The sequence below is a fragment of the Sciurus carolinensis genome, chromosome 11, assembly GCF_902686445.1.
Source record: "Sciurus carolinensis chromosome 11, mSciCar1.2, whole genome shotgun sequence".
In the NCBI taxonomy this organism is placed as follows: Eukaryota; Metazoa; Chordata; class Mammalia; order Rodentia; family Sciuridae; genus Sciurus; species Sciurus carolinensis.
The window spans coordinates 130,370,914-130,443,002 of NC_062223.1; the positions used below are offsets into that span (position 1 = coordinate 130,370,914).

General features: G+C 39.8%; 1 protein-coding gene across 2 annotated transcripts; it reads right to left on the reverse strand.

Annotated features, from left to right (window-relative positions):
- Window positions 1-12,017: 12,017 nt before the first annotated feature.
- On the reverse strand, window positions 12,018-59,416 carry Snx19 (sorting nexin 19). Of its 2 annotated transcripts, XM_047516680.1 has the most exons (11): window positions 57,210-59,416; window positions 54,563-54,701; window positions 53,424-53,524; window positions 53,181-53,300; window positions 51,333-51,463; window positions 50,159-50,255; window positions 49,492-49,672; window positions 45,757-45,886; window positions 17,916-18,100; window positions 16,931-17,018; window positions 12,018-15,768 (listed from the first exon to the last, which is right to left on the reverse strand). In XM_047516680.1, exons 1-11 carry the CDS (start codon window positions 58,899-58,901, stop codon window positions 15,636-15,638), a joined length of 2,997 nt encoding a protein of 998 aa, XP_047372636.1. In that variant the 5' UTR covers window positions 58,902-59,416; the 3' UTR covers window positions 12,018-15,635. The 2 variants fall into 2 exon arrangements, with proteins under 2 accessions (XP_047372636.1, XP_047372637.1); XM_047516681.1 differs by lacking the exons at window positions 53,181-53,300; window positions 53,424-53,524; window positions 54,563-54,701.
- Between the last annotated feature and the right edge of the window lie 12,673 nt (window positions 59,417-72,089).

The following is a 72,089-nucleotide window of genomic DNA, read 5'->3' on the forward strand; positions in this document are numbered from 1 at the left end:
ATTCACTCTGGTGAACATTTGGTGCTCATGCTGGAATGGCAGGGGTTTTAGTTCTGCCTGGGTGGAGGGGAGAGTGTGCAATCAGGTGAGAGGGCCCAGGTAGCTGAGCCATCACCACCTCTCACTAACTAGGTGATCTAAACTTTCTGGGTTTCATGTTTCTCCTCCATAGAACATGGGCATGTGCCTTGGTTTTGGTGAGTAAATGACAAAATAAACTAGTGACTACTTATCTTGCATAAGGAATGGTATAATGACCTGATCAGGTAAACATACAGTTGCTCTTCAATTTTAGATCTTGCCAGATCAACATCTTAGTGAGTTTGTTGTATTTCTTGGTCAGGAAGAGAGAGAAAATGAATGCCTAGCGATGATGCCACGTCAAGGTCAAACCTGGATGAGTTTGGACCCGGTTCCAATGTCTTTTCTGATTTTCCTTCACCTTTGGGGGTTACTTGTGTATCTCCATGTAAGTGTAGATATATGCGCCCACAAATTAAGATATATATTAGGGACACTGTTGCCCTTTGAAATTCTACAAAGCATGTTGACCACAAAACCTGTTGGGGAACTTCTGCAGAAGGCCACAGCCCCTCTGGTCCCTATGTCCTGGTCTGATTCCATTTCCTCCTTTTAGTAACTCACAGAGAAACCTCCCTGTCCCCTGTGCCAGTCTGCCTCCTTGTTCACCTCCTTGAATACTCTTTGCAAATCTTTCCTAAGGTGACTGTTTCTTGGCTTTGTAGACCTCATGTAGGATCACCAGGAAGTTTTTACTGGTCAACCTCTGTCCCCTGCAACCCACCCAGATGGATAGCATCCTTCTCATGGCCACCTCGATGTGTACCTGTGTCCTTTCTCACACTGTGACCTTCTGATCACATGCCTCACCATTCCATCAATGATGAATTCATCCAGGGCAGGGGGTTTGCCTCTTTATTGCTGAATCCTGAGCTCACCTGGCACTACAGAATATGTTTTAATTTTTATTGAACACATGGAAGGTGGAGGAAGCTGTTGGGGAGAAAGAAGGAGTTATTTCCTTCATAACCTTCTGGCAAACTAGCAGGGCAGTCAGAACTAGAGTCCAAGAAATTGGCTTCATCATTTAGAACTTTTCCATCTGGTCTAAATGGCTCTTATCTCTCCTACACCCAGCATTCGGAGCTCAACCTTGCTTCTCAGGGTGGGTGTCAAAGATTGTCTGGGACATATCCAGCATCTCTGGGCATCACCCACCATTTAGGGATGCAACCTGCTCCCAGCCTGGGCGTTCACAGCCACTGCCTTCGTGATGGCTAAGGCAACAGCGTCACCTGCTGGTCATGATGCTATTGCTTGTGACCTGGCTTGGGCGATCTTGGGCGCCATCTTGTGGTCTTTCAGAAAAGGGACTGCAAAAGTCATTCGGTTATCCCCAAGCTGCAAAAGCCTGTGAGAACGTCCACCTCTGGTGTCTTGAGTGATTCTGTGGGCCTGTGTAGGAGAACAAACCTAGAAATCAAGACCTTGTAACAACTTAGGTACAGAGGATCAGAGGCATAGAGCAATAAGTTGCCTGGCACAGGTGACATGTCATACTCCTTGGTGACAATGTCCAGAAAGCTGCAGTGGGCAGCAAAAACAGCATTGAAAATGGTGGTCAATAGAAAGAAAAGAATTGTGGAGAATGATGGAGCTGGGGAGGGAAAATAGGTGAGGGAAAGAAAACAGGGTGCTCTTCTGACCCACACTCCCCACTTTCAGGGCTGAAGCCACTAAGGAGGCCATTTAAGAAGACTGGGGTGTACGGAGGCTTTTCCCCACAAGGAGTTCTGCAGCATTTCTGGATCCCCCTGTTTGAAACAGTCAGCCCCTGAATCTCCACTCAGCTCTGTTGCATTACTGGCAATCATTTATGTTCCTGGCTGGGTCCCGCCTCGGCTCCTGTGTCAGCCATGTAAGAATCTCAGTGTCTTGGGAACGTGAGCTCAACTTGAAATACACTTCCCTGAAAGGCTTATTTTGTTTTGGGACAAGTCTCATACCAATCTGTCCTGCCAAGAAATGACTGCTGTTAAACTGTTGGTTTTCATTGCTGTCAAACACAATCTTACTAGGAGAACATGAGGCAGTTGCCCTTGAAAGCCAACTGGGAGAGAAGGTTTTTGACTGGGTAGGACTTTTCTGGAATGCTTTGGAGAATTAAAAACGACAACAACAACAGGAACATCTTTTGATAGCTACTGACAAAGCAACTGAGCCCTTCTCAATGGTGCACTGAGCGGGGTCTTATGTATCCTACAGTGATCCCAGGTGCCTAGAGAGACCAAATGAAGACCTAGAGCTCCAGAAGCAGCTTAATTTTGTACATATGCTTGGATTTCCCCTTTCTTGCAAGTTCAGATAGTCCCTGAGTCATACCTGGTGGGAAGAATGAAGAAAAAATATCCAAACAGTATTTGTTCAGAATTAAGTTGCTAGATGGACACTGGACCAAATCAGTACAGGCACCTCCTTTTTAGTAACGCCTTGGAAGTTTAGTAACACTTGGAAGTATGAAGTGGTGAAATTTTATGCTATTGGCCTTGTTCTCTTGTTTATTTTGCTTTTGATTATAATGAAAACTATTCTAATGTAAAACTCATAGAAAATCAATAACTCAGAATTTAGCCAGATGAACTGTCACATCAGACCATACTCTAAGGAGAGTTTACTGTTAGAAGTTAAAGATAGTGACTTCTCCAGTTCATTTCCATCTTTTCCCCTCCTCTCTGGGACTCAGTTTCCTACATTGGACAATTGGGGAGTTGACCTACTTTCAAGGACCTTTATAGTTCAAATACTGTTTTCAGTTCTTTGAAAGGTCACCTTTTATCATGTGGTGTTGACTACACGTAACACTGGTACACAGAATGGTCCTCACTTTACAGAGAAATGTCCATCTGTTTATTCATTCACTCATCCACTCATTCAACAAAGAATGAGTTTCTACAGTGTTCCTGACACTGTAGGCAGGTGTAGGACAAACTGAAAAAAGGAAGGTCATGGACTTTGAGGATTTGTAGTCATTTTTATAGGGGTTGCACAATAAAAGATTTAAAAATATATACTGTAACTCGAGGACATTAGGTTAAGTGAAATAAGTGAGGAACAGAAAGATAAATACTGCATGATCTCACTTATATCTAAAATAGTCGAACTCATAGAAACAGAGAAGAGATGGTGGTTACCGGTGACTGAGGGGCTGGAGAATTGGGAAGATGTTGGTCAAAGGACATAGAATTTCAGTTACCTGGGAAGAGTAAGTTCAAGAGATCTATCAGACAACATGGCGACTACAGGTGATAACATACTATGCATTTGAAAACCACACAGAGTAAATTTTAAGTGTTCTTTCTACAAAAAAATTGGTAGGTATGTGAGATAATGCTACGTTAAGTAGCTTAATTTAGCCAGTTCACAATGTATACATATATCAAAACATCATGTTATACACCACAAAAATATATATTTTACTTTTCAATTTAAAAAACTTTCAAAACTTAGTATAATGTAATATATTTTAATACTATCATGTAAAGCATTTAATAGTAAGTGCTATGGAAGAAAATCAAGCAGGATAGGGATTATGGGATAAGGAATATTATTTTTTAGACAAAGTGATCAGGAAAGTGGTTTCTGAGAAGGTGGCATTGAAGTCACTGTCTCAGAATGGAGTGGGGAGTGAGCCATGGGGATATTCAGGGAAGATCATACCAGGTGTAGGAAAGAGTAAGTGTGAGGATGTGCTTTCCATGTTTAAGGAACCAGGTAAGGAGACTGGGGAGAGTTGAAAAATGAAGTCATATTCTGGATTCAGCCTTGGGTTTGATTCTAAGAGGCCCCTAGAGTTGGTACAGTGCAGGGGCATTCCTAAAAATCAGTATTGTGAGCAAGACTCACTGCTAGGCTCTAGGAGTTCCCAAGTCCCCAGTGTATACTGGAGGATACTCTCAAGGACATGCACTCATCTATATAAGAGGAGGTAGCCCATGGTGAGAGGAAGGGTGCCAAGTATCAGATGCATGTTCAGGGCCCAGTAGTAGAACTCTTGCCTAGCTAATGCAGGATCCTGAGTTCCATCTCCAGAACAGAAAAAAAAAAAAAAAAAATGTGCATGAGCAGACACTCGTTGTGAAAGAACTGTGGAGATGGAGGGTGGGGCAATCAGAGCTGCTGGCCAAGGAGGGGTTTTAGTCTGGACCTTGAGGAAAAGGCACAGCAAACTCAGAAGAAGTGGACTCTTCTGTTAAGGAAGGGTGAGCAGTGGGAGAAGGCAGAGTGGGCATGGCCTCATTGGCAAATGGCTTGGATGAAACCAAAGCATCTCAGAGCATAGCAATGGGAAGCAAGTGGTAAGGACAAAATGAACAAGGAGGAAGGGAGCTGTCAGACTCCCTTTCCAAGACTGGATAAAAGAGTGCTTCCCTTAATCCTAGTGACCTTTTCTGATTAAAATAATCAGGACTTGAATGTTGCTGTTACTCCAGGACAGGTTAATGGGTTCCCCTGGAGGCCTCATCCCTTCCAAATGCTGAAAGGGATGGTTACCTCATAGGCCAGCAGGCCCCACCTGCCCTTGGGTGAAGCAATGCTGTCCCCGCCCCCCGCCCCCGCCAGGTACCCTGCCAAGGAAGTTGGGAGGCCGACACTCCCGGGGTGCACGTCTTCTGTCATGTGAATGGCTGCTTCTGCAGTCATTCCTAGCCCTCAGGTGCTCCAAGAGCCACGAGGGATTTTTCTGACAATGTGACTTGTCCAGAAATGAGGCTTTCTCCATCCCAGGCTGTGTCTTCCTGTCCCCTGGGGATGAAGATGTGCAAGACCTCAATTTACTAGAGCACAGATTGGAGTCTAGGGCATCAGATTGTTTGTCCACTGAGAGCTGTGGGTGTGTAGTACTCTCAGGACCGAATTCTGGGCCTTGCCAACCAGTGGCACACTGGTGCCTGCCTGCAGCCACCATCTATGAGATAATGTCTCTCCATTTTGGGAATGTGACATAGCTCCATCAGACTTCAATGGCCAGTGCTCACATTCCAGGCCTGAGACCAGTGTGACAGAAGAGAAGCCTGAGCCATGAGGGACATTCTCAGGCTCAAAAATCACAAACCCGACAGGGAAAGGAATTTGATCAGAAAATGACACCATTCAGGTTATTTTAATGCCTGAATTTGAGCTGCCCTTTAAGCAGAGCCCCTTCTGTCACAGAGCTTTGGTGCCAAGTGACCCTGGAAGATGACTTTCACTTGTTTTTAACTGTAGAACGGGTCGTGTTTGGTTCCAGTACACTACATGGGGCTTAGGCCAGGTTCTGAGGCTTAGTACCAGATGACCTGGTGTAAGAATGGAGAGATCATACCCGCTCCTGCATGTTCAACTTCTCCCTTGGTCAGGAACTATGGTGCTGAGTGCATCTAGATAAGTTCTTTACTCCCCCTACATTTGGAACCAGAAGCTGGGACCATTGTTAACCACTCTGAGAGGACATCAGCAGTTCATCACACAGTCAATTCACAAATCCAGAAATATTGTGTACTTGCTATTTTTCTGAGCATCTCATTAAGTGCACTAGAGAGCAGAAACCAACATACAAAATAGTCTGTCTTCTCAGGAAGTATATAATGAAGGTGTGAAAACAAGATTTGTACTTGGGAATGATAAATGGTCAATTCAAGTGTTCTGGCATTGAGGATAATTCCAGTGGACACACAACATGAAAAAAAAGATCTGAAGGTCATAACAAGTGTGTGCCCATAGCAAGGAATCCTCCTAAGTTTTTCAATCTCCTGAGACCCATGGTTAGAAGACCCTTTCCCCAGAGGATTGAGAAAGTCTGCTTTAGGCTGACAGTAATATTGGAAAAGAGTGCTGGGCTTACACATTTTAAAAACTTATGAGGACTGACACCTATCCAGGACTGGACTATGGGACACAGTGTGGTTTAACTGAATGGAGCACCAGAAGAGCCTAGTGCAAGACCCATTGAACAGAAAGACCTTGGATGGGCTTTTCATCACAACACTGAAGACTCAGGTTCCCATCTATGTATTAGATATAGTATTGGTGTAGGGTAGCAGAAATGTCACTAAGTTAGAAGCTGGAAGATTCTGGTTCTACTCCTGGTTTTGCCAATGATAATAATGTATTACGCTATAAATTGTCCCTAAATACATCAACTCATGTAGCTCCCTTAGTTGCCCAGTCTCTGAGAGGTTAGCCCTATTCTTGTTTCTGTTTAATGAATGAGGAAACTAAGGCACAGAGGTTTTACACCATTTTCCCAAGGACACAAAGGTAGCAGAGTTGAGTTTCTGCCTGGTTGTACATAGGCAGAGTCCATTCATGTTCTCAATCCCTGTGCTGTGACCTTCCAATACAGGGAGAAAACGAGGTTGGCCAAAGACAAATACTGTGCAGTTCTTTTTCAGTAAAATCAGGATGTGGTTAACTCTCCAAATGACCTTTTAAAGTGACAGTCAAGATCTCAATTCATACGTAAAGTATATTCTTCAGAATGATGAAATGATAAAACAAGATGGACAATGGAAAATACCCCAGAAAATGAAAAGTTAAAAGTGTGTACTTTAATGATCAATACCACCAATACTACTGGGAAAGGCTAATTAGAAATGAACAGGTCCCTGGATTCCACAAAAATTTGAGGATGTGGGTTACTCTTTAAATATGTATGACATCCTGAATTGACTTGATTTTGCTAGATTCAAAGAAGGAAAATAGGGTAAGACAGGAACTGTTTATCTAAGGGGTCCAGAGAAAGCCAAGGATATTCCTCTCAGGAAGAATATCCCCTCATTTCTTTACATCTTTTCCCTTCATTATCCTTATTTCCTCCCCTAAATTGAGACAGAACCAAATGAGGATGAAGAAAATCTCTACTTAGATAAAAGTAAAGATGGAATGTAATCATTTGTTTACATGATGAACATACAGAGAACATTATTATTGTTCCGGAAACTGGCCCAGACCTGAGAGTTTCCGCTCTTCAATGATGTTGTCAAGCTGGATGGGGGCATGTCTATGGTCCCATCCAACCTCATTGTATTGAAGACACTGAAGTCCAGGTAGGTGAGGAGATTGGTCCAAGGTCTCTAGGACCCTTGACTAGAAACCAGCTCCTCTGATGCCAGGCAAATGTGTGTGCCTCTCCATTTCACTGCTTCCCTTTGGAGTGAGTGGTAGTCACAGGACCTATCATGTGACAATTCCAAAGCATAACATGAGATTTGAGGGTTTTATTTTTTAGTAAGTCTCTTGATATGGCTCCATCTCGGCCTTTATATTACTTGAAGAGTTAAATAGACATGATCTAGGTCTCATGGATACTAATAATCACCTGTTTTCCTATAGTAAGAGGTGCTTCCCTTTAAGATCGAAATCAGCCTCCTCTTATAGTGGTGGGTGCACCTGTGAGCTGAAACAATCAAATCATAGCCATCAAATATCAACAAATCCCTCAGGGGCAGACCTACTACTCCCCTTCATTTCTTACATTGGTTGCAGAGATGCTGCCCTGAGGACAGGAAGAGAATTCACACCCTTTGTCGTTACTGCCCCCTTCTGCTTTAACTCAGCATTACAAACCACACAAAATGAATGCTCTCACTGGGGGAAGGAGCTGAGGGTCTGTTGGTAGTGAAAAAAAAGAGCAATACCCTTTTCGAGTCCAGAGTTCATCAGATTCCTCCTGTGGCGATCAAGAGACTGTTTCACCCCAGCAACCAAGAGGCTTCAGCCGGATATGTGCTTATGAGGTGGGTCACAGTTAAGAGCTGCCAGCCTGGGGTCTGCTTCTGGGGACATTACCACCTCAGATTAGACAAGCTGTGTCAAAGGCATTAGAAGCAGGCGCTCTCTGGTTACTGTGGCAACGGTCCTGGAGCTTTTCAAGTTTTCGATAGAGGCAGCTGCAGTTACAAAACTCACCAGGGACCCCCTTCTTTGCAGGTTCAGGTTAAGCAACCTGCCCTCTGTTGGTATATTTTCTTAGCAAGGAGGAGTTCTAGGGGAGACAAGAGTTCAAGACCTCGTCTTTGCTTGCTGGGAACTGGGTGTTCTTGTTCTCTCTGGTTTAGTCAAGGGGATTCTGTAGGGTGTGGGTTCTACTGTGTACAGGAAGATGGAAAGAAAATTGTCAGATTGTGATGAAGTTTCCAAGCTTACCAGAAGGAAAGAAAAATGTTGCTCACTGACACAAGAAGGTTGCCAACTTCATTTATGGACCGAGCAACTGCACAGGCAGAGTCTATCATTAGCATCACTACCTTATGCACAGGATGGAGGAACTGGCCAAAGCTCTGGGAAATTTGTGATATGAGAGAATATATAAGGAGAAAACTAAGCCATGGTTGGGTATTAAATGGTGGAGAAACTATAGTAAACAAGACAATCTGCCTGCAAAGGAACTTGTAGGACAGCAGAAAGAAAGAGAGGCACACAGGCATCATCTAAGAGCAGGTTAGATGGAAGCTGGACTGCCTACACGTCATTCACTGAAGACAGCAGTGTATGTGCCAAGCAATTTGTGCTGACTTTAAGATAAACTTGTTTAAGTTTTATTTTTTAAAAGGAACTTATTACATATTTCCTATATCACTAAACGTAGGAAGCAGGCACATAGAACTATAAGGAGATGCAATTAATGATAGTTTTTCTTTTTTTGCTTTTGTACACAACACCCCCCCCCCAACCATCACCAGTCTTCAGAAAGTTTCTCTAGGAAATTAAATATAGAAGTTATCTGGGGAAAGTGGCTTTACCAGTGTTTCTAGAAGCTACTATATTTTCCAGTATCTGAGCTGTTTTTATAACATATTTTCCATAGAAAGTTCAAGTCACTAGACTTTCTGAAACTCAGAATCTGAACTTAGAATCAAGGGAAGATATCTGTATGGCCAAACTTCCTAGTGTGAATAGTGAGCAATATGTAAATAATTTATCAAAATATTTAATCTCAGTCTTGATGGCTATTGTGATTGCACAGATAGAGTATTGGGCCAACTTTCCCCACAGAATAACAACTATGGAGTCAAGTTCAGGAAAAATTTACAATTAAGGCTTACCCATAACATTAGGTTGATGCCAATATTAATTTACTATCAAAAGACAATTAGACCTGTAGGCCAAGTTACCCACATAGATTGATAAGTTGAAAAATTAGGGATAAAGAGAAAACAATTTTGGGGTTGTACAAGAAAAGGAGAAATGGCAGCGATATTAGCAGAGATTTTAAAGGTCTTTTTCTGTTCTTATTTGTCTTTAAGAAAAAGGTTTCAGAAATGAACAGAGAAGCAATTAGGTGAGGCAAACTATAGGTTTAAGAATGGTTGTATGAAAAAGAATAAATGAGGAAAATTTCCATCACTTGGAAAAGATCCATAGAAATCCTAATCCTATAAAGAACTCTGGTCATTCCCCACCAACAGTAGGCATGTTTCCATATCCAAAACCTCTGGATGCAGAGTATGCTGAAACACAAGCTCTTGCCTCTATCCTTTCCAGATTGCTAAAAGGACATAATCTTGCTCTTGCAAGCAGAAAGGTTACAGATACTATTGCTGTATTCACATGTGCATGTTTACTTCCCCCTTAATTATCCAGATGAGCTCTTGCCCTCTACATGCCATATGCTACTCCCAAGGTCATATCTATGCAAGGTACACACCTGTATATGGGGATAGCTTTGGATTTAAACATTGTTTTGTTTTGTTTTTTTGCGGTGCTGGGGATTGAGCCCAGGGCCTTGTGCTTGCGAGGCGAGCACTTTACCAACTGAGCTATCTCCCCAGCCCCTGGATTTAAACATTGTAACAACGGATTTCTCTACCTCATCCAAACAGATCCACTGAAAAGGAAACTTTTTGGGTCCTCACCCATATGAAGACATACAAAGCTGTCTGGGACAGATCTGGTATTAATTATCCAGTGCTCTCCACTGGAATAAGTGGTTAATTCCAAGGAGGTTTACACTGGAGACTAACCAACCTGCCCCAGGGTGGATACAGAACCAATCTTGGCTCCAGAGATTATCCCACATCATATGTTGTGCAAATGTGTACTGGCATGAGGCACGGACTTCATTCCACAGCAGATGCAATCCTTCTTATGCAGGCATACTTTAAGCTAATATATGACCCAAGCACTAAGTTGTCTAGAGATTCTCCTTCTTATGAAATGAGTAATAATTTGATTCTCAGACTGAACTTGGTGCTCTACCTGCTCCTTCTTCTTTTCCATCGTGGGCTGAGGCTTGTTATTTAGACTCAGATAAAACAGATGATTTTATTTGCATAAGGCAGCATGGTAACCAGAGGTCTTGGTTTCCTCAGTTGTCATTCTAATGACAGCTGACTCATTTTGATCTGTCAGGTTTATGCAAATAGTTGCAAATGTGGTGGGGAAGATAGCAAATGCTCTATGTTATCCTTCCTTTTCTTCAAACATACTACTTCAACTTTGAAGAGTTTTCCTTGTGGTATCTTACACATGGCTTAGGCAAACTGAGAAATACAGAATTTTAAAGGAACTTGAGGATAACTTTAAAGAATTCAGATAGCAGGTGGAAGGGAAAGTTGTGTTTATTTTCTCTTCATAGTAATTGCAATCCTTGCAGATTTGTGTCTGAGGCAGGAAGAAGTTGAGATTATTTTCTTTAGGCAGATATTTTTCCTGCCTAAAGGAGTGGTTTATTCCTGATCTTTAGAAAGATGCAAAGTAGGTACAGTTGGGGAAAAGGGCTGTGGAATCAGCAGGGATGTTGGTTATTTTTATGACTGGATGATTTTGAAAACCATTTTCAAATCAAGACACTTTTAAAAAATCTTATGGCCTGCATACTTAGATGAGAAACAGTACTGTAATAAAACCGTGTGGGCTCTGGCATGGAAAGTAAAAGAATAAACTTGTTTCATTTGATACTTGCTGTTGAATAAAGATACAATAAGTTCCTAAAGATGAAAATTTCTCACCCTTGTTGTCCCTGCCTCCATCTTATATCCATAGCAATTTTTTTTTACCATTGGATTTATTCACATATTTTACCTCTTAAATAAGCAAAGCCTAGTTTTACTTTATATAAATGTGTATGTGTGTGTGTGTGTATGTGTTCTTTACATATACACACAAGTGTGGAGTGGGGAGAGAGAGAAGAGAAGAAAGATTGGGGAGGCACAGGGATATAATAGGAGTAAAAGAGGTACAAAATGTTTATTCCCTTCAAAAAATTATAATCTCTATAATGGATTCTTCCCCAAGAAAAGGTCCTACTGCCAACCAAGCTCAGGTGACTCAGCAACGCATAAAGCCTTAATGAAAGATGCCTTCACTATTCTTGAATCATTTGCATTCCTCAATAGAAGGCACTTTGAGCACAACCATATGCAGCTGGAAAGGAACTGACTTGCTATCACTTTATGAACTTGGACTCCATATGAGTAAAGGCCATGAACTTCAAAAGGGGTTTCCTCCCTTATTAAGGTCTCTTCTCCCTCATGACAGGATTCATGATTGATCGCTTAAAAAACAACTGGAGCAGAATGATTCCTCAGTGAGGGGCACAGGCAAGAAGGCTGATACCTGGCTTATGGGCCACCAAATCCAATTTGACCTGAGATACAAAAGTCATAGCTTCTGTGGACACGTTAGTCTCTTTATCTGTAGAGACTTTGGTGTTTATCTAGCTTGGTCTTCACCCTCAGGAGTCAATCTGAGTTTCTAGAAGTAATCACAGCTAACCCTCCTTTGCTTATAACTGGGTGCAGTGGTGACATAAGAAGAAAAAACAAAAGCTAAAATGTGAACTGTTTATATATATGAACCACACACTTACCTTCTTAATCATTATAACACTTTAATGCTACAATTAGTTTGCATTTCCTAACCAATAATGGCTAGTAACAAAGGGATTTACTTTAGGTTAAAGAGTAGACTATGTCACTTCAAGACATGTTATGTAAGTTTGAATACAGATACTGTGCTTTCCCTTTTTTTTTTTTTTTTCCTTCATTCTTTCCTCCCAATCCAGTAACTGCTAGTGACTCCTACAAAAATGCTTGCTGGTGAAGTCTGGAGTGAAGACATGGAGAAGTACGATTGTGTCAGATATCAAAGCCAGTTCTCTGCATCCTGTCACATGCTTGTTTTCACTTCCAAGAAAACATTAGACCAGAGACTGGTGAGAAGTGAGAGGGAGGCAGTAAGAAGGCTCAGTAAGTCTGAGAATAGCTCAGTGTATCTGCCAAGGTGACTGTTGGTGCCCATGTTTCCTCTGCCACTGTGTCTGCTTCCCTCATTGCTGCCATTGAGCCACAGCAGGAAAAGGCTTCACTTGATGAGATTCACTTGTTTCTTGATTGACACTTAAACATTCTTTTGGGTTTAGATATGTACGTATATACTTTTTTTTTTTTAAAGTGGCTAGCATTGTCTTTGTGTAATGAGAACAATCAGATAAGGTTCAGGGTGTGGATATAATGTTTGGGGCAATGTCTCCCTCACCACTTTTCTCCTGAGAAATCCTGTTAGTGTGTATCCATCTCTCTTGAGTGAACATTTGCCAGCTCAAATTCACCCCTCACTGGTTTCATTCTCTTATCCACAAAGCCAATAACTGCCCTATGATTTCTGGCATTTCCAGTGGAAAGGAAACAGAGGGGCCAAGTTATGGCAGAGATTGCCCAGTTGGGCCTTCAACTACAAAAGCATCATGGTTTCCCTTCCTCTCCAATTACCACTCCTTCCCTGGTTCCTGTCTCCTTTCCTATTCAGAAGAATGACTAACCGTCCTCTCTTCATCATGGGAAAACACATCTTGCTCCACTGCAAGGGACAAGCAGCAGGTGCTGAGGGTCCTTGGACACTGAGCCCTGCCAGGGCAGTTTGGCTGAATGGGTTCCTGAGGGCAGGCATCTCCAACTGCTTCCTCGCCCAGTGAAGGGGTGAGATAAGCATGTCACGGACATTTTCATAGCATGGCACTAGTACTTTCATTCCAAAGAATGAATTGAAACTTATATTTTTCCAAGATCCCAGGTGAACTGCAGGCATGTGCAAGTTTGATAAGCACTATTTTAACTTACCAGACTATAGTTCTACAAACTACAACTTGTGGGTCAAATCCGATCAGTTGCCTGATTTTGTGAATCATGTTTTACTGGAACAGTGCTACACTTACTTGTGAGTTGTTGATGCCTGTTTTCATGCTACAATGGAAGAGCTGCATAGTTACAATAGAGACCAGATAGCCATTAAGGCTGAAATATTTACTCTCTAACCCTATACAGAAAAAGTTTCGTAGCTCCTGGTTTCCTCCATCACAACCTTCTGCCATGATGTGCTGCTTCACCTTGGGCCTAGAGCTATGGAGTCAGCCATCTATGGAAGGAGACCTCTGAAATTGTGAGCCAAAATGAACTTTTCCTCCTCTAAAACAAACACATAAATTTGCTAGCTCTTGTGTTATAGACTCCTTAAAAGTGAAAATCTGGTTTTATTTTTCTCTGTAGATAAAAGGTAGCTTAGTATAGTGTAGTACAGTGGTTATGTATTTAGGATCAGAGGTGGACTGACAAGCTTTCTGTCTAGACTCTCCCAATTCCTTCCAATGGACTGGGAAGATAGCTGATCTTTTGAGGGCAGATGGAGTAGAGGTGGGATCTCTTAGATAACATGAAACACAAGCAAATTTTTCTGGGCTGGAAGTGTCAAAAGATTCCTCAAAATTCACTGCTGTAGGAATCTTATGGTGTGTCAGGTTATCATCTACTGACTTTGTGCCACATCTGAGCCAGAACTGAGAGCAAATTTAAAGCAACCTAGGTGTACAGGTACATGAGGGGAAAGTATGTGAAAAGAAGGGTAGCAGAAACCAGGGCTGCCTATCTCCACCTATCCAGAATAGAATGGTCCTCACTGAAAGAGCCATAGGATCGGCTTTAAGGTACCTTGCCAGACCCCTGCAATTCCACAAGCTACCCTCATTGCAAAAGTCTAGGGTGGAAAATGCTTCCAGAACTTTAGAGCCAAGTCACTGTGATAATCAACTTTAAGGCCAGAAGGGGTCATGAGTGATTATCTTATTCATTTCCTAGGCCTTAGGTGAGAATAGCATACCTAAGCCTCTTGATTACATCATAACATAACTTATGATTAGGAGCCACCAGAGGAGGTAAAAAGTAACATGGTTTCACAACTTTTTTCTATGAACAACAACTTTAATTGTGTGCTCGTTACCTACTTCAAAGCCTACAAAAACCCCGATGCTAGTTCTTGATGCTCCAACCCATTCTCATCAGTCTAACTCTTCTCTAAGTGAGATCTCCTCATGGTTCAGTAAAAACAGGGTACAAAGAGGCAGGTGTGCTGTCAGAGGGCTGACGGGTCAGCCATGGTCTCCTGGTGGCACCCTAGAAACCTCTTTCACCAGATATTCATGTACATTGAATAGGCAGCACATCTCTTGTGACTTCACATGGTCCCTTTTCTACCAGCAATTCCTTTGAACTGTTCCATCTTTTAGTGGACACTACAGTCTGCTGGAGCACCCTGCCTTCATTGTTTGGTTCTTAAAGACTAACTAGATCATTAAGGAGCAGGAAGTAAAAACTAATTCCTGCAAGTCTGCTAATAGTATCTGTTCAGAGTAAAAAATTTCTGCTGAAGACTTATGAAGAGAGAAATCTTCATTCTCTGAGTTTCTGAGTATCCCCAGCCATGGAGCAAGCACTTTCCCTTTTCTTTGGAAACAGTGAGGCTGAATATATAACTTCCCATGTGATTTTGTTGAAGACAGAAGGAAGGTCACAAATCCAATAACTCAATGGTTTTTGGGCAGGGGGTTGGGAGGAAAGCTAATAAATAAAATCCGTGGGGCAAATCCTTTTCAGGAAAGGGTGTGAAGGGTGGAGTGGATTTACCAGAAGTTCTGGCAGTTTGCTTTGAAACCTTCTGGACAGGAAAAGTGTAGCCACCCAGGGAAGCAGCCTTCACGGCACCCTCTATAAGGCTGCTGTGCTGGACAACAGCCAATGTGCGAGAAATCCCTTAAGAAATATTTTCCTTCCCTCTTCTTCTGGAATTGTTAGGAAACTAGGTAAGACCAGGGATCTGGCTTTCAAGAGTGGCCCTGAATGAATTTTTAGTTTCCAGGTGGGAACAGAGAGCTCAAAAGATTGTTTTCTCCTCCAGAGGCTATCTGGTTATAGTTTTTTTTTTTCTTATTCTTTCCAGGGCTGTGTGTTGGTAGATTAGGCACATGTAGACACAGGGTCAGGTTTCTGGCAGTCTAAGGGAGGAGGGCAAAAGGAGAAGAAAAAGGGGCTCATTTTTCTATTTCACAGCTTCGTTTTCCAAAGTACACAGAATCTACCCACTAGCAACAGTCCAAACACCACAAAAAAAGTCATGGAAGTGAATATGCATGCGATTGTACATATATACCCCATCACCTGCTACAATTGGAGTGAGACTGGGGGGAGAAATGAGCCACCGAGACCTAAGCCTTCTAAGCTGGTTCCAGAGGTATAGGCATCCTGACTGGTCTCTGGGTGGGTAACTCTTCTTTCTCGACCTGCGAAGAACACGTGAATAACCCCTAGCTAAGGGGAGACTCCCATCCTTCTAGGGATGCCTGGGGTATCTGAGGCAGAAGTGATTGAGGCAGACTCCTCAACAGATGCACTGAGATCCAAGAATTCTAGGATGATGTCTCCAAGGCAGTAAATCAAATGTCTGAAACAAACAGATAAAACAAATTAGAGAAGGACCTGGCTCAGTCAAGAAACACAAGATCCTGTTTATGACATTTATTTTAGCTTCCCCCTTCACCCAGTACTGATAACTTTAAACTGCAGCAATTTGACAGTGTCTCCCATGATGTTTATTGCACTACTAATAAATGTTTGTTAAACTACTAAAAGCTACAGCCCCAATAACACCAACAACAATACTTGAGAGATTGTGTAAATGCCACTTCTTTTTACAATAGCACATCAGTACTACATTAGTGCATCAGAACTATTCTGAAGAACTCTGAGGGAAAATCCCTGTGATGTCAGATTACTAACTACTGCTACTTCTTAAGATCAATGACCATAGATTTACAGGCTACCTTACAGGCAGTGAAATGAAGGACTCTGGAGGAGTAGTGGTTAAGAGACACAATCTCATCTGTTTCATATTAAGCAAAGACAACCCCTGATCTCAACACTAGTCACAGCTTTGCAGTGAGGCTAAGATGCTGTGTAGAAAATCATTATATGAACCTTAAGAGCCTGTCTGGAGGTTCTAAGGGGAGCACAGCTACTCATACACCCCTAACTGAAGAAGGGGTCTCCTCTAAGGGGAAGGTTGTCCTCTTTACCAAGTGCCCAGCAGTGATGAAGGAAGGAAACACCTGCATCACCAGACAGATCAGCCTCATCAACCCTGAAAATCAATGGGGTAATAGATCGCCCTCATATTCAACTATTATGTATAATTATAAAGCACCAATAAAAAATTAATAAAAAATCATTATATGGCCTGTAATGCACAGACCAGGGTATGTTCTTGCAATGTTAAAAAGGTTGACAGATGGTGGAAAGAACTGTTAAGCACACTGAATGAGCCTGGAACAGGTTTTTAGCAACTCATATGGAGGTCTGCACTGAGTTCTTCCAAATATAAATGATGGCTGGTCCCATGGTCACTAACTACCATGAACTGACCTGCTCAGAAGTCTGGTAGTGTGGATTTTACTTAGTGTGTATGGAACCTGGACACAGACTTTGCAGTCAGGTCCAGAGCAAGTCTAGAATTCAGATCTGAATGTGGGCTTTAGAAACCTCGCATACCTCTGAGACCACAGACGACCTTACCTATGCTGACACTGGGTACACATGTTGTAGCTTACCTGTTGATGAGGGGTTGCTGTAGTGACTCCAAGACTAGACTCCAGCTCAGCTGGCATTTATTCACCCCCAGGATTTCTACTAAACAATCTGGTGTGGAAAAAAAAGAATTTTTTGTTACTTTTGTTACTACAGAAGTCTTAGGGTCTAAGGAGATTGTTTCCCTGGGATCTCTGCCATCTTACACAGATTGGGTACTTTTGGCATACTTCTAAACCATGTAGACAAACCAAAATTTCATAAAACAGAGAAAATTCAAGAAAAATAAGTTTCTTTGGTTAGGTGCCTAAATAAAAATAGGCCTCAAGAAGTAATTTTGTAACCTGCCACAAAAGTACAGGTTATTACTTCTAAGGTAATGGTTTAGGTTGGAGAAGAGAAGGTAAGAGTAAAGATGGGTAAATAAAACAGATTGTACAGAGCTGAGTTCACTACTGTCTCCTGGTTATCATAGCCACAGGTGACAAATTGCCTTACCTATCCTTTAAAAACAATACAAAGGAAGAAGAAAAAATAAATTTCTTGGGTTTTGTTTCTACTTACTGTTAAGGGCTCAATTTCTCAAGTCTAAGTTTTTGCAGGCTGTATCATGTTCTTCCCTGGTCCCAAAATGCCATCAGTTGGCAGAGAACCCAAAGTCTTCATCTGGTGGGAAGGGCTGTGAGACCTGCCCCTGCAGGCATAGCTTTCTTAGAGCTGCCCAAGGATTATGAACCCAAATACCTATAGGATTCTCCCTTAGTTTTTAGGGTTGGCCACAGCACAATCCATTCCATTCTCTTGTCATCACGTGAGTGAGTGCTGAAAGAATTGAAGCTGTGACCATTTTCCTACCAGTTGGAGAAATGGGGAGCGGGGGTCAATAAGTTTTTGAATCTAGCTATATTCAGGGCCATTCTGAAATGGGGAAGGATGTGGGGCAATGGTGGTAAAGCAGGATGGAAGGAAAAAAGCTCTCAGTATAATCAATCTCACTGATCCAATTACCTGGCAGGACTCCCATTAGGCTCTGCAAAGCCTGTTTCTCAGTAGCCACTTTCTGCTCCTGAGTCCTTACAGGCCGTGGAAACTTGGGAAGAACTCCGCCAGGCCAGATAGATTCCCGAAGAAGTCGGAGGTACTGCACCCAGTGCTGTGGACATGTGAGATTGGTTACCTGCACTTCTAGCCACCTATGATAGAAAAGATATCTCAGACAAACCTGGAAAAAAATTGGTGCAGCAAGACAAAGGACTGGATGTTTACATCGCCCTTCTACATTCAAATGTTGATATCCTAACCCTCAAGGAGATGGTATTAGGAGGTGAGGACTCTGTGAAGTGATTAGGTCTTGGAGGAAGAGCCCTCATGATGTGATTAATACCCTTATAAAAGAGGCTCAAGAAAGATCACGTGAGGACACAGGGGAAGACGACAGTCTATGCACCAGGAAATGAGTCTTTGCCAGATCCGAAATTTGTTGGTGCCTTGATCTTGAACTTTACAGTCTTCAGAACTGTATGAAATACACTTACGTTGTTTATAAGTCACTCAGTTTATAGCATTTTCTTATAGTAGCCCTAATGTATTAAAATAGAATGAGTCATGTGAACAATCAGAATAGGGCAAAGCAAAGTCACAACCAATACTCAAAATCAAAATCATGCCAATTCAACAACTGGGATTACAGAATTTGAAGTTGAACAATAATTATAATGTTATTATTTACTGTTTCACTCTGAGCCACATATTGTACTAGGGTTTTGCAGAACAGAACATTAAAAGGGACTCAGTCTTGAGTCAAGGTTGCATCTACTTTTCCATCTCTCTTCCAGTGAGAAACATTAGACTCTTCTCAGTAACCTGCACACTCAGCCTTCAGAGTTAAGGGTTTGGTGATTTGCACACAACGAATGAACCCTTAACTTTCTTCCTTGTCACCCTGGCATATCCAGTTTGTCTTTAAGTCCCTATGACCTGTCTTGAGGAGTCTGTATACCTGCCCCTGTGTAGTCCCCTTGTCCACAAAGCCCTCTCCTCTCCAGTAACAGAAGTCTACCCTGTTAGCATGCCTTGCTTAAACCCCACCTCCTCCATGAGATCCTTCTTGACTAGCTCATTCAGAAGTGCTCTCTTCCTGCTGAGAACTACTCTGGCACTTAGTGCTGGAGCACAGGTTTGGAGCTAATATTTTACTTTAGAGTATGAATTATTTCTCATGTGTTTACAGCTTTGCTTCTTCAACTAAATTATAAGTGCCACAAGAGTTCTGTGTCATGTACTTCTTAAAAATTTCCCAAAATACCTTGTGCTCAAAAAAAAAGTATGTTGACTGACAACTGCTTTCATTATAATAAATACATCCCCCTTTTTCTTCCACATACCAAATCCAGACAGAGTTCAGTTGAAAACCTGGAAGGTGTCTCAACATTATTCTTTATTTGTCCCTGAATTTTTTCAGAGTAACATAATCATTAGCTGAGGTTCAAGACTGTTAAGATCTCCTTAGTATTCACCTGGATTGAGGCTGGCATGGCTAAGTTGGTCATTGATGGACCTTCTACCACTTTTATTCATGCCCAGAAGTCTGTTTGGGACCACACCACATGGCAGCTCACGCCATTGCTCCTATACCCAAATTACTTGTCACCCATCCAAGAGCAAAGGGGGCTGCCAAGGCAAACTTTATTTAACCTCCACTCTGCCAGACAGTCTGCATTCCGCTCAAGCTGGGCATTCCAGTCTTGGGGGCTACAATCCCCCAAGCCCAGGGCTCACAAATGATTCTAAGAATAGGAAGTCTGAAAGGTAATAGCAGGGCAGGAATGGCAGACATCGATGGAGATCAAGAGCGGCATAAAGCTGCTCTTTCCCAAAATAGCCATCACGATTGTGTCTGTTATTATTAGGGCTACATCTCTTTTCACAGGGCTTTTCATTCAGCGAGCATAAGCTGCCTGATGAGAGGGATCCAGTGGCAAGAATTCCTGTTCCTGTTTATAGAAGAGGGTCACCAGAGGGAGGTGGTTGTGATGACCTGATTAGGTTCTCTGCAGGAGATCAAGTGACCTAAAGGCTCCCTTCTTCACCTCAAGCCATGTACACTTCTGTGCCTTTCACTGAGGTGAACAATGTGAATTAGGCTGTCATCTAAGAGATCTGTGAGACAGGGACAAAGTCTTGCTAATCAAAATCTTCGAGAAGCCTGGGGAAATCAAAGAACAAGACACATTCAGACAGAATTAGTTCTAACTCTGCTTCACATTCACATATGCACATAATAAGTCACTCTGCCCTTATTTCTGTTGTCTGGAGCCAAGAATGCCTGTGACTCAAACTCTTCAAAGCTATCTCAGCATCTACCCACTCCTTTCTAGACTAAGCATATTATACAACAGCCAATATGGGCATCAGTCATGTTTTGGGCATGTCTTACAAGATAGGAGTTGGATTCTTTTGAATTAGTATTAATTCATCTGATGGGGTCAGGACCTTGTACTGTATTGTGGCAAAGATGTCCTTTTTGTTCTCCTTTTATAGTTATTTGGCATCCTGTTCACATATGTTGAATGCAAGATGAATTTTAGTATGTGACAAAATGTGAATTAATACAAATCTGTAAGACAACTTATCAAACTCTAAGTGGGAATATTGGAAAGAAGAATGGAAGTCTAAAAAGGTAAAATCAAGCATCCAGTGATAATGATGAATCAGCAAGATAAATGAATTTGTGGGAGTTAATTGAGAAAACTGACTGACAAAGAGGACTGAAGCCTCCAAGTAAAATATTAGATGCTAACAGAACAAAGATACTGTTAAGCACTGCAAACTCAAGGCCCAGAGTTGGTCAACAGAAGGTCTTGGAAGTTGGTCCTAAGAATGTACAAAACAAGACTCACACAAATTGGTAGAAATGAAACAAACTTCAAGTCTACAAAGAGGGACAGAGGTTAGAAAGTGGCTTCTGTTGACAAGGGGCTGCTGGGTGCCAGCTTTTCTTATTCTTTTCCATTCCTTATAGACTACATGCTTGCACCACATGTGATTTAAACATTCATTCTCTTTCCACGATTTTCTTGCCCAGGCCTTTTCTCCTTCTCCTCCTCCTCCTCTCAGAAAGCAAAAACTTTCCCTCAGACATTGGTTGAGTCTCACTTCCCAGTCCCAGGCAGCCAGTGTAGAAGGCTAAGTGCAACAAATCTTTCTTGTGTACAGAATGCACATCACTTCTTGAGGGCTGGTGTCTCATCCTGAACACCAGACACTCCAGTCTGGAAATGAAAATGACAAAACCCAAACCAAGAAAATCACAACTACCCCTGCCCAAACTGCCCTGCTTCTCATCTAACACAACTGTTAAAATTTGTGAGCTGTAATCCAATTTCTAAGACATGTTTTTTAATTATACATGATATTTTTCTAAAGTTATAAGTGGCTAGATACAGGGATCTGATATAATTAGCTTTGCCTGACACCTAGATGAGACTGAAAGCCAATAGGTTCTTGCTAACAATGAAGAGGGTGGGATCTCTTCTCTCCTGTCTATCCCTATATTTCCTTCTTTTTATTCTATCGTTCTGCTCTAGAGTAAAGCTACATACATACCATCATTTTTTTTTTTTCTTTTTTGGGGTACAGAGGATTGAACTCAGGGGCACTTGGCCACTGAACCACATCCCCAGCCCTATTTTTGTATTTTATTTAGAGACAGGGTCTCACTGAGTTGCTTAGTACCTCACCATTGCTAAGGCTGGCTTTGAACTCATGATCCTCCTGTCTCAGCCTCCCGAGCAGCTGGGATTATAGGCATACACCACTGCGCCTGGCTCAATACCATCATTTCTTTGTCTAACTCTATCAACTCCCTTAGTCTTGTTGAGTTTACTCAGAAACTGAGCTAAACAGACAGAACAAACTGATTAGGTACAGTGTTGGAAGACAGACCGATCCTTTGACCCTTCCTTGCTAGCTCCCTTCATCTATTTCACACATTGTCTTTTTATTCACAACATAGGAGTGGGAAGGTTGAAAACATGTGCCCCTATAGCACTCTTAAAGCAAAAGGGATGAAACTGATACACCACGGGAGCTTTTCCAACATCAATTTCTGGAATCTGTTGGTAGAGAAATCTAAAGTTTCAAGGTGAATACACACACACATGTCCTACCCACTGTGTATTATAAATTACTTATAATATGTCATTTACTAAATACAAATGTTATTGTTTATGTAATTCAAGATGCATGAGGTAAATATGCTAAAATAAATATGGTAGATAATAACCTCAAATAGCATTGGTTTATTTTCCAAGACTATTCCAGTTTTGATATTTGATTTAGAGAGATCTCTTTCCTCCATTTTACCTTTGTCCAAAGAAGAGAGGGAGAAAAACCTAAACCAGGTCTTTTCTGTCAAGTCATCTCCAAAAGATCCAGAGCACATGGCAGTTTTATTAGGGGGCCCAGAAATAGCCAATAACATGTCAAAAGCAACAGGATGACACAGACATTTAAGAGTCTCTTACACCAGGCACAGAAGATTAAGGCTTGCCATTACACCGGGAGTGCATGTCTACTCTATGTTCAAGAAAACTTGGTCTGAAATAGCTATAGATAGAGGAATGAAGCAGTAGTTAAAAAGGAGACAGTGTAATACTAGGGCTTATGATGGCACTTCAAGGTTAGCAGAAGGTCATTTCCCATCAAAATAGCAGAATCAAATCTCATGAGTAAGGGGAGAAGGCTTTAGAGATGACACCTAATCCAGTTAGCCAAATTTGCTTCTCTTCTTTTCAAGAGTGCTGCCATGGCTAGTGAGGAGGGGCCCTGAATAAATGGTTTAAAAGGGAAGAGACTGGGAAAATAGATTATAAAATAGGAAACGTATCAATATTCAAAGAAAAAATATCCTGGTGCATTCTCAATGAAAGAAAATGACAAGTTCATTCCTTTTGGCATATTTATTTACTGGATTGTACCTCAGAGAAAACCCAAAGGGGATTATGCTCAAACTTTATCCTAAGGTAACAAATATAGTTCAAAGAAAAAGAGACAGAAAAGGATAAGGAGGCTAAAACTGATCTTTAATGGCTCCTTCTTGTGTTTATGGACAGCTTCTATTATTCCAAACAGACTTACAGTAGATTACAAGTGTTGACTCATTTTAAAATCCTTGAAGCAGGGGTTCTGACTTTAGCAGTATGGACACTTTGCACTGCTAATTCTTTGTCTTGGGGTAGGGGGCTGCCTATGCATTGTAAAATGTTTAGTGCCTTCCTTCTCTAGACTCCTAAGTAGATGCTAGTTGTAAAAATCAAAGATATCTCTAGACATTGCTATGTGTCCCCTGAGGATGAAATGGCACCAGCTGAGAATCACCGTCTTCAGCGTAGGGTGTTTTAGATCCATGTATCAGGCTACTTTCACAGTCATTTTAAACTTTGTGGTTATGGCACAATATTACCCAGATTGTGAGCTGGACATGATTAGAGGTCATGCAATCTGTTTTGTTGCTTATGGCAACATTTTAAGAAATCTAAATACAAACAGATTAGAATAGACAATATACGAGCATTACATGTATGTATATATATATCAGAGAAGTGCTCCTGTGTACCCATGTACATGGCTGTTACCTGTGCATGTGTTCATGATAGAATTCAATGTAAGATTTTCTTTCTCTGGATTGAAGTTTCCAAAAAAGTCTGGAAAACACTAATATAGTACAAAGGATTAGGAGTTCTGAGAGAGGGAGAACAAGCCCAAGCCACATTTTTAGCTTCCTGGAAGCACTGGCCACCTCTACCCGCCCAAGTACCCTATAAAAGGTTTACAATGGTATACACCATAAACATTGTGTTCTGTACCCCTGGTCTTGCATACTCTGAGTACTGGCTCATCCACTTAGTAGCCCCAATCTATAGGGTAGGAGAAAAAGCAGGTCTTGAAGGGGAGATAGTATGGATTCAGGGCATTTCCCATTAAACATATTGTTTTTGCCAATTTCACACCTGATAAAAGTAACACTTCTCTTCTCTCTGATTCCTTTCCCAGGCCTCTGTCTTCCTGCCATGGCCCCTTGTGTTTATAGACAGTTCCCGCTGTCAGCTATTAGTCCTAGACTTCTGGGTCCCATAACCAGCCAGACCCAAGTTACTCAGCTGTGTCTGAGAAAGTTCAACATTGCTGCCCTCTGACTGTGTATCTAGGTCACCATCCTTTCCTGTCCTCGGTAGAAGAAGAATGAGGAGGAAATGAACTCTGAGAGCAAGGAACTCCAGCTTCTTTCTCTACTTGACTGTTGTGAAATCTAAAATGGCTCACAGAGTCTTCACGATTGCTTTCATGTTTTAAATCATGGATCCACATCTTTGAAACATGCCCACCAAGAGAATAACTTAACCCTGCCTGAACACCATGATTTAAGAATCCGAGTTCTATACTTGTATATCCAGGCACAAACATTTTTTGGTTTTGATTAGTAGTGTATAAGTCACAGATGTGAGATATTATGTATTATGAATTTGAGGATTCTTATTCAAAGAAAGAACTTCAAGAAATCATCTGTTGAACCTTAGAGATTATCTTTTCCAATTTCACCAATTCCATACATGTAAACACTGAGAATCAATAGGGAGTATTTCATATCAAGTGGCTTACAGACACACAGCTTGAGAGTTGGAAGGAGGCTTAGAGGTTATCTTATCCAATCTCCTCCAAAGCAGAAATTCCCTCTGCAATATTGAGGCACAGACAAGGGCTCTGGTTTGTGAATCCCCAAACTTGTACTTTTATCCTACTTCTGCCACCCATTAGCAGTGTGTCATTGGGAAAGCTTCAAAATTTCTGAAAAGGATAACTGTAGTTCATTAAAAATGCTTCTTAAATATTGGCAACACAAATCTCCTTTCTTGTGAATTCTAGTCATTTGTCCTAGTAGTTCTACCATGTGGAGTTAACAGATAGATCAAATTTCTCCATAAGACAGAACTTGTCATTTTTAAATTCAGCTATTATTTATCTCTTAAATCTCTTTCACAACCCGTATACCCTTGATTTCACCAACCTCAAAGTTAGGCACCCAGTGGACACTCAATAAATGTTTGATGAATGATAGAGAGAAATGAACCATTCCTCATCCTGGTTCCACCCTCTGGTTGTGTACTGCTTTGTTTTTTTTTTTCTCTCTTAAAATAGAGCACCCAGAACTACACAGCCCTGAGATGTGACCTGACCAGCCAGGGCACAGGAGATTAGTGCCCTCCTTGATCTAGATACTATTCTTCTATTAAGACACCTAAGACTGTGTTGGCTTCTTGACATATACAAAAAAACACTGACTCATACTGCATTTGTGGTCAACTAAAACTGTTAAGTCCATATACCTGTATTTTTTTAAATAATTCACATGTCCCTTGGATATGCCTACTCCTGCACTCTTTATTTATGTAATTAAAAAATGTAAATTCTGGTTTATAATGTTTATTTCTATGAAATTTCATTTTGTGGTTTTAGATTATCATTCTAAATCATCAAAATATTTTTGAATCATGCCTTTTAGCATCTGGAATATAAATTATTCCTCTAAGATTAGAGTTACTTTCAAACCTACTAATGAAAAAATTGAACAAGATAAAAAAAAGAGCAATGTTCCATCACTAGACATTTCTTTCCAGGTTGACATCAATTTAAAAACAACTCAACTAGCCATTAATCACTTAAAAGTACTATTGTGGTCCAGGCCACACATGTAAATTTTGTCTATATGCATCTTATGGCAAAAGCTTGTTGAAATCCATATATAATGTAACTACCGTTGTATTCCTTTCATTAATGGCCTCATAATCCCATCAAAACACAACCATTCTAATTTAGGCAGGACACACTCCATACTGCTTTCTAGAACTTGTTATTTCCTTTCCTATTGTGCACAAAACATCTATTTCACAATCTGCTTCAGAAATTTCCAGAGATAAATGTCAGGGTCCACAACCTTTACCCAATTTTTAAAAGGCAAGATATTTGTCTAATACCAAACCATCTCTATTGGCAATGCTTCTCAATGACCTTAATGTTTTTAATCATACATATAAATTACTTCAGTTTCATGGAAATTATTTATCTAGGACAGGTACATGAACGTGAAAACATTAAATACTCTCTTATTATTTTCATTCCTATTTTATTCTTCAATTCTACTTTAAACATGTTTAATTCTTCTTGTTAGAACATTCTCCGTAACAAAAGCAAAACAAAAAAACTAAAACACAAACAAAACAAAAGTAGAAATTAAATAGCCTAGCAAATAGTAGACCAAGTCCTTTGTTGTTGAATGAATGCTTCCTCATGTGTTCCAAGCAATTTATTATGGTTTTTTTGTTGTTATTGTTGCTGTTGCTCTTTTTAAAACAGTCTTTCCCCCTAATATTTATCTACAACTTCGACTTCTTCTGAGTTTAAGTTTATCAGACACCATTCTTACATATCTGTGTTAGTCTGTGTGTCTCCTCTCTATTTTTTAATGTATGTTCATTTACATGATCTTAGTTAACTATCCTGCTTTCACTTGATATCGATTCTTTTTTTTTCTTCACTGGTATCATGTGTTTAATTAGTTTAATCATTTATTAAACATATATTGGACACACTGAGGTCGGACGCCATTGCTAAGCCTGCCTGCCTGCCCCCCTACTGCTGAGGGGCACTGCACTAGCCTCTGTGTTGACTCAACACACCCTCGCTGGCTCCCCATCTTCTTTGGAGGCTGGTGCAGGCATTTTGAATTATTCCTGAGGGCGTGGCCATCATCATCAGAAGGGAGGCCCCCTTCCTAAGACACCTACAGGAGACTGAAGGCCCTTTGACAGGACTCAGGATTCAAGAAGAGGAGGTACTGAGAGACTTGGGACCAACTCAGAGCAGCTGGGTGAGTCTCTCCCACTGGGTGAGGCTCCACGGACGGGGCAGTAGTCCCGGAATGCAGGGAACTTCGTGGAGTAGAGTTGCCCAGTGAGACTCCCCAGCTGAGCCGTGAACCCAGACAACCGAGAGCATTGTAGAGGAGGGCTGCCCAGCGAGAGGCTTTGACACAGAGCGAGGGTACCAGGCCCGGGAAGCAAGACTGGACCCCAGGAAACGTCGCAGAGGAGGGCTACCCAGCGAGAGGCTCACTCGTAAGGCGAGGCTCCCTGGTCCAGGAGGTAGGTCTGGACCCTTGGGAACGTCGCAGAGGAGGGCTGCCCAGACCAGGCGGAAGTTCTGGACCGAAGGGAACTTCTCGGAGGAGAGCTGCCCAGCGAAACTTCCCAACTGGGTAAGTCATCCCCGCAGGGCAAGGTTTCCCCACCAGGGTGGTAGAAACAGAGACACAGGCCCAGATCAGACGCCCCAGCCCGCAGTCTAGTCCCACTTTGGCTGATCATCAGTCAACAAGTGGAGGCACCTCTGCCCACTAGCAGGGAATATATCCCACCTGAAGGCCACCACCCCTAGAAAGGCAGCTTCCTTGTGGAGCACTATATTATCAAGTTCCACCAAGACTTCAGGCTACTGAAGGCTAGGAGGTGAATTATTGGAAATCTACAGGGACACTATAAGTCAATAGAGGAAATCTGCAATATCCCAGAGTTTCACTACTAGGGGCATATATACCTGAGCAATATGAGAAGACAAGGGAAGAAAATGTCCCAAACAAACCTAGATACTACATCAATAAAATCCAATGATAGCATGGCAGAAGAAATGGCAGAAAGGGAGTTCAGAATGTACATAATTAAAATGATCAGAGAAGCAAACGATAAGATGAAAGAGCAAATGCAGGTTTGAATGACTACACCAATCAACAGTTAAAAGAGCAAATGCGGGAAGCAAAAGATCATTTTAATAAAGAGTTAGAGATACTGCAAAAAAACCAAACAGAAATCCTTGAAATGAAGAAAACAATAAGCCAAATTAAAAACTCCATAGAAAGCATAACCAATAGGATAGAACACCTGGAAGACAGAACCTCAGACACTGAAGAAAAAATATTTAATCTTGAAAACAAAGTTGACCAAACAGAGAAGACGGTAAGAAACCATGAACAGAATCTACAAGAATTATGAGATATCATGAAAGGCCAAATTTAAGAATTATTGAGATTGAGGAAGGAAGGCTTAGAGAAACAAACCAGAGGAATGAAGAATCTATTCAATGAAATAATACCAGAAAATTTCCCAAATCTGAAGAATGAAATGGAAAATCACATACAAGAGGCTTATTGGATTCCAAATATACAAAATTACAACAGACCCACACCAAGACACATTATATGAAAATACCTAACAAATAAAATAAAGACAGAATTTTAAAGGCTGTGAGAGAAAAAAATCAAATTACATTCAGGGGGAAACCAATAAGGTTATCAGCAGATTTTTCAATCCAGACCCGAAAAGCTACAAGGGCCTGGAACAACATTTTTCAAGCTCTGAAAGAAAACGGATGCCAACCAAGAATCTTATACCCAACAAAATTTACCTTCAGATTTAACAATGAAATAAAATCCTTCCATGATAAATCAAAGCTAAAAGAATTTACAAAAAGAAAGCCAGAACTACAGAACATTCTCAGCAAAATATTCCATGAGGAAGAGATGAAAAATGATGATGTAAAATCAGCAAAGGGAGGAACTACCCTAAAGGAATAGTCAAATAAAGGAGAAACCAAGCCGTGTCAAAAAACAAAAATGAGCCAAATGACTGGAAATACAAATCATATCTCAATAATAACCCTGAATGTTAATGGCCTGAATTCATCAATCAAAAGACATAGACTGGCAGATTGGATTAAAAAGAAAGATCCAACAATATGCTGCCTGCAATAGACTCATCTCATAGAAAGAGATTCCCACAGACTAAAGGTGAAAGGATGGAAAAAAACATACCATGCACATGGACTCAGCAAAAAAGCTGGAGTATCCATCCTCATATCAGATAATGTGGACTTCAAGCCAAAGTTAGTCAGAAGGGATAAAGAAGGACATTTCATACTGCTTAAGGGAAGCATAAATCAGCAAGACATAACAATCACAAATCTATGCCCCAAACAGTGGCTCATCCATGTATGTCAAACAAATCCTTCTAAATTCCAGAAATCAAATACACCACGACACAACAATACTTGGTGACTTTAACACACCTCTCTCACCACTGGACAGATCTTCCAAACAAAAATTGAATAAAGAAACCATAGATCTCAATAACACAATCAATAATTTAAACTTAATGGACATATTTAGAATATACCATCCAACAAAGAGCGAATACACTTTCTTCTCAGCAGCACATGTATCCTTCTCTAAAATAGACCATATATTATGCCACAAAGCTACTGTTAGCAAATATAAGAATATAGAGATACTACCTTGTATTCTATCACACCATAATGGATTGAAATTAGAAATAAATGACAGAATAAAAAACAGAAACTACTCCAACACCTGGAGATTAAATAATACGCTATGAAATGATGAATGAATAACAGAAGATATCGGGGGGGGGAAATAAAAAAATTCTTAGAGGTAAACAAGAACAAAGATACATCATATCAAAATCTCTAGGACACTATGAAAGCAGTACTTAGAGGAAAATTTATTTCATGGAGTGCATTCAATAAAAGAAGAAAAAAATCAACAAATAAACGACCTAACACTACAGCTCAAAGCCCTAGAAAAAGAACAGAGCAACACCAAAAGTAGTAGAAGACAGGAAATAGTTAAAATCAGAGCTGAAATCAACGAAATTGAAACAAAAGAAACAATCGAAATAATTGACAAAATAGTTGGTTCTTTGAAAAATTAAACAAAATCGATAAACCCTTAGCCACACTAACAAAGAGAAGGAGAGAGAAACCTCAAATTACTAAAATTTGGAATGAACAATGAAATATCACTACAGACATGACTGAAATAAAAAACATAATTAGGAGCTATTTGAAAATCTATACTCCAACAAAATAGAAAATCTCAAAGACATCAACAGGTTTCTAGAGACATATGAATTACCTAAACTGAACCAGGAGGACATACACAATTTAAATAGATCAATTTCAAGTAATGAAATAGAAGTCATCAAAAGCCTACCAACAAAGAAAAGTCCGGGACCAGATGGGTTCTCAGCCCAGTTCTACAAAACCTTTAAAGAAGAGCTCATTCCAATACTCCTCAAAGTATTCCATGAAATAGAAGAGGAGAGCACCCTTCCAAACTCATTCTATGAAGCCAATATCACCCTGATACCTAAACCAGACAGAGACACATTGAGGAAAGAAAATTCCAGACCAATATCCTTAATGAACATCGATGCAAAAATTCTCAACAAAATTTTAGCAAATTGCATACAAAAATATATTAAAAAGATAGTGCACCACGATCAAGTGGGTTTTATCCCAGGGATGCAAGGTTGGTTCAACATCTGGAAATCAATAAATGTAATTCACCAGATCAATAGCTTAAAGTCAAGAATCTCATGATTATTTCGATAGATGCAGAAAAAGCATTTGATAAAATACAGCACCCCCATGCTCAAAACACTAGAAAAAATAGGGATAGTGGGAACATTCCTTAACATTGTAAAGGCTATCTATGCTAAGCCCATGGCTAATATCATTCTAAATGGTGAAAAACTGAAAGCATTTCCCCTAAAAACTGGAAAAAGGCAGGGATGCCCTCTTTCACAACTTCTATTCAACATCGTCCTTGAAACTCTAGCCAGAGCAATTAGACAGACCAAAGAAATTAAAGGGATACAAATAGGAAAAGAAGAACTCAAACTGTCCCTATTTGCTGATGACATGATTATATATTTAGAGGAACCGGGAAATTCCACCAGAAAACTTTTAGAACTCATAAGTGAATTCAGTAAAGTAGCAGGATATAAGATCAATGCTCATAAATCTAATGCATTCTTATACGCAAGTGATGAATCCTCAGAAAGAGAAGTTAGGAAAACTACCCCATTCACAATAGCATTGAAAAAAATAAAATACTTGGGAATCAACCTAACAAAAGAGGTGAAAGACCTCTACAATGAGAACTACGGAACACTAAAGAAAGAAATTAAAGAAAACCTTAGAAGATGGAAAGATCTCCCATGTTCTTGCATAGGCAGAATTAATATTGTTAAAATGGCCATACTACCAAAAGTGCTATACAGATTCAATGCAATTCCAATTAAAATCCCAATGATGTACCTCACAGAAATAGAACAAGCAATCATGAAATTCATTGGGAAGAATAAGAAACCCAGAATAGCTAAAGCAATCCTTAGCAGGAAGAGTGAAGCAGAGGGTATCACAATACCAGAACTTGAACTATACTACAAAGCAATAGTAACAAAAACGGTATGGTACTGACACCAAAACAGGCAGGTAGATCAATGGTGCAGAATAGAAGACAGGGACATAAACCCAAATAAATACAATTTTCTCATACTCGACAAAGATGCCAAAAATATGCAATGGAGAAAAGATAGCCTGTTCAACAAATGGTGCTGGGAAAACTGGAAATCCATATGTAGCAGAATGAAACTAAACCCCTATCTCTCATCCTACACAAAACTCAACTCAAAATGGATAAAGGACTTTGGAATCAGACCAGAGACTCTGCATCTTACAGAAGAAAAAGTAGGTCCAAATCTTTAATGTGTCGGCTTAGGATCAGACTTCCTTAACAGGACTCCCATAGCACAGGAAATAAAAGCAAGAATCAATAACTGGGATAGATTCAAACTAAAAAGCTTTTTCTCAGCAAAGGATACTATCAGCAATGTGAAGAGAGAGCCTACAGAGTGGGAGAAAACTTTTGCCACTTATACTTCAGAGCACTAATTTCCAGAATATACAAAGAACTCCAAAAACTCTACACCAAGAACACAAATAACCCAATTAACAAATGGGCTAGGGAAATGAACAGACACTTCACAGAAGAAGATGTACAAGCAATCAACAGATATATGAAAAAATGTTCAACATCTCTAGTAATAAGAGAAATGCAAATCAAAACTACCCTAATATTCCATCTCACCCCAATTAGAATGGCGATTATCAAGAATACAAGAAACAATAGGTGTTGGCGAGGATGTGGGGAAAAAGGTACACTCATACATTGCTGGTGGGGTTGGAAATTAGTGCAGCCTCTCTGAAAAGCAGTGTGGAGATTCCTTAGAAAACTTGGAATGGAACCACCATTTGACCCAGCTATCCCACTCCTTGGCCTATACCCAAAGGACTTAAAATCAGCATACTACAGAGATACAGCGACATCAATGTTCATAGCTGCTCAATTCACAATAGCCAGATTGTGGAACCAATCTAGATGCCCCTCAATTGATGAATGGATAAAGAAACTGTGGTATATATGTACAATGGAATATTACTCAGCCATAAAATATTTAACAAAATTATGGCATTTGCACGCAAATGGATGAAATTGGAGAATATCATGCTAAGTGAGATAAGCCAATCTCAAAAAAACAAAGGATGAGTGATCTCGCTGATAAGTGGATAATGATACATAATAGTGGGGGGTGGGAGGGAGGCAAGAATGGAGGAAGGAGGGACTGTATAGAGGGAAAAGAGGGGTGGGAGGGGTGGGGGCAAGCAAAAAATAACTGAATGAATCAATCACCATTACCCTATGTAAATGTATGATTCCACAAATGGTATGCCTCTACTTCATGTACAAACAGAGAAACAAGTTGTACCCCATTTGTTTACAATAAAAAATTTTTAAAAACCCCAAAAAACCATATATTGGTTGAGCTTCTTGTAAGTTTCAAAAGAATTAAGATTGTTAGATTTTGAGGGTAGGAATCTGACTTAACTCATTTTGCTATCTCCTTGAGCATTAGCACTAATCACACAATATTAAATATTTACTGAATATAAATATTAAATATTAAATATTTACTGAATGAATCATTCTGTTCCAAAAGTTTCAGGGATACCTCTGGTGTAAAATTTTAAGTTTCTTTGTTTCTATAGTATATAAAGCAGTATTGTTATTAAATATATAAAGCAGTATTATTTTTAATCTCATTCTCTATATGTTCTCTTGTGAATTTTAGTACCTTTTATCAACCTCTGTTTTCCTTTCTGTATCAGCTGTTTTCCACCATTTCTAGTTTTAACTTTATCTAAATTTTGCTTCCACTTTTCCCTTTTCAGTGGACTGAAGGGTCTCCTGCAGAGCATATTCTTTCTACTATTCCTCAGTTGTGCTCTCTGGAGTCTGGAGTCTACCATATGAGTTATCATGTGCCATAGAACAGGACAATTAAAAACTTTCTCTTGGTACCAGCTACACAGTTAACTACTCAGTATGTATTTTCATTTTTCTTGCCAAGAGACTTATACAGAAAAGATGAAAATACTATCTGGGCCTTAAGTTCTCTATCTAAAATCTCAAAATTAGTAGAAATACAGTCATACTTTCTCAGGTGTCGCTGTTTATTTTTTTTCACAAATCGAAGTAGATAATAATCTGTTGATTTAGTAGACAAGAAGAGACTTTTAATTACAATGCAGACATACTGTTCAAAACTCAGTATTCCATCTTAATAATTATGCTTCTCAATTTACAGGGTAGAAAACTAGGTATGAATTGTTTTTGATTTCTCTTTTCCTGATCCTTATCCAATGCTAGAGAATCAATGAAACAGTCATTACATCTGGTTGATTTTAATCTTCTCAGGACCTCAAGAATCCATCACTCCTTTACCATCCCTATAGCAGTGACCTCAGCTGAGTTCCTCCTGTCTTGTCATCTCTATCAGTGCAACTCCTTCCGTATTTTTCTCCTTGGCTCCAACTTTGCCTCCATGATTAATGAATCCTCTACAATACTATTTAAGTGACTTTTTCTAAATTGTAAATGTGATCATGTTGTCACTATATGTTCTGTAAACTGTTTCTCACCAAATGAGGGATAGACCCTATCTATGTTCTTTGAATGACACATAAGGCTCTGTATGAATCAGTTTAATCATATTAAACTCTATAGTGTTATCTTCAGTTAGTCTTTTTACACACTGTATATTCCTAAGCATACCCAAATTCTTTAGTAGCAAAGATAAATTATTCTACCACTGCTCTGCCTTGAATGCTCTATACCTCAATGCCTACTATACTGTAATAACTTTTAGAAGTTATTAACATATATTAATTGTACATAACATTATTGGGGGTTCAGTGGTATTTCCATACATTCTTAAAGTATGCACTTATCAAATCCAACTTGTTTTCCATCCTCCCCCCATACCCTTCCCAGTCTCTAGTAACTACTATTCTACTTTCACATCAACTGTTTTAGCTTCTACATATGAGAGATAGTATGCAGTACTGTCTTTCTATGGCTGACTTATTTCACTTAACATAATGTCCTCTAGTTCCATCATTTTGCTGCAAATGATAGGATTACATTCTTCTTTATGGTGGAATAATACTCCATTGCGTTTGTATACTACATTTTTTTTTATCCATTCATCTGTTGATAGGCAAGTAGATTGATCACATATTTAAGATATTACAAACAGTGTTGTAATAAACACAGGCATGCAGGTTTTTTAGCATGTTTATTTCATCTATTTTGTAGATATCCTCAGAGTGGGATAGCTGAGTCACATGATAGTTCTATATTTTGTTTTTTTGAGGAACCTCCAAACCTCCATAATGGCTCTAACTTTACATTCCAACCTATGGCATATAAGACTTCTTTCTTCATATCTTCACCAGCATGCATGTTTGTTTGTTTTATTTTTGATAATAGCCATTCTAACTTCTTATTTTTTAAGTGCTTTTCTGATGTCATCTGCTCTGTAAACCTTTTTGAGGTCCCTCACAATTACTTAATTCCTTCTGACTCACACATACAGTTCTTTTTGAAGTCTCAAGTTTATACTAGAAATTCTTATTTATAAGTTTTCACTTTCAACTGGATATTCAACTGCCAACGGTAGGGATTTGGGGTCTTTTTAAAAAGCTCAATATTTAGATCAGAAAAAGTACCCTCTTAATTACTGATGCTTATGAAGGAGGACAATGATAGATTTAAAAGACTATGGACAAGATAGAAATCCTTTGCATTTGGCATTTCATATGTATTTATATAAACGCTTCACAATAAACATTAGATTCTTTCCTAATGATCTTTGTTTAAGCTAATAATAATATTAAATCATGAGCCAATCTACCAGCTGCAGGGTGAATGTTTTAAGGAGTATGCTGGGTAGTAAGTCAGCTGATCTAGAATGAAGAATTCATCATGAATAATCCATGCAATAGGCAATTCACACCTAGTTATGCATTCCTCTGGAAGCAAAGAGAGGTGGAAGGCAAGGGAGCGGGTCAGCCATGCTTCCTTTCTGGCACACTATAAATCCTAGAGAAGAGAGACAGCTGCCAGCAGCTTTTGTTTTTGTTAGTTTTCCTGGCAAACAGGTCTAGAGGATAGAAAAGAATGAAAGTCAAACAAAAGCAAAGGGGGTTATGTTGACTGTAAGTCACACTTGTATTTTGGGTGGTGACTCTGATGGACAGAACAGCATTACATTGATTCCATACGATAATCTGAAACTAGTTAGAAGAAAAGAAGAAAAGACCATAGCAGAATGGGGGAAAAAGACCAAAATCAAAGGTCAGGCTACCTTTCTAACAAATACAGAATAGAAGGGAGACAGTTGCACATTCTGTGTTCTTGGGATAAATAAGACTAATTACAAAGGGAGATTCTAAATATTTGTTTAGATTTGAATGACATCTTTGGGATTCCAATCTGGAAGTTCATTACACAAATCTAGTATGTCTCTGAAGACTTTCAAATAACTTTTTTCTCTGCCATACCATCTTGCTGTCAATGCACTAAAGAACAACTCAGAAAATCAGGGCTGACAGACTTTAAAATCAACATGGAAAAGCCGCAAACACCTTTGAGCCTGGCTTCTTCACTTACAAGTTGAATGAACTGAATTCTGGCTTCCTTCTTTATAAAATGGGCTAATTCTTACCATGCCTTATTCTTGAAGTTATCACTAAAATCAAGTAAGAAAAAGGAAAGCATTTGTTGGGTATGCAACAGATCAAAAGAATCCTTTGAATTCTCTTTAAAAATTCTACAAGTTTGAGGGAACTAAATGATAGCAGCATCCTGAGGCATTTATGCTTGAGTTTTCTCCTTGTAAATGAAATTGCTTACTCCTCTTCTGGCAGGCCCAGGGAAGTAAATACAGGAAGAGTGAACCATCTGGTACTGAGTAAATAAAGTTGGAGAAGGGCCCTATAGAGTTATGGGTCATAGCACAGTATGAAAACTGTATTTCAGAATCCTTCCTAAAACCAGACATCTATGTTTTATACAGTGAAACTTTCACTGTAGAGACTGGATTCAAAATATCTGTCTCCTCTCCTTGGTCCCATGTGAACTGTAAGCCTGGCTCATTCTCAGTCTCCTGGTAGGTAGTTATTCTGATCCTGCCTTTCCAGGACAAGGGCAGGGAGGTGGCCTGAAGAAGGGGAAGGTAATTAAAATGGCCACCCATTCAGAAGAAAATTGTCTACTAAAGGGGAAAGGGCAGGGAGAGGGTGTAAAGTCCTTGATGACTGGAGCAACAGGAAGAAAGGCAAGACACAAAGGAGGGGAGAAGGCAGTGACTTAGTGTTGTCCTGACAACCAGAGCCCCTATTGTGCATGGTGACTTTACCTCACAGGGAGAGCTCCATGCTCTACTCTGGGCATAGAACCACCACCACAGGAGACAAGGATGGGAAGGGAAGTAGTGGTGGGGGGAGAAGGGCTAAGTAATTATGTGCTCTCTACTTCTATGGATATTAGAGGTAACAGAGAAGGCTGGCAAAGATCAGCCTTGAGAACAAAGGATATATATATGAGAAGCAGATGTCCAAGATAAAGAAGCAGGAAAACACTGAGAGGGGTGTGGAGAGAAGGAAAGTGACTATAATGAAAGATATTTGTTTCTAGTTTCCTATGTATAGGCTGAATTTCAAAACCATTCCAAGTAGAAGGCTATCTATTCTGATACTAAGGATATAAGGACAGAGAGGTGGCAGCTCCAGAATCTCTGCATAGTAAGAACTTTGGGGGCACCAGTTGTGTGATTAGGAAATATGGAATACATAAATTGGAAAAAAAAAAAAAAGAAAGAAAAAGAAAAAAGACAAAAAAGAAATCATAGGGGAGAGAGGGACTGGATGTTGCATTTATATGGCAAGCCACCTTCCCAGGAGGGATACATTCCCTGCTAGAACTCCTTTGATGCTGTCATTACATTACAGCTAGACTAAAGTATATCTCCCACCAGTTCACCCTTACTCTCTCCCTACTTCAGTACCAAATAAGTCTATTCCTAAACAAGATACTGGGTGAAGACTCTAAGGTCAGAGGTAAAACACTTGCCTACCATGCACAAGGCCCTAGGTTCCATCTCTAGTACCTCAAAACGAAAACAAAAACAAAACTGAGCATAAACATGTAATTGCTTCTCTAAAGCTAAATTATTAAGAAAGTGTCAAATGGTCTCATGGCTGAAAGCAACAAGAAATTCCCTTGCTCATGTAACAGGCTGATAAGATTCCCAACATCAGGGCAATGTGGCACTATCTCTACCTTAGCAGATGTGTTATTACACGTCTCAGGACTTCTGGGACTCAAAAAGTCCTTGAGTATAGGACAAACTAGCTTATAGAGTACTAACAAGATTCTTTCCACTTAGATGTCCAGCTGGTCTCCTCATCACCACAGACTGTTTCATTCTGTTCTGAAAGAACCAGCACTAACACTGAATTCTTAAGGGATGGAATTCACTCATAGGGGCAACTTTTGGCAGTGCATACTACTCAGAGAGAGAAAGCAGAAAATGCTGAAGACCCATCAGAACAAAGGGTGAAAGAAGAAAGCAACTTGGCTTGTCCAAAAGTCACTGGCACTATGGAGTGGGTGGACTGAAGGTCTCTATCATGATGTGACACACAGAATGGCTTGGATACCATCACCCAGGGCAAATGACCTATAATTGCAAAATAGGTCTCTCTCAAAGAAAGTGTATGGGTATTATTTAACCTGCAGCGCCACCTGGTGCCTATAGGGAGAATTCTGGTACTCCCATCTAGCAGTAGCTGGGCAAGTCTTCCTGTGACAAATTTAATTTTTAATGTGTGTTTTATTTATTTATTGTTTTTATTAGTGTACTATAGTTATACATAATAGTGGGGTTCACTGTTGCATCTTCATAAATGCATAAAACATAATTTGCTCCATTTTATGTGATAGATTTTAAAACAAAAACAATGTGGGCATGACACACAGATTCTTTTTCTGAGAGGGTAGCTAAAAATATACAAAACATGCTTAAAGGTTACATTTTATTTAAAAGTAGATTTTATCCTTTAAAAGCATTTCAGTGTCTGGCTTATTCTTCAGCTTAAATGATTCTAAATGATATCTGTATCAAAAGATCTAGTTCCAAACATACTTTCCTCTCTAAAGTCTCCCTAACATTTATTATCTCTTATCCCCTAAACAACTTCATGAGTAAGGCACTATTATTTCCATCACAGAGTAACTCTGGCAAAGGCAGATTAAGGGACTTGTCTAGGTCACAGGTACTAAGCCTCAAGATAGGATTTTGAGTCAGATCTGTCTGACTTGAAGGTTCATATTCTTTCTTTCCCAAGTGGAAGGAGAGAGGTCTAGAAAGAGAAGGGAAAGGGCCATGCTTTCTGAGAAGGTACACTCAATGCAGCCTCACAGTGGGGGGCCCAGGGAAGTCAGGGGTCCTGTACTCTTTTGGAAATGACAGTGTCACCAGAAGGGCAGATGGACTGAAAAGCCCCAAATAAAAATTTGTTTGCTTAGGCCCAATCATGACTCTGGCAATTGTAGTTGCCCAGAATTGTAGGTATGCCCCGTGGGGAAGGGATGAAAGACCATTTCCATTTGCATTTCTTGTTCCCTAGCACTGCTGAAGAACCACTGAGGGTCACAGTAGTGATAAGCAGAGGGACTGATTCAAGTAGAATGGCATGTGATCTTATACATCCATTCATTTGACACAAATTAAATAAGTCTCTCCTATGTATCAAGCTAGGTGTTTTAGGATGTAAGGATGAATAAGACAGTCCCTGCCCTCAAGAGTCTTAGAGTCTAAAGCTATTATTAAAGCATTAAGCTGGGGCTGGGGTTGTGGCTCGGCGGTAGAGTGCTCGCTTAGCAGGTGTGAGGTGCTGGTTTTGATCCTCAGCACTACATAAAAATAAATAAATAAAATAAAAAGGTACTGTGTTCACCTACAACTAAAAAAACACTGAAAAACAAACAAAAACATTAAGCTATCAGAGATATAGAGACTGACAAGAGATACCAATAATGTGACTCGGAACAAAAGGTTCTGGGGTTCAAGTCACCTTGAAATTCTGTATTTTTTTTCCCTTAACTTTTCCAGTGACTACTGCTGAACTTGAACTTGAATATATAAGAATTACGAGCATATGCCACATACAAAACACACAATCCACAGGCACAAGGCAGTCAGCTGTCACCTACTTGTTACAATCTTAAAGTCACATTCAAGTGGAGGCTGTCAGTACATGACAGGATGGGCACAACATCTTTAAACTAAGATGGGTATAGAATAAGCAACACCTAAGAAAGTTGTCAGGCAGACTGCGTGCACAGTAAGTATATAGTAGGTGAAACTGCTGGGGCCCATTCTGGCCTGGCCTACAGAGGTCAAGAGCTTCCCTTTGGCATGGCCCAAGGAAGAGGCATGGGCCTCTTCATTATTTTGAGCAAAGCTATCACTGTGAAAAGTTAATTTTGGCACCACTAAAAATAGCCCAAGTCAATGATTATTACTAGGCCAGTAGTTAACCTGACATGAGACACCTCAAGACTTAATTTGAGTTAATTTTATATCTAGAACTTGTAGAACTTCTAGAACCAGTATTCATTTTTACAGAGTAAGCATTCTTCCAGAGAAGGTGTGCATAGGAAGAGATCAGGTATAAAATACAGCAAGGCCAGAGTGGATGAAAAAGAAGTTAGGGAGCAAAGGAAAGAATTGCGATCTGTGTAACTCTGAATCTTAATTTTGATACATTTTCTCTACTTTGGGATAGGATGTAGAATAGTGATATCTAATCAATCTCTAACTAGCTCATGGGTGCTTTAAGAATAAAATAAGAATATGCAGACAGAAGTAAGTTTATATGCTACCACCAGATACATGTGTTCCTGGGACCAGTCAGATGGAAAGCAAGATATTAGACAAGAATAAGTCACAGGGGCTTTCTAGTGAGATCAATTCTAGTGCTACTCTTTGGTGAGAAAGCTTGCACAGAGGAAGGCAATGTGCAGTAGTAGAAAATACATGGGTGTTGAAATCAGGATGACTTATGTGGAATCTTGGGTGTGGTGCTTCCTAGTTCTATGATTTCAGAAGTTATTTAATCTGAATATAATTTTCCTCACTTGTAAAATGTGGAAATATAAATCTATCTCATAGAATTGCACATTAGTACATAAAGTACATAGCTGCTTGCCTGTACAGTTAGGATGTACTAAATTCAGTTCCTTTCCTGTTATAATTTTTTGTGTTCCTTCAGTGGCAAGCCTTGAGTTTCCCTTAGGAAATAATCAGTGTTATAAAAACCACTTATCCATCTGCTACTTACACATACCCACCAAGAAAAGATGCCCTTGAAGCAGAGTTCCCTCCGGAGAACAACTATGATTCTGGAATGATCTAACATAATTGTGAAAGCAAGGGAGTTTAGGGTCAACCATTCCCAATTATCCTTAAGGAAGGTGAACATCCCATCTAGCAGCACAGCACTCTCCACAATGGTCTGCCATAATCTTATCCTAACCTTTCCTAACAGGTGGTTTGTAGAGAGATATCTTTACTAAGAAAACAATTCCATGCCTGACCCAAGTTCCAGAAACTGCCATTCAATTTTCTCCTGGGTTCACGGCTTGTTGGACTCATTATACCTGCACAGTCTTTTTAAAATTTTCCTCTGTATATTTCTCTGACTTTACATTTTACTTTCTCTGCTTAAAGAGTAATAGAACCTTCTCCCTTGTCCTGACTGTATGCCTGGTGTCCCCTGCACATACACACACATACAACAACTCTCTCTCTTTTTCTCCCCCCTCTCTCTCACTCACTCAGTCTTTAGAAATCTTGATGAAGATGCCAGGAATGTGTCTGCTGCCCTTTGGACACAGGGTCTGATACCATCTTCAGGGCCATGGGGAGGGCAGAGCCCCGGACGTGGCATTCACGTACTCTACTGCTGGCTTGGCTCCTATTTTTATCATGGCATGGCTTTGGGCATCCAGGCAGGGAGCTGGTCCAACTTCTTCTCATTCCTTTACTCTATATCAGACTCCAAAATAATCTCACCCCTTACCTTGGCTGGATCTTCTTGCCCCAAACCTTCTATCATCAATGGAGCACAGTACATCTCTCCTCCTTCCCTTTAACCCAGACTAGTTCTGAGTAGTTTTCCAATTCCCTAAGCCTGATTTTGATGCATGCAGGGATATTGTCAAGTTTCTTCTGTTTTCGGACATAAGCAGGGTTTGCAGAAGCTGGATTTGCTCCTTGGCTTAGACTGCTACCCCACATACCCTTCCCCTGCCAAATAAGGAGTGCTCCTTGTTACATAATTGGACGTTCCCAGCACAGAAGCTGACATACAAGGTCAGGCGCACATGCGTGCAAGACTTCCCTTTGACTTAACAATGCCTTTTTTGGGCATCTAACTTCTCTTAAGCTCCCCTCCCTTACTGTCTCCACACTATCAACAATCAAGAGAGATTTATAAGTTTGGCTCAGATCAGAACTCCTCCAACCTTCGCTTGGAAGGAGGGGTCATGAGGTTAAATTTACTCTTTTTTTTTTTCTGCCTTGTAGGCTAGGGAGAGAGTATGCTTATAATTTGACAGAGTCCAAGGGAGCTATGTATATAGGTCTTTTAAGGGAGAGTAAAGAAAGCTGGAAGCAGAATAAACTTGTCTGCTTGGAAATAATACTGGAGGTTGGAAAATGAGGCTGTTTTTAAGAAGGAGATGCATCTAAATCCATGTGGCTGTATTATCCTTGATGCCCAACTACAGTGTGTACATGATAATTAGAGAAGTGGAAGCATTCACCTGAGATACCGATACCAAATATTATTGCTCCTTAAACCATAGAACTTAAAGGAAGAGAACCCCAGTCTGACCTTCAAAAGGATATGGCTTAGCTAACTGTGGTTCCAGAGACAACAAACTTGTGCCCTCCTAGGTAGCAATCATGGAGACATGGGGACACTGGGACTCATATCATACCCCTTGTGTGTGTGGGGGGGGGGTCAGGGTGGGTGTAGTGGGGAGGGTGTTATAGCTCTAGGGAGATATCAAGTTCCTGGCTTACTTGCTTACTAAAGCAAACAAAGCCAGAGTGTGGCACTGCTTAAGCCACTTTTTTTAAAAAATAAAAACTGCAAGCTGCCCAGGGGACTTTAGGAGGGAACAGTGCCCTTTTTGTTAGATGTGAGACATAATTTGGATTCTACAAACTATCTGATATTCTCTTCTTGGGGAATGTTTGCTACTTGGAGCCTAAGATTTTTTGTTTGGCTTTATCCCTCCAAATTATAGGGCAGAGGTTCTGATCCTAAAAATTAAAGAATCATTATCGCTGAAAATTAGAATAACCTGGGTTCAAATTTCATGTGTGCTATTTGTGACCTGTCATCTTGATGTAATAACACAAATTCTTTGTAAGTCTGTTTCCCCATACCCGTTCCATATGGTTTTTTAAGGGATATATTTGAAATGTTCAGCACAAGGTCTGCATGAAATAAATCTCTCAACAAATGCTTACAGGATAGTAAATACCTTGAAGTTGATGAGATGATCAATTTCTACACCCTGAATTTGGAAGTAAGGCCCATCTTTTCCATGTCTACCATACACCCAGGGACTTGCTGGTATGAGACAATGGCCATAGAATGGCAAATCCTTAGGCCTCTGGAGGGGAAATTAGTTCTTTCTTCAGATACCATGACTTATTATTTCCTAACCTCAGGAGGCTTCTGGAACACTGTGAAACCAGCACAAGATCCTTGAGAAGAGGATCAAGAATATGAAAAAGGAGGGAATGGGAATTTATAGGGAAAGTCAGAAGGTCTTGAATTGGGAAGGATGAGATTATAATCTACGGAAGCTTAGGATGAGGAGAGTGCCAACCAGCTGAAGTTCTGCTTTCCCTGCAGCTAACAGAAAATGAAATGGGCTAAGGATAAAGTTTGACTAGATATAAGTTAAGAACTTTTTGGCTAGAAGGGATATGAGATAACTAAACAAGTTACAAAATACCATTACTTGGAAATGTCTATAATGAACAAGAATAACAGTCTAAAGATACAATAAGGTTTTCAAAAGTAGCCAAAAATTTCTGTTCTTTTACAATATTTATCAAATACAATCAGAATTTCCTGCCATTCTAAATAGTGATGGCATTCCATAAGAAAACAGAGAAGAAAAACAGGAATGAAAAGTGAAGAGCAAATCAAGGAAAATTCAGGAGCAAGTCTTCTTTCTGATATAATTTACAGCATAGCTGCACATAGGTTTTGATAGTTTTCATTCAACAGACATGTATCTATCCAGCTAACTGGATCTAGCTGAAGTGTCAAGGGAATGGGGATAGAAAAATGAGAACCTTAGCTTGTTTCCAAAGCTGTTCCCATGAGAACAGATTCCAGCAGTTCTTCCCACTCATGTCACCAGGAGCACCAGTAAACCTGGAAAACACTATGGAACTATAAATATATTTCACTGTGCTTGTCTGTACTGGACAGGAGCCCAAGTGCTCTGCTTCCTGATGTAAGACTGGGAGTATTGTGGTTGCTGCTTTAACACATGAGCCCACTGGCACAGAATCACCTTGAAAGACCTCACAAAGTCTTCATTGTTTAGAAGCCCAACTCTGTGTGGCTCAGAGAGACAGACAAAATGGATGGTGGTAACTGGAAGAAGGAGATTGGTATGGGGTGAAGTATCCTGAAGACATAAAAAGTGGAGCAAATTTGCAGCCATTAGTTGAAGGTATTAGAAACAGAAAATATGTGTTATTCTTCTTTCTTTTCCAAAGAGCAATATTAAGAATTAACATTTATTGGATATCTAAAGTGAGATAACATTGCTAATTCTGTTTTCCAGATGGGGAAACTGAAGCTCAGAAAATTTAAATACAAAATAGTAGCTTACTGTAGTAGATAAGAACTTGGACTTCTGAGCAGCTGGGTTTGAATGGTGGCTCACTGCTCATTGGTTTTGTGATCGTGTGTAAGACACTGAGTTTCACTGCTCACTCCCATTAAATTGTAAAATATGAGAAAGCAGGGACCATGTCTATTTTGTTCACTAATGACCAGTTTTTGGTAATATACCTTTTTTCCCTGTGAATAAAGAAGCAAGACCAAATCAATCCCCAGTTGTATCAAGAAAGAGAGAAGCATTTTAAGGTAAAGTGGGATGAATGCTACAAAGCAGCCCAGCTAAATCTGTACCATCCAGCCAAGAGATAGCTCAGACTAGGGAACACAACTACTATTTCTTTAAATTCTACACACTCCCCACTAAAGGACTGCAACGTGACTTGGAAGTTTCTCAGTCTATATTTGACTGCTTGAAGTCTTTCCCAAGTCTACTGTACCCCTCGGGGCTTGCTTCCCTTGCATTTTACTTTGCTGCTTAGATTTCCAAGGATTCTCCCTATGTGAGATACCAGTTCTCCCAAGATCTTTGTGTGATTCTCAGGATATAGTTCTCTCTTCTGTAACTGGACTGGCCCAGGTTATTTTGTTTTCTGAGCTACTCAAACTTTTAGACAAATTTCCTCCTTTCTTAAATATAGATCTTAATCTAAGTTTCTCCTGATGCAGTTATACTTTTATATTCCTACTGAACAATTTCTTTGTTCTGAAACTAATTCATCATGTAAATGACTACAGGGGGTTGGGGGTTTCAACAATCACATATTACCTAGTGGTGGGATCTTTCCATTTTTTAAAACACTTGGAAGATAAGCAAAGGAAAGTCCAACAGAGAAAGAAAAGACATGAAGGCCTAATTAGCAACAGTCATAGGGGAATGAATAAAACATTACAGAACTATATTTTTCAGTATAAAGGTATTGAGAAGGGTAATGTTTATTCATAAATGTTATTTATGAATGAATCTACTATGCCTCAGACCCTGTGTAAGTTGCTGGGGATACAAAACTAGTTCTGGTCTCAGGCAGGGTTTCTATCTAAGTCCTACAGACATTTTTGGAATGATATTTCATAATCATTAGTGAGGGAAGAGCTTTATATCAACAGTACTGATCTGTTTTCTCCCTGTCTTTTTTACTGTTTGTCATCACAGTGACTACATATTGTTAGTTAAGATCCATGTCCACTCTAACAAGATAAAGGTACAGGCTTGGGGACATAAATGCATTGGAGAACTGATCCCAGAGAAGGCAGAATTCAACAGAAGTCTGTTAAGATCACAGACAGAGTCTGTAATTCAGGGTTTTATGTCAGAGGTATTACGGAACCAGGCACATTTACACGAGGTGATTAAAAAAGCTTTCTGATAGTCTTCTGGCAATTTTCATCCCTGTACCCTGAAGCAGTCAATCTTTTCTCATGACCACAGTTTTCCTGGACTCTACACTTACCCTTCCTGGTACAGAAGTCACCATTGTGTCCAATTTCCATACAATTTGAGAACCTGATATGAAGGAGAATTTAGCAATCTTACCTTTGAATTAGGGTCCCAAAGATAAGACGAAGAAATTTCTGCATGTTTTCAGTACATAGCCATTTCCACTGTTTCATTAACAGCAAGAGGATCAGATCCAGGGCTGTGTCAGCTAACTCTGTCTCTGTTCCTGAGGGACACAAAGGCATCAAAAGTAACTCAGAAGAGACTCCCAATTAAGAAATGTCTTTTAATGCACTGGGTGTCACTGGGTCTTCTCTATCTTTATGCCCATCATCTTGTACTTTTCTTTTTAATCCCTCTGCACTGAAATGAAGAGATATTTACTTCATACCTAGAAAGTTCAGTGATAGGTTCTGTATGTATTTACAATTCTTCTGTCAACTAATAAGTGTTCTTACCTTCTTAAAAGATTTTTCAGCTCCTCTAAATATAGAATCATGTCATTGACAAATAGGGATGGTTTTAGTTCTTCTTTTCCTATTCATATCCCTTTAATTTCTTTGGTCTAATTGCTCTGGCTAGAGTTTCAAGGATGATTTTGGACAATGTTGAATAGAAGTGCTAAAAGAGGGCATCCCTGCCTTGTTCCAGTTTTTAGGGGGAATCCTTTCAGTTTTTCTCCATTTAGAATGATGTTGGCTGTGGACTTAGCATAGAAAGCCTTTACAATGTTGAGGAATGTTCCTACTATCCCTATTTTTTTCTAGTGTTTTGAGCATGGAGGGGTGCTGTATTTTATCAAAAGGACTTAAAATCAGCATACTATAGTGATGCAGCCACATTAATGTTCATAGCTGCTCAATTCACAATAGCTAGATTGTGGAACCAACCTAGATGCCCTTCAACAGATGAATGGATAAAGAAACTGTGGTATATATACACAATGGAATATTATTTAACCATAAAGAAGAATAAAATTATGGCATTTGTAGGCAAATGGATGAAGTTGGAGATAATCATGCTAAGTGATATAAGCCAATCCCAAAAAACCAAAGGCTGAATGATCTTTCTGATAAGCGGATGATGATACATAACTGGGGGTGGTAAGGAGGCAAGAATGGAGGAAGGATGGATTGTATAGAGGAAAAAGAGAGATGGGAAGGGTGGGGGGAAGGAAAAATAACAGAATGAGACAAGCATCATTACCCTGTGTACGATTACACAAATGGTATGACTCTACTTCATGTACAACCAGAGAAACAAGTTGTACCCCATTTGTTTACAATGAATCAAAATAAATAAATTATTAAAAAAAAGATTTTACATTAGAATTATTTTACCTACCTAGCTTCTATTTCTCCTTTAATTCACCAGGATGGTAAATTCATCTTGTTCCAAGTAAGAGCTCACAATTGGTGGCTAACTGGAATTGGCAAAACTTTGTTTCTTCCTTGCCTTCCATTCGCCCCCACAATTCAACATGGAAATGTTGTGGGCAGAAGTGAGGAAAGATCTGGGCTTCATTCTCCTGCAAAGCCTTGTTTTGATAGCATCTCCATTACACAGAGCTGTGGGGTTGAGATTTAGGAGGCTCCAGTTTGATTCTAAGATAACATGTGGTTCTAGGAAAAGCTCCACACCTCTGGTAAAATGCCATGACATTTACTGATTTCTTCCCTGTTTTGAAGACTTCTGGAAGGGCTACAAATGAGCTTATACTCATGCTAACCTGGAGTTTTCAAACGTATATTTTATGGAGTGAAATATCCATTTGCTAAACTTGTGTGTGGTCGGGGGACATCACTTCTGATTTGCTTTCTGGAGACTTCCCAGGAGTACACAATGTTCCACAATGAATCTGAGGTTTCTGGTGCTATTGCTGTATCTAATTTTATAATTAATCATCAACAATGACTTTGTTAGTATAGGACCAATTAAACTTGCCTAAGCTCACCTCTTTTTAGGGTCCTATAGACATGGAAAAAAGAAAGGTGGTTTCTCACAAAAATAGAAGGGAGAACAATAACGTAGAGGAAAAGGATTGAGAGGGAGGGAAGAGAAGAGGACACAGGGAAGTTTTGGAAAATGAAATCTCCCAAATTATGCTATGTCCATGTACGAATATATCACAATGAATCTACTTATGTACATATAATCATAATATAATCATCATGACCATCATCATCATCATGACAACAGGGAGATCAATAGAGTAGAGCAAATGAATCAGAGGAAGGGAGAAGAGGAAAAGGGAAGGTACTGGGAAATGATATCAAACTGTTATGTACAAATATGGCATAATGAATCCCACTGTTATGTATAATTATAATGTATCAGTTTAAAAAAGCACAAGTGATTTGGATGGATCTGCTAGAATTTGAGTACCATTTCCCTCCAAAGGCTATCAAATACATACTTTCTTTTTCTATGTTATATTTCAAGCAGGCATGAGGCTGATGAATTTCTTTCTAGTCATTTACCGAAAAATGGGCTATTTCAATACTTGGGAAATAGAATTCTTCTCTATCCTAGTTCTCAGTTTTGCATTTGTTTGGAGCTGCCACCATGTGGTAACACTCAGTCATAGCAGTAAAAAAAATAAGGCAAACAAGGTAGTGCCAAGTCCTCTTGAAGAAAATGATAAGTTTTCTATCATATGAGCATTTTGAGTTTCTCAGGGCTAAAGAAAAAAGGCTCAGGTATAAAGTATTCATTTAAAGATAATATATTCAAAATTTATACGGTTAATTTGGGCTAGAATGGCATGATTTTCCCTGTCCCTTTTATCTACAATTTTTTAGAGTTCTCTGATGCTTTTGCTGTCAAACTATTTTATTTACTTAACCAATGAAATACATGTAAAGGGATAGGATTGTAAATCCCCTTTTTCACATACTTAAATTGAAATCCATAAAGAAGAGGTCAGGTGATTTGTTCACAGTAGTATGAGACAATAGTAAAACTGGATTTTTTCTCTTCTGAATCCAAGCTTTTGTGATCTTTTATTCTCACCAGAGGTCTTTTTCTTGGTGGAATTGATGTACTTTCTTCTTTTAAAGTCCTAGTTCAGCAGACACACTAATTAATACCAAGGCTCCAAATTCTTCCTCTGTAGAATGCTTCTGCCTTTCTTCTCCTGGCAAGCAAATCTGCCCTGCCTTAAATGCTACAAAGTGAGAAGTGAACTTAACTTCTCTCTCCCTGCTCTGGCCTGGGGAACAAGGTAGTATCATTTGCTATGGCAGTAAATACAGAAGGAATAAATCTAGGGAAAAAGATGAATTCTATCTTGAACATGCTGTATTTCAGCGGCTCTGTGGTCTGTCCACATGGAGGTGTATCATCCAACATTTAGGTATCACTAGCATATGTTTGAGAGTAGGAGCCAAAAGTACAGCTGGGATTACCCAGGGATAGCACGAGAGGAACAGAGCCCAAACTAAGGCTACTGAAGGCTGGTGAGGAAAACAAAAATGTGGGCCAAAAAGGGACCTCAGGGAGATGGACAGAAAACCAGAAAAGTGGCATCACAGGCACTGAGGGAAGTTTCTAGATAAGGACTGTGGTCCCATGTGGCAGAGTATGTCAAAAATACCTTAAATAAGATATTATACACATGGAACTTCTGCTGGGTTATAAATCCCTGTGTCTGTGCCCTGCTTCACTATTTGACTTGGCTTTAGGGACTGTGTTCTACTTAACTCTAGAGTTTAACACGTGACTTGCTCAGTAAAACACATAGAAATTAAAGCTACAAAGTGCATCTATCCCAAGTTCTCATGGACTTCACCTGGCTCCCTTCTCTGTGGGAACAGAGACCTTTCCATTTACCTGCATCACTGCTGCTGAGGTCCTGGGATAGCATGGCTGTACCTGACAAGCAATCATCCACATAGTCTTTGGAAATTTGTTCTGGATCTTTTACTGGAACTTCTGTTGGCTGCATTTCCAGTAACTTTGTCTGCTTTTCAATAAAGGATTCCATCCCAGACATGGATAAGATCTCTGACTCCTGAAGAAACAGCCAGGGGCACATTACATAAAGAATACAGGAAGTACAGGTGTAAATGCAGCACTGTAGGTTTCCCTAAAACTTTTGTGCAGGCGCTGAAGACTCTACCATGAGTATAGAACCCACTGACTCTAAGGCCATTCTATAAAAGTTTCTTTTTTTTTTTTAACCCACATTTCAAGCCTCCCTGGGATTATCACTTTTGCACACATTCTTGGTCATCTGTTCTCCTTCAGAAACTGATTTTTCTTCTCATCCTGTCATTCTTTATTCTGAACCCATACTTTAAGAAGCCAACCTGCCAATCCAGAACAGTCAGAATTCAAAAGCAATCAGACAAAATATGTTTAACATAAAAATATGAGACCTAGATATAAGTTAAATTCTTTGGTAAGATCCCTAAATTCTTCTTGACTTTAGAGAATGTTTCAACCACCTATAACCCCAGATCTTGACCCTTACAGTTCTCTGGGCTTTGGTTCTTACCACATTGCGATCCTGGAGACAATAGAGAATCCTTTCATGTACTTCATTTACATTCAGGGCTGGAGAAATTTTACTGGATGAGAACCTGAGTCTGGACCTGGTATAGCAACAAAGGGCAGAAATAGAATATGGTTTATGGTCTTTGTTCACATACAAAGGGTTGAGCAGAATTAATAATACATTAAAAATAATAAAAATCATACACTTATTCTTGTGGCAGTTATGGTACTGAAGAATTGCCAGGAAAGATTTAGCCCTGAAATTCTCCAAACAATATATATTCTGGCATTTCTTCATAGATAGTGCATATATTATGCACTCATTAAAAATTTGTTGAGGCTAAACAGACAAAAAGCATAGATTGAGGGTTTTCGTTATTGTTGTGGGTAGCCTTTTTGGACAACCATTTAGTCCCCTTGTATTCCAAATAAAACCAGAGAAGGGATTATTAAGTGATAACCTCGATATTTCAAGAAACAGAATTAATAAGCACAGGCATCATGGTCATCTTATAAAATATGGGTCAGTTAAAAAAGGCAAAGTGTTGTGAGTCTGGCATTGCTGGATCTTAACATGAACACAGAGACAATGGCAGTCACACACACACAAATTCTCTTTCCATATGGGTCCATATTCAGATAAAATTTCCAGTAAGGGTAAGTGTGGTGCCTTTGCCTTCCACATGTTGGTGTGGAGTGATGCCAAGGAACAACTGGGACCTTAGTGCAGGATGCAGTAGCAGTCAAAGAGTTACTAAAATAGGACCTGCAGGTTTCCATTCTAGCCTTTTCCTGTTTATTGTTAGTATATGCAATTTCTAAGCCAAGATTTCCAGAAATGACAGCAGAGATGAGTTATAAGCCTTAATTCTTAAAAGGAAAGAAATATCTCAACTTTTCAGAAGATAGAAAAGAGAATATCCATATTCTACAGTTTACTTTCTAGTAAAAAAAAAAAAAAAAAAAAAAAAAAAAAAATCCCTGGTCAGCAGGGTACTGGGTTCCTGCTCTAGGGAGGACTAAGTAGCCCAGGATCTGGCTTTGCCTAAAAATTGTTATTTGTGCCCCATCCTCTCTCTTCTAGGACTTGGGAATGGAGGCGGGCTTTGGTTGAAGACAGAGGATCAACCTGATAACTGGGGGAAGGGTCCCTGGGCCACTGAAGAGCTTCTCACTTGCTAGCCTTCTTGCCTTCTGTCTGGGACTTGTTTTCATTCTCGGCCTCACTCAGCTCTTCTGTGGGACTCTGGGGTTCAGAGCGAGGAAATGCTGTCTTCAAGGTGTCCACAATAGCACTCACCACCATCTGCAGGGGTCAGAGTTGCAGGGTCAGTACAGCCGGCTATCTAGCAGAGCCTTATCTATCAGGAAAGCCAAATACCCGCCAATGACAACAATCTTCCCTTTTCTCTATGGTCATAAATACGCTCTTCATTGCAGAGTAAGACAAACAATGCCATGGGGAAAGAAGCCAAAACAAACAGTGGGGTAAATAAAAACCTATGAGTTCTGCAGGCTGGTGATTTTTTTCCTTTTTATATAAAAAGGTGATTTCTAGTTTCTAAATTGATATTATACAATCTAGAGACATTAATAATATAAACTTGCTTCAGGTAATTCACACAGACCAAAGAATTGTTTTTTTGTAGTTGAGTCAAACAATTTCTATCAGCAAAGAAAGAATGAAAAATCACTGGTGTCAAAATTAAGAAATCTAGAGTTGACATAAACTTTTCCAGTCATAAAGATAAAATAAATAATCTTCAATGAAGAACAAGAATCATCTCTGTTTCTCAGAATGGGAAAATGACATGCAGATATTTACTAAAGAAGACAACACACAAATAAACAAAATCCTGAAATACTAATGAAAAGGAAGGAAACAGTTCCTTTTCCTTGGTGCCTCTTGCTCTTTAACATTGCTGGCCCAGAATAGTGCAGGCCTTCTTTGAGTCATTCTTGGACAATCCTGCACAAGGAGCACAGTACAGCTAAGACAAAGCTGAACAGTCAAGAAGGCTACAGTGCAAACTGGAGAGAACAAATCAGGGAAGGAACACGGAGGACAGCATGAACATAGATACTGTAGCTCAGGAAATATAACTTGCTCTCTAGGTTCAAGAACTATAGTCTGTGGGAGGTTCCTTATCTGTCTTATCCACTTTTGCATCACTAACAACTAGAACAGCGCCTGACTCTAAATAGGCATTCAGTAAGATGTTGAAAGAATCAATGAATGAATGGATCTGCATGGAACTCTGGGAGTTTTAGTGGATCTCTTTGTAGTTTGTGGTTTTTCCCACATAGCAGTAGATGTCCCTTGGCACATACCATATGAAAGTCCATTTTACTTTTGCTCCCAAGCCCAGATGAGAATAGGGAAGCCCCCTTCTACCAATGAAACACTGTAAAACACAGGCTATCTTCTGATGAACATAAATATCAGGCTTTTGTCCTGGACACTGTGATGATAACAGCTGGTAATCGTAGCTTATAAATTCTGAAGTATTCCAGATTTCCTTCTCCTACTATCTCTGAGGGTGCCGAGAGACCCTCTTGAATAAGGTATGATCTCTGCATACTTTGTTCTCCATCAGAGAATCACACCACCAACTGAAGTCCAGGTTAGTGACCTGCTTTGGGGCTCTCTTTCCTGATGATCCACATTAGGAATGACCTTTCCCACAAGAAAAGACTCCCTGCAATTATCCATGGATATTCACTTCTATTCTTATATACCTCTACCACATGCAGTAACAATCACATTCTCCCAGGAGATGTGTTCACACTTAAAGAGTCAAAACTACTATCTCCTAATAGGTGCTTACTGTGACTTGGCAAGCTGATGATCCAACCAATAATTGGCAACAAGTCTTGAAAATTCTAGTCCATGTTTTACTGACTGCTCTGTTGCCTTGTCCCATAGCCCACCTCCCTTATTTTTTAAGTAATGCCTCTGTTCTGATGAACACTCTACATCTGCAGAAAGAAATGAAAGCTGAGCATAGCAGCTCTGCTGGTACCTTATCTATTCTGGAGACCATGAATGGTTTCTTGACAAAGGCAATGCGAGCATCTGTATTCAGAGCAAGAAATTCCTGCACCTCTTCACTGTTAGCAATTTCAGGAATGGCACAGAGTTGCTGCAAAATGAAGACACAAGGAATTTAAAGGAATTTGAAGAGAAATCCCAGTTCCTAGATCTATCTGCCTCAGCTTGGATGGGTGGGAGTCAGAATGAGGGCAAAGGCCAAAAAGATGCTGACCTTGAGGAATGATTCCAGAAGGCTCTTTCGGGCTTCCACTCTGTCACTATCCATGTTCCCAAATGGAAGATCTGGAAAGAGCTTTTTAGGACCCTTCACATCTTCAAAATAAAACAAAAAAACTTCCTTAACATTTACAGAGCTATCCTACATAAAACAAAAAAATTATTGAATATATTTTCCTATTTTTTTTTTTTTAATTCAGGGGGTTCCAAATATACCCCCAGGATGTGACACATAGAATCTGTCTCACTACTAATGTAAAAAAAAAAGGAGACCAATCAATATAGCAGTTACAAGAGAGGGCTTTGAATTCTAATGGCCCAGGTCTGGGATCCAAAGCCTACTATAAAAATGACTGCAGGAAAATTGCATAATTTATCTGTGACTATTTTTTTCTTTGCTTTTTTTCTGTAAAAGGGAGATGATGGCATCTATCTCACAGGCTATTATGAGGATTAAATTAACTAACACATGTAAAACACTTAGAAGAGAATCTGACCCATGATTTTAAGTTTGACTCAGGATCAGTTATTATTACTAAGAAAGAACATAAACAATTATGCCCATAGTTATTAAAATATTTATCTGGGCCAGAATCAGCATTTTAAAAAAAAAAAAACGAAGTAGCCAGCCTGGGGAAATAGCTCAGTTGGTAGAGTGCTTGCTTTGCAAGCACAAGGCCCTGGGTTCGATCCCTAGCACCACAAAAAAAAAAAAAAAAGTAGCCAATGACAAGCTTATATTTATAGTTAAGTTTTATTACACTTTCTTATTTTCCCTGGGCCTTTGAGGTGTCTAACAGCACACAAAAGGCCTGGTTGTTAAATGAAAGAAAGTGACATGAATTTCTGGGTAATATTTTAATATTTAAAACTGATTATGTTTCTGGAAGTTAATTTAACTGTATCCTATGGGCACAGGTAGAAATGTGAATGCATTTAGCAGCAAAGGACTACCTCAGAAAGAATGTTATCAGAGCTGTCTAGCACAAAATCCCCAAACTTTCAAAGCAAATTTGGGGAAGAATATCATTGCTGCATTCTCCTCTCCACAAACCCATAGGCCACCAATCATTCAGATTAGGGAAGCTAGATGTGAAAAACAAGCAGCCAGTCAGGGACTGGGTAACTCCTGACTTTTGATGAACTTTCGTAGATCTGGTTTCTCCTCCAGACGGGTCTGCAGATTCAAGAACTCCCGGTAGCGTCGGTTCACAGTATGGTAGGCCAGCTGCTGCAGGCCACTGCTGTTCTCACCGTTAAAGGCTGTCTCATACTGTTAAAGGAACAGATTTATTGACTGAATCAGCCAGGTTTAGGCAATCTTCTATTCTGGTTTTAATGAAAACTTGTTCAATGGCCACAAGAACAGCACAGAGGGAGATATTCCTATTCTGTTATAGAACCTAACACATCTGATTGCTTGTCCTGAGTTGTAATGAATAAGTCAAACTCCAAGGCAGCTGAACTGAAGAATGAGATACACTTCCTGATATATGTGGCCCAGAATGTCAGAAATGAGTTTCACTCCTCCCTACTATTACTTCCATCCCAAAGTTCCCTCCCTCTGAGATTTACTTTATCTACAAAACATGGCTTCTTAAATATTAATTCAAATCTCAAAAGCTGAGTATAATACAGAAGGCATAACAACTATAAAAAAAGATGTTAACTCTATCACCCCTAAATTACAGGCTGGACCTTAAGGGAAAAATCATTTTGCTTTTACACTCATTCAGTGAGATCTGAATTAGCTGGGGAAAGGACAATTAATTCCAAACAACAGATGAACACAAATAATTTGCCTGGAATGAACTAAAAGAACAAGTGTTTTAGTATTGCTTTGGACAGATTAATCTTCCTAGTTGTTATTCTTAGGGCTAAAGTCTTTTTTCCCTAAGTACATGACATCTATATCAGAAGTCATGTGAAGAGTGGAGATGTTGACTTTGAGTGCTTGGAGGGATGGTATGTGAGAAAGATGACTTGTTCCTGTATGTTCCTAGAAAAGTGAGCACCCTGAACAGCATGGAAGCTGTGACTCAGTACAGAGAAACACTTCGTCTCTGAGAGTAGTTAAGATTCAAGAAACTGCTTTGCTTTTTTAGGAGCAGGCTAATTAGGAGTAGGTTATCATTGTTTGGTACAGTTACTGTATTTTGGCAAGTGATGGAAAAAACTATCCCATCCTTGGTGGGACTTGCTGGCAATTTAAACTATTTCACAGCTGGAGGAGGGGTTTTCACTATGAATTGAAGTGAGCAAAGTTGTTCCTGGGACGAGTACTCAAAAGCAAAGACACAAGTAGAATTCAGACTTAGAGCACCTAGGAATTATAATCTTTCTGTGGAATATATTGCTCCTTGGGGGACAGAATTCCACACTGATGTGTTTACTTCCATCACATAAACTGAAAACTGTTTTACTATCAGAAAGTACAATAATGTTGACATCAAGTTAAAATCACACAATTAAGTCCTTTTAAAAATCTAAAGCCAACCCCAAACTACACATAATTGGCTGTATTGTTTTGTTGCTCATTTTTCACCTTACCCCTTTTCAATGTCTACTTGAAGTAGGTAGTAGCTGATGTCAAAATTTAGCAACAACAAAAACAAAAAATGGGAGAAAGATTATGATTTAAAAAGTTTCCATCAACTTGATTTTTCTGCTAATGAAGAGGAGAAAAAATTGTTGTTTAATAACAGTGTTAGAATATATCATAAATAGAAGATAGGAGAATCAGATGCTGACACTTATATGTGAGAAAGGTGCATGTCATAAGGACACATGGAATTAGAACAAAAAGGCAGGCAAAATGTTAACAGACATCAGTCCTATGAAGCTAGCCAGAGTTGTGACAGATGTCTGTACTTCTAAACTTGTCTATTTTATAAGGAGTGTGTGTGTGTGTGTGTGTATGTGTGTGTGTGTGTGTGTGTGCACGAATGTATTTGCATATTTATGATTCTGTTGTCTTGACTTCAAAGTGTCATGTTAATTTTCAGAATGCTCTCTCATGATGCAAGTGGGTTCGGCAGATTAAGGAAGGCCCTTTTTAACAGGACTGGGATTTTGAGGATAAGAGTGGAGCAGTATCCAGATTCATGCCTCATGGAAGTCTCTGAACTGAGAAAAGCAAGGAGAAAGCAAATAAAATCCAACAGATAGGGTCCTGCCCAGGAATTCTTTTTCTAAACTTCTTCCTTGCTACTTTCCTCTTAAAATACCAGTATCTTTTGAACTTTTTTTTTGGAAGGCAGATTATTTACCTATATTTACCTCAGAAGGTAGGAATTTTCTTATTCCTGAAGACATTCAAGCACAGACTTGGAAACCGTTTGGCATAGATGATTAATAAAGGAGGCTGGTTAGAACAGCTGATCCCCGCAAATGGCCAGAGGTCAGGGTGTCTCTATGTTGCCTGGGAAGTTTTATTTTTAAAATATAGAGAACCCTGGGACTCAACTTTGGATATTCTCCTTCAGAATTTGTCAGGGTCTGTCAGAATCAGTGCATTTAAAAAGCAGCTCAAGTGATTTTGAGGTATAGCCAGGATTGGGAACCACTGGAAAACCCTGAACTTCTGGCTTGTTTGTGTGAGAATAGGGTAAGAGCCTACTCTGCCTTACAAATTAGCTTTAGACCATTCATATATAGATGTTTGTTGAATTAAACATAGGAAACTAAAAGTCATCACCCCAGAGAACATTAGTTTTGCTGACTCTGATTTTTGATCGCAATCCCAGCCCATGGTGGGTGCCTGTAGCTTGAATTCTGTTACCTTCACAGTGTAGAGTGTATATGGGTGGAATCCAGTGCCACTGTGCTCTCGGGCAGTAATGGTGCCAGTGATACGAAGGTTCTGGATGACAACTGGGCCATCTGGACTGCTCAGGGGCTCAAAGCTGAAAGTGGTGGAGCTGAGAGGACCAGGTGGAGAGGAAGAAAGTGTAACTGGTGGCAGAGTTGGATCAAGGGAGCTCACATCATTGATGAGATCCTTATTATCCAAGCATGAGGGTCGCAGGGGCTGGATCTTTTTTGGTTCCTCCAACAAAGCTGTAAGAGAGGTGACATCTCCTTCTTCTACCTCTTTGTCTGCTGGGTCAATCTGGATTTCTGGGCAAGAGTTCAGCATGGTGACCAGTATGCCTGTTTCTGTCCCTGAACCCTCCTCAGTCTCTACTCCTTCATTGCCCTCAGTTCCCTCACCTTCCTTTTGCTCTAGAGCCTGGGAATCCTCTAGGGCACATAAGGCATCCTGGATCCTGTCAGAGAGGAAGTTGCCTGGGGTCATGAGCATGATGGTTTCTTTGCTCAGTTCAGACAGTGGAGACTCCAGTTCTGAGTCTTCACATAAGAACAGGGGGCCTCGAATATCTGGCTGTAGGAAATGAGATGAGTTGCTTCCTACTTTTCTTTCTTCAAGTATCCCAGTCATATCTGCCTCTACAGCTTCATGGCCTTCTTCAACCTCTGGGGAGGGGCCTGGCTCACTGCAGTTTAGGAGCACTGGGGCTTCTAGTGGAGAAGGAGCTCTTTGTTCTGGCAGACTTTCTACCTCTGCCACAATCAGTGGCAGAGATGTGGGCACGGAGGGCTGTTCCAAGGAACTGGGTGGGCAGAGTGATTTATCCACTTTTGCTGAATCATTTCTGGCCTTGGAAAAGATACCCACAAGTACAAGGTGGATCCAGTCGGGATCTGACAGCTTGCTGATCAGTGGTAAGATTACATTGCAAGTAATGAGTTCAACCACTACATGGCGTCCAGTTCTAGTCTCCAAGTGGGGCTTGGGCACTAGCCCTTGAAGCAACAAATTCACAATGCCACGGGTATAGGTGACCTCTGTACTAGGACTGTGCACAGCAGGATGGGGGGCAGTAACCTGGCAGTAAGCCTCCCAGAGCTGGGAAGGTTGTACTGGACCACTCTGCTTCTCTGCAGTGGTCTCCTTTGCCTGAATGTAGCTCTGCAGATGACAACCACAGAGAGTCAGAACCCTTTGGGCAAGAGCATGACTGTTCACCATACCCATCCTCCTCCGAAGCTCCTGCACTAACCCTTTCATGGCTGCCTCCATCTCTTCCTCAAAGGCTGGTTCCTGGCTTACCGAACGATACCAGGATAATACAAAATCCCGAATAATCATCTGGATGGTGCTGTTGATCTCCTGCTCCAACTGCCTTTCTGCCTCAGGGCATGGAGGACAGGTGGCCAATGGGATGAAGCGCTCCAGATGTAGTCGACCTGAAGGCCCCACAATGGAGCTGGATCCCAGCCAGCCTCCCAGCACCACTAGCAATGCTGAGAGAAGACACAGAAGCCACACATTGACCAGAAGGTGGATGACTAGTAGCCAGCCAAGTAAGACCCCCACAATCATCAGCTTTCGGCTACTCCACAGATTACTGAGGTTACATAAAGATTCAGCAGAGGTCTCCTGGATAGGGGCCACTATGTCGGCCTCCATGGCTCAGTGGTTTCCCCCAGATGACAGCTCTCTATTTTACTTAAGCGTCAGGGATGGAGACAGGTACTGTGTTCCAGATACAAGAACCGGCAGGGACTTCGCGCCCTTGAATTCCTACAGGCGCTGTAAAGCGACAGCGGCAGCTCTGCTTCTCCCCCTCACTATTGTCAACAGAGCCCTCCAACTAGCCGCTTCCAGCGGAGATGCTGTTTCCGTGGAAAGCTCTGCGGCCTTCATAGTGCCCCGGGCCGAGCGCCTCTCCGCAGCCTCAGGGAGAGCGGTGCAGGGCCGGCTCGGCCCCACACACACTTACAAACGCCGATGCAGCGGCCGGGGTCGGGTCACACGTCGCCAGTGGCCCCGCGTCCAGTCTGAGCCCCCGCCTGGAGAGGACTCATTGGGGTCCCCGCCGACAGTCTCAGCCCGCAGCCACTGCAGGCTTGGGCGGCTAGGGCGATTGTGTTCCGCAGCTCCGACCGGGCCAGGGCTGCCGGCCGGCTAGCCGCCGGCGACCACTTCCGGGTCGTGGCGGGCAGGAGCGAAGCATGCTGGGAGAGCCGCCGCTGCCTGCGCCGGGAGAAGCGGCTCTGCACGGTGCCCCCTGGTGGCGAGAAGCCGTCGTGAGGGTCGGTCTCTGTACCTTGGAACCTGCAGAACTTGTGCTCCCCAGGCGAGAACAAAAATTCCATGTCTCTAAACCACTGTGGCCATGAGGCAGTGACTCGCAGACTCAGGTTTCCAGCGCCTTTAAAACGAGTGCCAGCTCCAATTATTCAATCTTGTCTGCAGACATCCCTTATATTAGGTAAATTCTTGGTAATCCTCTTTATTTTAAATCCTGCTTGTTTTAATCCCAAGGGGCCATATTTCATTGGCCTGATGGGTTTTAAAAGTTCACCCCCTTCCTTCAGAACCGCTCCCATTTCCACTCCATTCCCAATTCACAGTCTACCTCACTTGTTCTCAATAATTGCAAAATACAAGTCATAAAACATGATACAGAGACAAATTTATTCCTTCAATTCTGTATACTGCATTACAAAGTCAAATTTGTGATTTGGGGTTATTTGCTGGTGTCACTTCGCAAGCAGTTAAATATTTTGAGCATTTGCTATGTTCAGGAGTTATTATAGGTAGTTTGGGGAAATAGAAATGATCCTTGTCCTCAAGACCCTTGTGGCTAATTGAGCAAATGACTTCTTTCAACATAAATGAATATTTAATTATACATAACAGTATGTGATATAGCAACATGCAAAATATTATAGGTGTTCAGAAGAAGGAAAGATCATGGTGGGTTGCAATGGTCAAGGTGAACATCACAGAGAAGGTTCCTTGATGCTGAATCATCAGGGTGAGGATTTCTTTCTATCCACCTTCATCTCTTCTTCTTCCCCTCACATCCCAAATACATAGGAGAAAAGGCAGAGGTAGAGATGTGCTTTTAGCTAATTCTATAGTATAATTGGTTTGGAATATGCTGTATGATTTTTTTTTTCAGTTTTAATACACTTAAATGTCTACATAAATAGAATTACCTATAGGAAGATTAAATACCGGACAGTGTAGAAATTTTTGGCCCATTTGGTGTGAAGCCAGCTTCCATCCCCACCTTCGGTTCTTAGGAATGCTGTCTGCAATGTGGCTATCCATTTTATTTTGGCACACAGTGAATATCATTTGCATAGAACTGCTTATGGTTGCCCATCTCCAGGATTCTCTATGCTGTTAGCAGCCTTTTGTCTTTATAGCATTTACTTCCTAGATGTAAAGGGAAATCTTCTGGCCAATTCCAACCCTAAACTGTGCCAACAAGGAGCATATTGCAGCTTATTCTCTCATTTCCATTTCTACTGTTGGTGCAAAAATTCTTTTTAATGCAATCATCATTTAGATGGGAGACATGGTTTTATAGCTAATCACTTCTAAAGCAAATGGTGCAACTTAGGATTGAGGTGTTCAATAAGCTGATTGGCCACCTCCCTCAAATACTAGAATGCCAGTCCATGTTCCACAATATACTCCACTTCAATGCTACTCTCCTTCCCTTGCAAAAGGAATGTAAGAAGTGAGCACTGACTCTCTTTCCTCTTCCAGACCATTCCATTGTTCTCAGGAACAGTTAGATGATGACAGTGATGCCCTGGAGAAATATTCTTGCCACCTCGTTGAGGATCAAAATGGAAAAATGAATGATGAAGGACTTAATGATGTTGCTGAAAAAATTGCATGGCGACTCGGAGAGAAAGTTTACTTTGCAGCATGATCTGGAATGTTCAGGGCAATAAGGAACTGACCTTGTAAGTGGGCACTATGCCACCTCACCAGATGGTCTGGGGCATTGAAGTATCCAAGAGTGTCTTCCTAATTCTGAAGCGGATTTGATGGACATGCCAATGCACTTGTCATTTGGACAGGTCTGAGTTTCTGCCCAGGGGTCTGGGACAGTCCTGAGTCTCCAAACAGATTAATCACTGGGTAGAGGTGAGTCAGGACTGATGTTCAGTGGTATGTGTATGTGATGGGGGAAACCTGTCTGTCTGGCCACCCCACTTAGTTTTTTGCAGAGTTCTTTCTTTTCTTTTTATCATTTCTCAAAACATTAACAGCATAGTGCCAGAGTATTGGGGATAACAAGATAAATAAGATACAGTTATTCATCTCAAGGGACTCTTGGTCTAGTTAAAAGAGAGACAAATAGAAAAATGTAATTAAGCATGATCTCATGTTTTATTTGATGTGCTATTATAGTTGCCAATAGAAGAATGTACAATACAGTAGGAACTCAAGGAGGGATGGTCAACTAGGGATTGAATTGGATGGTTCACAGAAAGTTTACCCATAAGTTGAGAAATGCAAAAGTAAGTGTATTTTAGGAAAATGTGGACTAGAGAGTGCAGAGGCAAAGGGAGGGGAGATCTTTTAGGCTATAGCATACATGTGAGAATGGTGAGAGACAATGAGAGAAAATGGCACTGTGACAATAGACAAAGCTGGAATCAGCCCATGTCACACATTAATTTTCTCTCAAAAATAGAAGACAAAGTAACTTAATGAAGACAGCTTCAGTGATGGAACAGGTGAATGGAGAAAAGGTGATGGTGCCGAATTACTTGCTAACAAAGGTTACATGAAAGAGGGAATGGGGGCCAGGCTGAGACTGCAGGTAAGAATTTGTAGCGGCACAATATACATTGTTGTTTTATCCTGAGATATTTTGTATCCTTGATATAGGAAAGATGCAAGCAGGAGGTTGGTAAATTGCCCTTTTGGGAGTATTGGTGTAGATGAAGAGAAGTAAGTGGTTAGGAACTTAACATCCCAAGAGGATAGGTGCTAAAATTGAAAATCATGGTGTCTAGATGTCATGAAAAGGACATAAAGCCAGGAGAGAGACGACAAATTGTGAAAACAGGGTGTAGTGATCTGGGAAAAAGGGAGTGAATAAGAAAGAAGAACAAAGGTTACAGTTAGAGATTGGGCTATTGCAGTCTGTATTAGTTTCCTTTGACTGCTCTATCAAATTGCCACCAATTAGTGTCTTACAGCAACATGAATTTATTCTCTTAAAGTTCTGTAAGTCTAAAAAATGGGTTGACAGAGCCAGGTTCCTTCTGGATAGAAGGAAAAATCTGTTTTCTTGCCCTTTTCAGCTTCTGGAGGCCACCTTTGGCTCATGTGCCCACATTAGTCTGACCTCTGTTGTCATCTCTTTCTTTGACCCTGATGCTCCTGCCTCTGTCCTAAGACGTCTTTCATAATTACACTGAGTCCTCCTGTAAAGCCCAGTGTAATCTTCACATCTCAAGATCCTTAATCAAATCTACAATCTCTTTTGCTAAGTAAAACAACATGGTCACAGGTGCGAGGGAGTAGGTGCAGACATCGCTAAAGAGCCTAGGTATTTAGAGATGAAAATATTTTTTATGATTAAGTCTGGGTGTGGACAAATAATAATCTCCTGAAGTAGGTTCTGGATAATGTATTAGGGCTGAGCAAAGAAAGTTGAGTCTGCATATTTACGAGGGATCATCTTCCTGGTCTTGGAAGTCACGTTAGAGAGGCCAGTGACCTTGGGACAAGGTTCTCAACAAATGAGAATGACCAGGAGGTTGAAAGATGATGAAATAAGTGTAAAAGAACCTGTAATGCCAACATAGGAGGAGAAATTCTTGTATAAGTCAGAAAATGAACGAGCTGAAGGGAAGCCCTGGGATGTTGCCAAGAGCATCTCCACATCACGCATTGGACAGTGATGCAGTGATGGAGAATAAACGGCCACCAGAGGGCAGCAGGGAGCCCAGCATCTTAAGGCGATGTTGCATCGCACTTATTCCTCCGCTCATCAATTTTTTCTATCCATCTATTCGTTCGACAAGGATGAAGCTAGTATTAGAAATTCAAACATGGACTTTATCTAGTTTCTATTCTGAGTTCACAATCCACTATAAAAGGGAGACTTTAAAACAATGAAAAAGTAGTACAATAGAAATATGCCAAAATTTTGCACAGAAGAGATGACATTTGAATCAGCCTTGAAGGATGGATTAACTTTCCTATGACAAAGAGAGAAATAGGTCATTCTGGGAAGGAGGAAAACATTTGGAATTCTGCATAAGCTTCTCTATTAGTTTTTAGTGCTACAGACTGAGTGGTTTAAACATCAGAAAATTTTCACAGTTCTTAAAGGCTGGAAGTTCAAGATCAAGGTGTTCATAGGTTTGATTCTCTCTTTGGCTTGCAGGTGGTCACCCTGTCACTGTGTACTCAAAGGTTCTTTCTTCCCTGAACAGGCATTTCTGTTGTCTCTTTTTCTTTCATAACAGTTGTGTGGGATTAGTGTCCCAGTCTTATGACCTTGTTTAACCTTAATTACCTCTTTAAATGTCTCATTTCCAAATATAGTCATATTTTGTGTTGTCCTGGACATTAGGACTTCAATAAATTAATTTTGAAGGGACAGGATTTGGTCCATAATGGTTCCTTTCTACTTGTGGGTTTTATGATTATCAGAATATTGAAAAGAAGGATGATAGTTTTGATCATTCCCAATGTTTGTTTTAAGTGCATACAGAAGTAGAAACAGAACTAAACTAAAAGCTAAAGAGATCTAGGATTAACTTTCACACGTGGCCATATATAGCATTAAGTGTCCTTGTAGACCCTCCCACTACAGAATAACTAGGTATTGATGATGAAGCACCTTGTGATGAAATAATGAGCTCTTAAGAGGATTCAAAGTAGGCAAGGAGCCCAAGGTACACTTATCTTATCCACAAACAAACCTTAACAAGACTGAAAACAAACTTCGAGTTGAGTGGGAGAGAGTAGTGAGCAGTGGGCTGATGAAAGGGGCAAGGTGACCCCAGGGATGGCTGCCTTAGGAGAACCACAGTCCAGGTTCTGAGGGTTGCTCTAGCAGGACAAAAGTGGAATTGAGCCCCTCAATTCTATTGTGAGCCACAGCCTTGGGTGGGGAGTGTTGAAGAGGTTCTATATCAGTGGAAGCTCCTGGAAGACACAGAAATCCTTTCTGGAAGAAAATATTCTCATTTTAAGACCATGAAATAATACAATGTGAATGCCAAATCCAAGGTCATCTAGCTAGCATGAGTGAGAATCAGAAAAAATAATAAACAACAGATTTAGACTACCAGTACTATAGATATAGAAATTGTCTGATACAAAATATAGGCGATCTATGTAAGAACTCCAAAGGAGTGAAATGCAAATAGGACCTAGCAGTAACAGATCATCAAAGATGACTGTACAGTTTCAAAATGTAGCAAGATGGGACCTCTTCAAATGAAAATATGACTGCTGGCATAAAGAATCGTAACATGTTTTAAATAGTTGATTGAATATGGATGAAGAAAAAATTATTGACCTGGAGTATTGGTTGAAAGAAAATTACTTAGATTGCAGCATGCAGAGTTAGGGGATATACTCTATCTCCTGAAAGACAAATTAAGATAAATGGATGATAGAATAAAAATTCTAGTATCTATATTATAAAGAGTCCTAGGGGATGTAATATAATGGAGAAGAAGTAAACATTTAAAATGTTTTTGGCAGAGAATTTTCTAAAACTGGGATTAAAACATAAAATCATGGATTCAGAAAGTATTAACAATTTAAAGTAGATCGACAAAGCCAAAAGTTGATTGGTTTTTAAAAAATAATTGAAAAAAATGAAATTGATTTGAAATGGAAATTTAATAAAAATATTGTCTGAAAACATATACATAATTATATATACTTAGATTAAAAACATAACTTTATGGCAGCAAATTTAAACTCTAGAGAAAATAGAAATATTTTTAGATAAGCATGTTACAAAATAATCTCAAGAAAAATTAGAATATCCGAATAAATCTGTATCTATTAAGCAATTAAGTAACATTTGAAAGTTAACAGCAAAGAAAATATTAGATTTTTTGTGGGGGTGCCAGGGATTGGACTTAGGGGAACTCAACCACTGAGCCACATCCCCAACCCTATTTTGTATTTTATTTAGGGACAGGGTCTCACTGAGTTACTTAGCTCCTGGCTTTTCCTGAGGCTGACTTTGAACTCGAAATTCTCCTGCCTCAGCCTCCTGAGCCACTGGGATTATGCGCCACCATGCCCAGCTTAGTTTTTGACAGTGAATTTTCTCCAACTAACATTAACTAGAATAAGTCCTATCAAATTTGCATAATTTTACAGAAACTCCTTGGAGGAGAAAAAAGTATATATATTACAACTCATGAGCATATTGTAAACTTGAGATCAAAACTAGGTAAGACAGAAAAGGAAAAAAAAATTATAGGATACCCTCTCTCATCAACTTAGACCCTAAAATGTTTTAAATAATAGACACTGTGAAGTTGGCTTAGCATTTAAAATTCCATAATCATCAGATACTACATTAAGGGGAACATTCTTATGCTATCTCAGTAGATTCAGTAAAAGTATTTAGTACACTCAATATCCACTCATGATTTTATGTAGAAGTGAACAAACCTTATAAGTAACTATTTTAGGAGAGCATTTCTCACCTTAAAATATCATTTGAATGAGAAACATTACAATCACTTTCTCCACTCAGTTAGTTTCTTACATTTATATATTTTAACAGCTGTATTAGTTATAGAGGTATAATTGACCCAAGATAAATTGTGAATAAAGTGCACAGTTTTATAAGTTTTCACACATGCATGTGTAAACACACACATGCACACAAACTCATTAAACCAAGACTACAATAAAGATAACAAATCCATCCTCTGGATTCGCTTCAACAATTTAATTCATTTTAAATTAATTGGTACTTTCCTGTTGTGGTTTGGATATGAGGTGTCCCCCAAAAGCTCATGTGGGAGACAATGCAAGAAGGTTCAGAGGAGAAACTATTGGATTACAAGAGCCTTAATCCATCATTGAATTAATCCCCTATGGAGATTAACTGAGTGGTAACTGAAGGCAGGTAGTTTGTGGCTGGAGGAGATGGGTTCCTGGGGGCGTGGTCTTGGGCTATATATTTTGTATATGGTAGGTGGAGTCTCTTTCTGTTTTCTGATCAGCATGTGAACTACTTGCCTCTGCCATACTCTTCTGCCATGGTGTTCAGTCCCACAGTGACCCCTGAGGAGTGGAGTCTGAGGTCTATGGATTGAGACCTCTAAAACCATGAGCCCCCAATAAACTTTCCCTCCTACAGTTATTCTGGTTGAGCCTTTTAATCAGTGTTGAAAAAGCTGACTAAAACATTTCCAAAATGTTATGTAAATGGATTCACACACAATGTACTTTCTTATGTGTGTGTCTGACTCCCCTCATGTGGTATAAATATTTTGAGATACATCCATGTTGTTGTGGATCAATAGTTTATTCCTTTTTATATCTAAGTATAAAGAGATGTTTAGTCTTTCACCTGTTGATGGACATTGGATTTTTTTTTTTTTGGCTATTAGAAAAGCTGGTATGCACATTTTGTTTGCAAATTTTCTTAGATATTTTCTCTTGGAAAGATACCTACTAGTGAAATAATTGGGTTGTGTGGTAGGTGCATGTTAAATCTTAAATGAGATTCCTATACCATTTTTATATTCACACTGGAAGTGTATGAGGTGTCCAGTGGCTCCACAGTCTTACTAACTGGAACCTACTCTCTCTTTCTGTCTTCCTGGTACAGCCATTTTAATTTTAAGCATTATAATAGGTGTGTAGTGTTCTCTGTTGTGATTTTTATTTGCATTTTCTTAATAAATAATGAGGTTGAACACCTTACAATATACTTATCTGCTATCCATATATATCTTTTTATATGCAGTATATGTTAACAATCTTTTGCCTAATTTCATTTTTTTGTTTTATCATTTTCTTTCTTTTTTTTTGAGGTACTTGGAATTGAACCCAGGGGCACTTTTACCACTGAGCTACATCCCCAGCCATTTAATTTTTTTTTTTTAAATTTTGAGACAGGGTCTCCCTAAGTTGTCCAGGCTGACCTTGAACTTGCAATCCTTCTGTCTCAGCCTCTCTAGAAGCTGGGGTTACAGGTATGTGCCACTATGCCCAGCTTATTATTGAGTTTTTGAAATCCTTTTTATATACTGAATGCAAGTGCTTTGCTAATATTTTCTCAAAATTTGTAGCTTGCTTCACAGTATCTTCTCAAGAACAAAAGTTCTTAATTTTCAAGAAGTCCAATTTATAATACCTCTTCTCAGAATTCCTTATCACTTTCTAATTATGTTCCATCCAAGTTCCTGAATCTCTAGTCAAACCATTGACCACAGCCCCCATGAGTTGGTATATAATCGTGTCTGGCCATTTTCCATTCTATCAAAATGCACAACCAGGTGCACTGCTTGAAGTTCTGTGCACTGGGAAGATGTCCCTTCACCACTGTCTTTCAGGAGTGTCCCAGAGAGGGGATGTAGTGCTGTAGTTGTCCATTGCCACATGGTATTTGTACCTGGTGAAGAGCTATCTGTGAACCAAACCAATGTTTTCTATGCCTACAACCACTGACTTTAAGGGACTCCACATGAGGCAACAAGTGAAGGCTGGGAGAGAGAGAGAGAGAAAGTAGGAGAGGAACCATAGAGATTTGAGTAACTTCTTCACATAACTTGTACCTCTAAGTTCTTCTCAGGCTCAAGTACTACTTCTGTTTGATGATGGATTGCTGGCATGCATGCTCAGTGTTACAGTTTGCTGAATCAGTTCATGGGCAGCTTAGGTTGCAGGTGGACCATGGCTAAATATTCAGTCCCTACCAAGACCCAATATCAAGCCCAAAGTTGTTTCTCAAACAACTATACTCCTTTGACTCCAAAATCCTAAGGGTGTACACTATTACTTATCTACTAGGGCCAGTCAAAGGCCCCAGACTGCATCTCTGTCTACCACTGACTCTTTAACCACTATTGGTTCTAATGGATGTTTTGGTTCAAGCAGCAGAGCAGTTTGCATGTTAGCCTCCACCTGTAGGTATCTAGAGATATCTAGATATATGTTGACATGTGCCACACCACTTGACTCCTAGAAAATTTTAATCATTTGAAGACACTTGAATTTTTGTCTGATTTTTCCCACCTTATTATATTCAAATGTCTTACCAATCAATCTAGTTGTTACCACTTCCTACTTGCTAGGTCCAATCAACACAATGCTATCAATGTCATAAATGTAATGTCTTGTGGAAGGGAAAGGTGATCAGGATCTTTGTTGACTAAATTGTAACTCAGGTTGAGAAAGTTGTTGTACTCCTGAAATAAGACAGGAAAGGTATATTGCCAGCTGAAAGAAAATGACTTTCAGTGGTCTTTAGTAACAGATATGGAGAACAAAAAAAAAAAAAAAAAAAAAAAAAAAAGGATTTGCCAGCTCAAAAGCTGCATACCAGGTGCCAGGGGATATGTCAATTTGCTCAAGCAATGAAATCACATCTGGAACAGCAGGTGCAATTAGAGTCACCACCTGGTTAAGTTTATAATAATCCACTGCTTTCTCAAGACCCATCTGTTTTCAACTTTCCAAATAAAGGAGTTGAACAGGGTGTGGTGGACATCACCATCCCTCCAACTTTCAAGTCCTTAGAGTGCACCAAACCATGAAATGCTACCAGGGATCCTGTAAATCCATCCAAGGCTGTGATATTAGTTTTGTTTAATATTTTCCTTGATATAGGTAGTTCTAGGGGTTTCCACTTGGCATTTCCTACCATAATAGCACTCACTCTAAGGTGAGTAAACCAATTTGGGGATTATGACACTCGCTCAGTATGTCTATTCCAATTATACATTCCAGAACTGGGGAAATAACCAAAGTATGTTCCCACTATAAAATGTACCCGAGCTAAAACTTCACGTAAACTCCATAAACTCCTATTCTGACTGGTGGGTCATAGTGACATTTTAGGTCTCTTGGAATTAGTGATAGTTGAAAGTCTGTGTTCAATTATCCTACAAAAGTCCAATCATTTCCTTTTTCCCATTATATAGTCACTCTGGTAAAACTGGCTCAAGTCTGGGAGTTGAGTAAGGAGTCAGGGCTTTATTTAAGTCTGAATTGTTAGACTTTTGTTCACTTGACTTAGAACTTTCCCACCTTATTTAGTAGGGTGCCCATATATTTCTTTTTTAAGGACAATGATCACTATTGATGCCATTGATCTCCATGATTTAGACTACTTTTATTGCTGCTTTTACCCTACTGTCTACCATGGTAGTACCCCTAACTCATATCTGATGAATAAGTGCCACCACTTGGCTCTTTCTACCATTTGATCTAATTATTTCTATTGTATTTAAGTATCCCAATTCCAGGCCAGCAGTTCTCACTGCAATTTTTGACCTATGGAAAGAGTGATCTCTCAAAAAGGTGCTAGGTCTCCTTTTATAATTTATTTCTCTTAGTTGTGAAGACATGTTCTTGGACCTGCTCAGGGTAGATGAGCAAGTCTTATTGTGATACATTCACTCCAACATTATAATCTCCCTAAGCCTTTGGATAATTTCCTCTATGTATGGCAAGGCAGTTCTGGCATTTTGACATTATTTACTACTAGCCAACTTTTGGTCCATGCTTCAATCAACCAACCAAACTAATTGTTAAAGCCCTTTCCATCCCTTTGAGCTATAACTTTGCATCTACTTATAAAGATCATATCAAATTTGGCCTAGTGAATTTTATGTTTCTTCCACTATTTTCCCATATGCATAATATCCACTTGTACATGCATTACTCAGATTTTTAACTGTATAAAATTTTTAAATCATCTAGTTCATTTGGAGTGTAGTCCACCACCTCTCAGATCATACCTTGTTCTTTACCCTTTGGAGCCTGCTGGGACCTGGATCAAGCTAGAGATCTGGAATCAAAAAAGGTTAATTGAAATGGATCTAAGGAGAACATCAGTGTCTTTCGAGCAGCTACCTCAAGGGGAGATATTAAGATCCCTCAGACAAAGTAGGACTAATTTCTTCATATAGCATGGAAAGCCTGCTTCTATTGGCAGAATTTAAGGGTTCAAAATACCAAGATCTCACCAAGGTCTGTCTATAGTCTCTGTTCCAAATTTTAGGATTCTATTCTCTCGCAATGTTAACAGAAGACATCTTTTGAGGTTAAAAAATCAATTTTCATTGTATCTCAACCACTTGATGGATTAGACAGTGAATTTAGCATTCAGCAATCTCTGCTTTGTGCATATAGGAGATAAGGGGTTCTTTCAGGGGCGACATAGACACTTTTGACTTATTTATACTGAACTTGAATTAGAAATTTGCAGCCTGAAGATCAAGCTTATCTTTTTCATTTTCTATTTTTCCACACAGTTAACATCAACCAGCTAATCTTTTTATACTTGTGAGTTTAATTAAAATATTCTAAGGATAAAATACATGGTCATCCAGAACCTTGCCTCTTATAAGTACAGATATGCATTATTTAATAACAGGGATATGTTCTGAGAATGTGTTGTTATGTGAGTTTTGTAACTTTACTAAGACAGCTATGATGGCACCAGGTGATATAATCTTATGAGATTGCCATCATATATTGTGGTTAATCATTGACCCAAATGTTATTATGTTGCACCTGATTGTGTTTGATTAGAGGTATCTAATGGTGATATTTTATGTATTTCTGTTGCCACATCATGTCAAGGTCTATCAGTGCCCTCTTTACCATGGGAAATAGAGTTATTTAGTGTCTTTAAATATTGTCAGATTTAAAAATCACTTATAGCAACTCCAGAAACAATTCAGTAAACACATAGCTAAGATTCTGTACTCTAGAATCATTTATCAATATTTATATCAGTCTGGGTTCTCCAGAGATACAAAACCATTAAGATATATATGTCAACAAGTTCATCTGCACTGGATAACACTTCAGCCCACTGCATTTTGGGCTGCAATTTCTATTATTTGCATAAGTCTATTGAGACAAAACACTCATACACGTTGAACCAGAGCAACTTTGTTACTCACAGATAGGCATCAAAGGACAGTATAAGCTTAGGACTCAGGGTAAACCATTCCACCTAGTCTTAGGAAAACTTTCCAAGGGTGGAAAGAGTCTTGTCTGTTCAGGACCAACTTTGCACCACATTTGAAGGGCCCTGGAAAGCAGCACATCATGGACTTTAAACTCTGTGGGAAATAAGAGATACAGGTTAAAGCATTGTGGGACAATCTGCTTAGAAGGGACAGGAATAGAGTGCAGTCTGTTCTGACCAGTTCTTCCTTATTTTGTGATATTACATGTCCGAAACATTCTTGAGAACTACAATAAAGAAAGTGGGGAGAGAAGCGAGAAATTCTTTTCTTATAATGTTTTTGGTTTGGATATCAGGGTAATGCTGACCTTATAGAATGAGTTGAGAAGTTCCCCATTTTCAGTTCCCCGCAATTATTATTGATGATGCTCTAATTGCCCCTAAATAGGCAGAGTATCACTTTCAAATTGTGTTCCAGAAATTTTTTGATTAGAATAAAACGATATTTAGTTTTCCTTGTGTTTATATTATTTTTATCAACATATTTAAATTGGCTTTTTATAGGTAGCTAATAGTTTTTGCTCTTTTATCTAATATGTAATCTCTGTCTTTTAATTATTATGTTTAGGCCGCTTACATTTATTATGACTATTTTTATGCTGAGTTTAAGTATACCATTTTGCTATTTGTTTTGT

What these genes read in the sequence shown, in the direction of transcription:
- Snx19 (XM_047516680.1), bottom strand. Translation starts at nt 58,901, where the DNA reads ATGGAGGCCGACATAGTGGCCCCTATCCAGGAGACCTCTGCTGAATCT. An exon ending in CCTCAGCAGCAGTGATGCAG is followed by an intron (nt 45,887 to 49,491) that starts GTAAATGGAAAG and finishes TGTGTCCCTCAG; the next exon opens with GAACAGAGACAGAGTTAGCT. An exon ending in CAGCAACCCCTCATCAACAG is followed by an intron (nt 15,769 to 16,930) that starts GTAAGCTACAAC and finishes TGTTTGTTTCAG; the next exon opens with ACATTTGATTTACTGCCTTG.